This window comes from Muntiacus reevesi, chromosome 1 (assembly GCF_963930625.1).
Source record: "Muntiacus reevesi chromosome 1, mMunRee1.1, whole genome shotgun sequence".
Taxonomy (NCBI): Eukaryota; Metazoa; Chordata; class Mammalia; order Artiodactyla; family Cervidae; genus Muntiacus; species Muntiacus reevesi.
In genome coordinates, this window is record NC_089249.1 from 189,125,881 (window position 1) to 189,197,969 (window position 72,089).

The window sequence follows — 72,089 nt, forward strand, 5'->3', positions numbered from 1 at the left end:
ATATATATGCGTTAGTGCACTGTATTGGTGTTTTTCTTTCTGGCTTACTTCACTCTGTATAATGGGCTCCAGTTTCATTCACCTCATTAGAACTGATTCAAATGTATTTTTTTAATAGCTGAGTAATATTCCATTGTGTATATGTACCACAGCTTTCTTAGCCATTCATCTGCTGATGGACATCTAGGTTGCTTCCATGTCCTGGGTATTATAAACAGTGCCACGATGAACATTGGGGTACACGTGTCTCTTTCAATTCTGGTTTCCTTGGTGTGTATACCCAGCAGGGGGATTGCTGGGTCATATGGCAGTTCTATTTCCAGTTTTTTAAGGAATCTCCACACTGTTTTCCATAGTGGCTGTACTAGTTTGCATTGCCACCAACAGTGTAAGAAGTTTCCCTTTTCTCCACACCCTCTCCAGCATTTATTGCTTGTAGACTTTTGGATAGCAGCCACTCTGACTGGCATGAAGTGGTACCTCATTGTGGTTTAGATTTGCATTTCTCTGATAATGAATGATGTTGAGCATCTTTTCATGTGTTTGTTAGCCATCTGTATGCCTTCTTTGGAGAAATGTCTGTTTAGTTCTTTGGCCCATTTTCTGATTGGGCATTTTATTTTTCTGGAATTGAGCTGCAGGAGTTGCTTGCATATTTTTCTGATTAATTCCTTGTCCATTGCTTCATTTGAATTGGATGTTTTATGTTCATTTATTGTGTAATTCTTCTGCAGAAAACTTCCTGTGCTATGCTGTATAGAACTAGAAAGAATGGGCACTTTTGTCTTTCAACTTAGGAGGAAAGCTTTTATGTTCATATTTGAGTTTGCTGTTATCTGTGAGGTTGTCATCTAATGCCTCTATTGCTAAAAACTTTTGAGGTACATTTATTCTGAACCCATTTTGTTGAAAGCTATTACATAATAGGGTTTCCTTGGTAGCTCTGCGTTCAGAATCTGCCTGCAGTGCAGGAGACACAGGATGTGCATCTTTGATTCCTGGATTGGGAAGATCCCCTCGGAGGGCATGGCAATTCACTCCAGGGTTCTTGTCTGGAGAATCCCACGGACAGAGATGCCTGGAAGGCTACAGTGCCTCGGGTCGCAAAGATTCAGGCATGACTGAAGCTACTGAGCATGCACGCATTATAAAGGATGTTTAATTTTGTAAAAAAAAAAAAAAATTCTCATTCTTTAGCGATTATATTTTTTATTCTTCATTCTGTTAATTGGTGTATTACATCTATGGATTTATATATGTTGAGACATCCTAGAATCTCAGGGGGAAATCTCATTTGAATTCAGTGTGTAATATTTATTGTGTGCTATGGAATTTTATTTAAACTGGCATTTTGTGGGGGGGGGGGGGGGCGGAATACTTTGCATCTATGTTTCCCAGGAATATTGTTCTGTAATTTTCTTTCCTCATAATGTTTTTATTTGGTTTAGGTGTCAGAGTAATGTTGACTTTGTCAAATGACTTAGAAAGTGCTACCTCCTTATCAACTTTTTTAGATTTTGAGGATTTAGATTTTGAGGATTCAACAGTGAAGCCATCTTACATGGGGCTTTTCTTTGATACTGATTCAAGCACCTTTCTAGTCCCTGGTCTGTTCAGATATTCCGTTTCTTCATGATTCAGTCTTGGTAACTTGTGTGTTTCTAGGTATTTATTCACTATGTCTCAGTTACTTAACTTGTCAATATGTAATTGTTTGTGATGTTCTCATGATTCTTTGTCTTTGTGTGGTATCAGCTGGTATGTCTCCTCTTTCATGTAAACTCTTCTTAGTCATTCCTCTTTTTTCTTAGTCTAGCCAAAAGATCACCAACATTGTTTGTCTTCTCAAAAATCACCTCTTAGTTTCATTAATTTTTAAATTGTCTTTCTAGCCTGTGTCGTATTTCTCCATATGCCAATACTTATTTCCTTCCTTCTGTTGACTTTGGGCTTAGTTTGCTATTCTTTTGTAGTTCCTTGATGTAGAAATTTAGGTTGTCTATTTGGTATCTTTCTTATATCTTAATTTGCCATTTCACATGCATGCTAAATCCCTTCAGTTGTGTCCGACTCTTCGTGACCCTACAGACCATTTAGCCTGCCAGGCTTCTCTGTCCATGGGATTCACCAGTTAAGAATACTGGAGTGGGTTGCCATGCCCTCTTCCAGGGGATCTTCCTGACCTGGGGATCCAACCAGGTCTCTTACATCTCCTGCATTGGAGTCGGGTTCTTTACCACTAACGCCACCTGACAAAGTCCTTGGTGTTTAGAGAGCAAGTTTAATCCTTTTCCATCATATGAGGATACAAGAAAACTTTTAATTTACAATCCAGAAGACAGCCTTCTTTGGACTTTGACCATGCCTGCACCTGACCTTACATTTACAGAACTATAAAAAAATAAAAGTGTGCTGTTGGTAGGCTACAAGTTTATGGAATTTTGTATAAACCCCTGAACTGATGACAACCCACTGCAGTGGGTAACCGGGAGAATTTCATGGAAAAAGGAACTTAGAGGGCTACAATTCATGTGGTTTCAAAGAGTCAGCCATGACTGAACGACTGAGCACACCTGCCCTGACTTTTAGCCATTTCACAAGACAGCAGCTTACTACTTAAAAGTCAGCCACAGAATCAATCCTCCACTTCCAAACTTTTCTTTTGGGAAGGGCCCAGTCTCTTTTAAGGGCTAACTCGATTGCATCAGGCCAAAACAGGATAACCTCACTCTTGATTAGCACAACAAAAACTGAATTGAGACTTTATTAAATCTGGAAAATATTTTCATTTTTTTCCATAAAGTATATCCTAATATTGAATGTTAAATTCACTTATCCACACTCAAGGGAAGATGCATCTAGAGTGCATAAAGCAAAAACAAGGATCTTGAAGCTGTCTCAGAATTCTGCCTGCTACACTGTGTTAAAGAAGATTCAGTATTGTTATGATGTCAGTTCTACCTAACCTGTTCTACAGATGGAAATTCAACTAAAAATTCTTACAAATTTTCTTTTGGGTAGTAATTGCCAATCATTTCTGATATTTATATGGAAAATGCAAAGAATTGCCAAAGGCAAAAAAATTTTTTTGAAAGTTTCACACTAACAGGTGCTCTAAAAATAAAATAATGAAGACACTGTGATTTGGGGCTTCCCAGGTGGCACTAGTGGTAAAGAACCCACCTGCCCATGTATGTCACATAAGAGATGAGAGTTCAATCCTTGAGTCTGGAAGATATTTTGGAAGAGGACATGGCAACCCACTCCAGTATTCTTTCCTGGGGAATCCCCATGGACAGAGGAGCCTGGCAGGCTACAGTACATGGGATTGCAAAGAGTCAGACACGACAGAAGGGACTTAGCACACATGCACACAGAAACTTATGGAGGAGTGGAACAGAGTCATGAATAAACATGAGTCATATCTGCTCAACTGATTTTTTACAAAAGCATTAAAACAATGAAGAAAATAATGTTTTGACAAAATGGCGCTAGAAGTGGATATCTGTAGAGAAAAATACATAAACATCTATGCATCAATATCAGTAACTATATTAAATTGTGTGTATGTCCCACCCATATCACCTTTATTCCTATCATGTCTGATATTTCAAAGTTCAGTTTTCGACTACCATATCTTGATCTCTTTATACAAGGGCTTTAAGTGGACAATGAAACATTTTCTCACCATTTGCACAGTTATCTGAGAATTGCAATGAAATATTATAACCTTTCCTGGAATTCTTTATTCTTATGGTAGTCAATCCACATAGTCTCTAATATTTTTACTTATTTTCTTGGGCTCAAAAATCATCCCAGAGGGTGACTGCAGCCATGACATTAAAAGACACTTGGTTCTTGGAAGGAAAGCTCTGACAAACCTAGATAACATATTAAAAAGCAGAAACATCACTTTGCCGACAAAGGTCCCTATACTCAAAGCTATAGTATTTCCAGTAGTAATGCACAGATGTGAGAGTAGGACCATAAAGGAGGCTGAGCATTAAAGAATTGATGTTTTTGGCTCATGGTGCTAGAGACTTTTGAGAGTCCCTTGGGGAGCAAGGAGATCAAACCAGTCAATCCTGAAGGAAATCAACTCTCAATATTCATTGAAAGAACTGATGCTGAAGCTGAAGCACCAATCCTTTGGCCACCTGATGAGAAAAGCTGACTTCTTGGACAAGACCCTGATGCTGAAAGGTTGAGGGCAGGAGGAAAAGGGTGTGACAGAGGATGAGATGGTTGGATGGGATCACTGACTCAAGGGACATGAGTTTTTGAGCAAACTCACGGAGATAGTGAAGGACAGGGAAGCTTGGCCTGCTGCAGTTCATGGTGTCACAAAGAGTCAGACATGACTTAGCACCTGAGCAACAGCAAGATTTTACCTGAAACCTCACCTGATGAATGTTGACATGACCTTTCTCCCATGATAGCCCCCCAAGAAAACACTTCCTCAAGTCCCTGACTCTTATTGGATGTACCTGACTCACCTTAGATTTCAGAATAGATGGTTGCTCTGAGATTTCCACTCTTCAATAGGTTCAATAAAAAGATACAATTTCATAGTTTATCTGCCCCTTTCCTGTTAAAGTGAAGTGCTTTCCAGATTTCCACAATCTAGACAGGAACTGAATTTTACAAGTCTAACATTGTTTGGAGAGACACAGAGAAGGGGAGAGAGGGGAAAGAATGAATATTTCTTTTATATCTAATAAAATAATAATAGTGCAAGTATGTGTGCAAGTATGTGTGCAATAGTGCAAGTATGTGTGGATTATTCACTCAGTTGTGTCCAACTCTTTGCAACCCCATGTCTCCTCTGTCCATAGGATTCTCAAGGCAAGAATACTGGAGTAAGTTGCCAGTTCTCTCCCCAAATGGTACAAATAGCACTTTGGTATCTAAATCTATTTGTTTCCTGAGTTTGGGAAGGAAATTGAGAATAATTTGAGCTCAGAAAATAAGGTATTCATGTAATTATTTTATTATCATTCCATAAATCAGTAATTAAGCCAATGGGGACTAGTGAAAGTACTCAGGATTAAATTTTTAAATATTTGAAATGTCTCAGGCTGTGATTTTTCTTTTAGAGATTTTATTCCCACGTGCACATCACATGAGAATACATACTTGAACAGGTCTTACCCTGTAGTATTCATTTAGTTGGTAAATAAATATTAATTATCATTAAGCATCATGTAAATGGACAGAGGGCTTCCCTGGTGGCACTAGAGGTAAACAACCCACCTGCCAATTCAGGAGACACAAGAGATGCGGGTTCAGTCCCTGGGACAGGAAGATCCCTTAGAGGAGAGCATGGCAACTCAATCCAGTATTCTTGTCTGGAGGATCCCATGGACAGAGGAACTTGGTGGGCTATGGTCCTTAGGGTTGCAAAGAGTCAGACATGACTGAAGTGACTTAGTATGCACGCAAAGTGGTAGAGTAGTCAATTTTGCTGTGGCAACAAGCAACTCCCTAAACATAGTGGCTTAAAATAACAAATGTTTGCCAATTATTAGATGCATGGTGCAAAGTGTTTTTGGCTCTGGTCAAATTGTGCTAGGCTACCTGCAGGTCTGGGAGCCATATCAGTGGGCCAGCTCCCAGGTGCGAAGTGCCCATTCTCATGATCGAAGGGAGCAGTAATATTAATAGAAAGGATGGACTCTTCCGAAGCCTCTTACAGCTTCTCCTTAGGCTCTGAGCACATCATGTCAAGATTCACAAGTGGGGACATGTATTCCTCCCACTTGCACCTTCAAGGCACAAAGCAATGGGTGTGAGGTACATTCCTCTTAAGAAAATAACGGAGTAATGCAGTAATTTTGAAAAATAAAAATTCTACTCAAAGCAGAAACAAACACAAGTATTTCATACTACTAGTGACATCAATTGGTTATGAATTCTATGCTACAGACTTGCAACAGAGGAAAATAAAAAGAGTTGGAGAAACACGATGATTCACCAAGAAATGGCAGCTTTGTACATATTCTGAGTAGACCATAGAAACAGTAAAATAGCTTGAGAGAGTCTAAAAATTCTTCTTGAGAAAATATGGAGCCAGCATGAGGGGCTCAGAGCTTATGTCCCTGTGTAGAACCAGGCATAGAATGGTGGGCTCTCAAACGCTCTCCTCCCTGTGTGGAATTCTGGGAGGAGATATGCCTTTAAAATCACAATTCAACCCACGATCAGAGTATTCCTGAACTCCCTTCTTATGTTAAGAGATTCTCTGGAGTCCCAATGATTTTAGTAAGTTCTGAACTCAGACATAGTTATAACAGCTGCGATGAATTGAGCATCTGTCTGTGCCAAGTAATTCCTGTGATATCTAAAATATTATCAACTTAGACAATAACTGCTTAGGTGAATTCTACCCACTTACACAAAAGGATGTACAGGTCAAAATTATTATTTCCTGCCAAGAGTAAAATACCCAAGAGGCACATGTAAAGTTGGATATGCAGTAGTAGAATGACTGAGTTCAACATTTGACCACCTTACATCAGACCAGATGTGGAAAGACCTAAAAGACCTAAAAGGTGGAAGACCTAAAAGACCTACACCTTACTCTGGACCACAGTACTGACATTCAGAGTGTGGTCTAGAGTAAGACTTACAACATCAACAACATCTTGGAATTTATAATAAATGCAGGATCTCTGGACAGCCCTGTTGTTGTTTGTCAGTTGCTAAGTCATATCCTACTCTTTGCAGTCTCATGGACTGTAGCATGCCAGGCTCCTCTGTCCTCCACTATCTATGGGAGCTTGCTCAAATTCATGTCCATTGAGTCAATGATGTTATCTAGCCATCCCATCCTCTGCTGCCCCCCTTCTCCAGTTTCCTTCAATCTTTCCCATCATCAGGGTCTTTTGCAATGAGTTGGCCCTTCACATCAAGGGGCCAAAGTATTGGAGCTTCATCAAACAGTCCTTCCAATGAATATTCAGGTTTGATTTCCTTTAGGATCAACTGGTTTGATCTCCTTGCAGCCCAAGGGACTCTCAAGAGTCTTCTCCAACACCACAACTTGAAAGCATCAATTCTTCAGTGCTCAGCTTTCTTTATGGTCCAACTCTCACATCCATACACGACTACTGGAAAGACAATAGCTTTGACTATATGGACCCTTGTTGGCAAAGTGATGTCTATGCTTTTTAATATGCTGTCCAGGTTTCACATAGGTTTCCTTCCAAAGAGCAACCATCTGTTAATTTTATGGCTGAAGTCACCATCCACGGTGATTTTGGAATCCAGGAAAATAAAATTCATCCCTGCTTCTGATTTTTTCCTTTTATTTGCCTTGAAGTGATGTGACTGTAAGCCATGATCTTAGTTTTTTGAATATTGGATTTCAAGCCAACTTTTTCACTCTCCTCTTTTACCCTCTTCAAGAGGTTTTTTAGTTTCTCTTCACTTTCTTCCATTAAAGTGATATCATCTGCATATCTGAGCTTGTTGATATTTCTCCCACCAATCTTGATTGCAGATTGTGCTTCATCCAGCCCTGTATTTCACATGATGTACTCTGTATAGAAGTTAAATAAGCAGTGACATTCTACAGCCTTGACATACTCCTTTTCCAATTTTGAACCAGCCAGTTGTTCCATGTCCAGTTCTGTTGCTTCTTGACCCAAATTCAGCTTCTCAGGAGACAGGTAAGGTGATCTGGTACTCCAATCCCTTTAAGAATTTTCCACAGTTTCTAGCAATCCACACAGTCAAAGTTTTCATTGTAGTCAGTGAAGCAGGATTAGATTTTTTCTGGAACTCCCTTGCTTTCTCCATAATCCAAAGAATGTTGACAGTTTGATCTCTGGTTCCTCTACCTCTTTGAAACCCAGCCTGCACATTTGGAAATTTTCAGGTCAGGCAATGCTGAATCCTAGCTTGAAAAATTTTGAGCATAATCTTACTAACATGTGAAATGAGCACAACTATATGGTAGTTAGAACTTGGCATTGCCTTTCTTTGGGATTGGAATGAAAATTGACATTTTCCAGTCCTGTGACCACTGCTGAGTTTTCCAAATTTACTGACATATTGAGTGTAGCACTTTAAAAGTCCTGCCAAATTTGAATCTTCATTTAAACAAAATACTCTAGTGATTCATGTACGCATCTACATTGGGAGAAGTGCTTGCTCAGAATAGTGTTTCTGAACTTCACTACTGTTGGCATTGTACTGGATAATTCTCTAGGGTAGGGACAGTTTTTACTTTGCAGACTGTTGAACTGTATCCCTGGCCCAAACCCATTGTCAGTGAGTAGCACTTTCCCTGATACAACAATCACCAATTTCTCCAGACATTGCCAAGTGTCTTCAGAAGGTGAAATCATCTCTGATTGAGAAGCCTTAGCCTGGATCAAGAAAACTAGAAAATTCTAGTGTTCTAATCAAAACACACACCTTACTCAGTTCGTAAGTTTTGGGCCAATCACCCAAATTGCAATCACTGCAAATTTAGAAGGAGGCTCATTATTGTACAATCCTCATTAGATGGACCATTGCAAAAAATAAATGAAATAATATGTAAGATTCTAAGCTCAGTCCATGGTGTATTAAAAGATCTAAGTGGATATCTTATAATTATCAAATGTTTTATAAATAAAGGACTAAATATCAACTTTTCACATGCATTTAAAGCATGTAAATCCTATTGATGTGTTAAAGGTATTATGAAACCTAGGATTATTTCACCCATGGTTTTATAACAAATGCACACACTTCTCTCACTTATCCAAGAAGAAGCAGTAATTTTCCGGCGATATCAGGAATTGTGTTCCCATCACAAGCCAGTGCTTCCCAGGGCCAAGTGACCTAGTCAAGACAGGTTCCTCAGACTTAGACGTGGAAGAAAACTTTGACTGAGTGTTGTAAAAAGTTTCGATGTCAGACCTCTGGGAGAAAGGAGGCTTCATGAAATAACAATAAGAATCAAATACACTGAAGAATTGTTGCTATTGAACTGTGGTGTTGAAGAAGACCCTTGAGAATCCCTTGGACTGCAAGGAGATTCAACCAGTCTATCCTAAACGAGATCAGTCCTGGGTGCTCACTGGAAGGACTGATGCTGAAGCTGAAATTCCAATACTTTGGCCACCTAATGCAAAGAGCTGACTCATTTGAAAAGACCCTGAATCTGGGAGGGATTGGGGGCAGGAGGAGAAGGGGACGACAGAGGATGAGAAGGTTGGATGGTATCACCGACTCAATGGACATGGGTTTGGGTGGAGTTCGGGAGTTGGTGATGGACAGGAAGGCCTGGCGTGCTGTGGTTCATGGGGTCGCAAAGATTCGGACACGACTGAGTGATTGAACTGAACTGAACTGAACTGAACACCTGACTTCTATCCTGTTCACCTGGGAATGGCAAATCAGCACGGAAATTTTCCATTCTGTCCCGATAAGTTTCCCTGAGGAAATGATGTGTTCAAGGGTTGGAGTAACAATGGAAAATGTGCTGAAAATAATGAGGAGATACAGAAAACATAAGGAACTATAAATATCTCCTCTGCTGCAATGTCTGAGCAATTCTATCTTGAGCTGGAGAAGGCATGGTTTTTCATTTAGATTCCCAAGTCTGGTTTTGCTTCACTGCTTCCTAATCATCCCTTGTTTAGAGATAGAACTTCAATCAACATCATCAACCATTCAGGGAAGAATTTGGACTTTCACACAGAGACCTTCCTCTCAGACTTCCCCTCAGGTGAGTCCAAGTAAGAAATAACCACTGAAGGAGAAAGTCACAGAGAATGAAACTCAACGCTATTTATCTGGGGTCACCTGAAAACCTAAGCAACTAACCCAGAGCCAAGAGATCTCCATGTTTGCTTGTTTGCTTAATTAATTTATAACAAATGTATTTAACAACTTGAAAGTACCTATGAATTCAGAAATACAAGAATTACAGTTGATAATTAAGTTATATGAATGAAAATCTAGTTGGAAAAGACTCAAGAAGATATGGGAGGCACAGTGATCAGTGAAATCTGAATGTTTCCAAGGACTTTTGCAGTTGATGGGAGTAGGAAATAAACTATTTGGTTAGAAGTGATTTGTAGTGAAGTGACAACATTTTATTTACTTTTTAATTTTTAAGATGCAATATATTGGAGCATTCATAAGGACTATCCAGATCAATGGCTGTAGTAACTTCCTGGAAATACATTTCTTGAGACACACACGTCACAGAGTCTTTACTCAGATTTGAGTGTTCACTTGTTTTAAAATTGCATTTACTATACAAACAGGCATATGGTAAAGGGGTTAACTTTGCAATTAGTTAACCTATGGGCTGAATATATTTTGGGACTTATTAGCTATTTACTTTCTCTACTGTAACCTGTCCATGCAAATTGTTTCACATACTGGCTTCTGAGGGTTATATTCTTCTTTTTTTTCCTATACCCCTTCTTTTATAATTTCTTTCACCTCTGGCTAAGAGAAGGCCAGAAATTGCACTCCAACAAGTGGAAGAAGGAGAGCATGAAATGTGTTTTAAATACCTTGACAAGTCTTGTTGCTGAAACTAGAGATGCAGGCAGCTTCTCTGTCCCCACTCTTCCCCTCCCAACACAAGTGTATCAGGCACCATTTCTGTGGCTCCTTTTCACTGAAAAATGCTCTCGACTGCAACAACTTCCCCTACTCCAGATTCTTTATATGAGTCTCTCTTTATTTTTGTTTTTATTGCATTCTTTCAAACAAAGGGTTATCATTTTTAAAGGAAGTTTTCCATGCCCCATTTAATTCTTGTATGTGTGTGTACTGCATTTGTTGGGTTATATGAGAGTGCATAAATTGGAAATGGTTAAAACTATCAGTTGGTCATATTTTTCCCTCCCTTCCACTGCTTTTCAAACATAGAAATTCTTCTGCCTCCTTAGTAATAGTAAACCATCACTTATGTGAATTGCCATCTTATTCACATGTTTTTGCTTAGGGCTACCTTTTGCCTTTTATGAGTAGATCTGTTTTTAACATGGCAATAATTTGTTGCCCTTTTGTGGAATACATGCTTTTGCATTCAACTAATTTATTGCTTATTTCTTTTTCATAAACATGTTTGAATCCATTTAAATGTATTTGGGGCTTGCCTAGTGGCTCAGATGGTAAAAAATCTGCCTGCAATGTGGGAGACCTGTGTTTGATAGAGATCAGGAAGATAGAGGTCAGGAAGATCCCCTGGAGAAGGGGATGGCTACCCATGTCAGTATTTTTGCCTCTAGACTTCCATGGACAGAGGATCCTGACAGGCTACAGTATATGGGGTCGCCAAGAGTCAGACACAAATGAGCAACTTTCACTCACGTATGTGTTTAGGTTGAATCTATGTTTCTACACACTGCTTACTATAATGATTTTTAAAATTATAATGCATATTCTTTTTTTTTAGGTTTTTGCTCATTTCATTTCACTTGTGTAAATTTGACTATTATTATTTTATATATTATTTCTTTCAAAAATTCATCTTACTATCTTATTCAATTTTGTTTAGCTGTTTTGTACCCACTATATTTAGCATGCTATCCTATTTATTTCATAAATTTCATTTTCTAAAAATCTGTTTTATATAAATGAACACCTTTATGAAGCCACAAGAGCAAGGAAAGCAGGTGAGGTCCATGCTTTTCAGATCTCCTCTTTTTTTCACGGAGAAAGATTACAATAGAATAAATATGTGTATTACAGAATGTCCATAGGCATAAACCAAATGAAAGAAAGGGTAGATTTTGTGGCATGTATAGGATTTTATAAATCACCCTGTGAGGTGGCTTCCTCATCTGGGACAAGAATCAGAAAGTGAAATAGAACCTGAAAAAGAATGGATATATGTCTCTGTTTGACTTAATCATTTTGTTGTATGCCTAAAACTAGTACAGCATTGCTAATCAACTATAATCAATTATAATTTTTTTAAAAATTTAAGTAAGTAAAAGAAGTGAAGTATAAAAAGAGAAGTAGAGTATGACCAATGGATTTTTCCAAAAAAAAAAAAAAAAGAACAAAAACAAAGCCCCAAAATAATAAAGAAAATGACACATAAGAAAATTAACAGAAGGGTCAGCTTCATCCACTATTGAACCACAAGTGCTTACTTGCTCAGTAGTGTCTGATTCTTTGAGACCCCATGCACTAGCCCACCAGCCTCCTCTGTCCATGGAGATTCTCCAGGCAAGAATACTGGAGTGAGTGGCCAAACCCTTCTCCAGGGGATCTTCCTGACTCAGGAATTGAAGCAGGGTCCCCTGCATTACAGGCAGATTCTTTACCAGCTGAGCTACCAGAGAAGCCCACTGAACCATATAGAAATAGATGTAGTCAAATACACAGGAACAAATATGAAATCAAAATTCAATCAGGGGTTCCATGTGGATACTGTGATGTTGTAAAAAGCAGAAAAGAAGTGTGGTCAGTGTGGTCAGTGTGGTACCCCTTGAATCTGAGATCACTTCAGTGCCCATGCTGCTGCCTGTTCTCTCTGTAACCTGCCTCTTCTGTTGAGCTCTTTATTTGTATTGTTCTCCCTCAACAAGATTGCTTCCCCTATCCTTGCATTTATCTCAGTGGATAAGAAACTTCTTTGAAGTGTCCAAGCTATCTACATGCTTTTAACATCTAGCATGTGTGCACAGGCAAGCAAAAAATAGATACATGTACATATGTGCACACACATACAGACACAAACACATCTGAACAAGTGTGTTAGTTGCCCAGTCATGTCTGACTCTTTGCAACTCCATGGACTGTAGCCTGCCAGGCTCCTCTGTGCATAGAATTTTCCAGGCAAGAATACTGGAGTGGCTTGTCATTTCCTTCTCCAGAACTTCTGAACAAAGAGAACCAAAAAACCCATATTATGTATGATGCACTCTGATATTTTCTTTTGTGTTTTACTTATTCTATTCTATTTTATTCTTACAAATTACATAGTCTGACCCATTAATAATTCTGAATCTCTGAATATGGAAAATATTCTTCAGTATATTTCTATACCTATGTTAGTATTTCTTGGCTTCTTTTTCTTCTTTCATCATCAGCAACTTCTGTGGGAACATATTATTTTATTCCTTTATGCAATGTATATTTAACTCAGCTACTATTCCTAACTAAACTAAGTCTGGGGTGTTGAGGAGTATGTGTGATATTAATAATGCCTCAAAGTACTCACATTCTAGATAGGATAATAGGCATATAATTAAGCAAAATTTGCAAATTATTGCAAGAGAAATACTTCTTTATATGTGGGAATATTGTTAAAAATGATTCATGAACAAGATTACACAGGCAGTCTAATAAAGAAGATGACATTTTGAAGATAGTGGTAAATAAAAAGTTTCAAATAGACCAGTGGTTGACTCTCCAAGCAGAGGGCAACAGATGCACATAGACTCTGAGTCTTGAGCCTGTGATATCCAGTGATGCTGTGACTGAAGATCCATATTTATGAGATTGATGTGGGTGAGGGTAGCACAAGGAGACGAAGTTGGTGATTCAGATAATAAGAGTCAAGCTTAGAGTTTGAAATTATGGGGTTTGGGGTTCATCCTTCAGGGGGAGACACTGGGAGATGATTAAGTCTGGGAGTTGGGCAGTCTGCTTTGTAATATAGAAAGGTTTCTCTGGGTCAGTGTAAATATTGGCTGCCGGGGTACCAGCCTGTGAAAGACAGATGGTATTGGGAACCTCAATAGGAAAGCAATGGAGACATTTGAGAGGAAGAAGAAAAACAAAAAAAAACAGTCAAATTTCTTTGCCAGAGGTAATCATTTACTAACAGGAAGTAGTTGTAGTATAGTGCATGTGCCTGCTCAGTCGTGTCTGACTCTTTGAGACTCCATGGACTGTAGCTCACCAGTCTCCTCCATCCATGGGATTATTCCGGCAAGAATACTAAAGTGGGTTGACATTTTCTTCTCCAGGGGAATCTTCCCTATCCAGAGATCAAATCTGCATCTCCTGTGGCTCCTGCATTGACAGGCTAATTCTTTACCACTGGGCCACCAGAGAAGCCCACCACCAGGAAGGAACTATGCAAAGCTTTTTCTGTGTACTGATTAAATCTGCCAGGCTTCTGCTACTTAGCAACTAAACCACCACCACTAAATCTGTCAGAGGATGGATACTGCTATTCTTATTGTTTGGGTGAAGATATTAACTTTTAAGATATTTCCAGTGACTTTCCAAAATCAAACAGCAAATATGTTCAGAACAAAAACTCAAAACCAGAGTTTCAAATTACAGAAGGTTTGCATTTGATATCACTTAGAAAGAGCTTCAAGTTATAAAAGTTTTGCATTTGATCTTATTTAGAAAAATATTTCAGCAGATAGCTTTTTAAAATCCTCCATTTTTGTTGTAGTTTCAATACTTTCCTTTGTGAATTTTTAATTTATTCCTCTTGTCAATTTTTCTAGTAGAATGTTCTACATTGATCATATAAACATATCATTCCTTTCTTTTTGGTAAAATGCTTTTAGCTTCTTACTCTTCTGGGTATCCAGGATTGAAAGATTTCCAGGACCAAGTATGCTTATCTTTATCACAAAAAATTAATACACCCTTTAAGTCTCTTTTTTATACCTGATTTTTTAGCTTTACAGAGCCTGTCATTAACTGATAATTTTTATAATTTCTTATTTGCTTCTATTCTTCCTCCGTCATTGAACTGTACGAACTATTGTATATTAGCACTGTATGCTCTTTATCCAGAAGTTAGTCAGTCTTCAATTTATACTGCCAAATATGTGACATAATTTCTCTTCAAAGTTTAGAATAAATGATTTTATGGAGAGAAGACTGAATGTGGAATGAAGTATTCAGAGATAGCACATGGAATCACTTGAGAGAAATTTTTCACATAAAAATTATAGATATTAATATTAAATGAAAAATATGAATTGTAGAATTTCAACTATGTTTACAATGCTAATTTCTGAGAAAACTAGTCATGTTATTTTTGTTTCTTGATAGTCACATTCACCACATGGAACCAGGGAATGATACAAAAAATTTGGAATTCCTTCTTCTGGGATTCTCAAACGAAACAGAACTGCAACCCCTCATATTTGGTCTGTTCCTCTCCATGTACCTGATCACTGTGTTTGGAAACCTGCTCATTATCCTGGCTGTCAGCTCAGACTCCCACCTCCACACCCCCATGTACTTCTTTCTCTCCAACCTGTCCTTTGTAGACATCTGTTTCACCTCCACCACTATCCCAAAGATGCTGCAGAATATAAGGACACAGAGCAAAGTACTAACCTATGAAGACTGCATCACCCAGATGTACTTTTTCATCCTCTTTGCAGTGCTGGACATGTTTCTCCTGACCGTGATGGCCTATGATCGATTTGTAGCCATCTGTCACCCCTTGCACTACACGGTCATCATGAACCCCCAGCTCTGTGGTCTGCTGGTTCTGGTGTCCTGGATGATGAGTGCCCTGAATTCCTTGTTACAAAGCGTAATGGTGTTGAGATTGTCCTTCTGTACAGACTTGGAAATCCCCCATTTTTTCTGTGAAATTAATCAGTTGATTCAACTTGCCTGTTCTGACATGTTTCTTAATGAGATAGTGATGTATTTCGCAGCTGCAATATTGGGTGGTGGTTCCCTCACTGGGATTCTTCATTCATATTCCAAGATAGTTTCTTCAATACAAAGAATCTCATCAGTTCAGGGGAAGTATAAGGCATTTTCCACCTGTGCATCTCACCTCTCAGTTGTCTCTTTATTTTATTGTACATGTTTAGGAGTGTACCTTAGCTCTGCTGCTACCCACAGCTCACACTCAAGTGCAATCGCCTCAGTGATGTACACAGTGGTCACACCCATGCTGAACCCCTTCATCTATAGTCTGAGGAACAAAGACATAAAAAGGGCTCTGGAAAGAATCATTAGGAAGGGAGGTATAAAAGTGTTATCTGTTCTGGGGTTGAAGAACTACCCATGATTGCAGGATTTAAATAAATTGCTATGTTTTAACCAGATTTTGGAAGGAGAACTTGTCCATTTACTTCTAGCAATTTCCTTTTATTTGAATTCAACTCATCTACACAGTTTAAGGAACTCAATTTATTGAGTTTTATTATGAATAAAGGTTTGGAAATTTTGACAGAGGGTGCATGAGTCTGTAGATGCTTTGGGTAGTATCAGCATTTCAATAATATTAAGTCTTCCAAGTCATGGACACCTTATATTTTTTCATCTATTTGTCTTCTTCAATTTTTCTCATCAATATCTTACAGGTTTTAGTGTAAGATATTTAGTGTACAGATTTTAGTGTAAGATATTTTAGTCTTTCCCCTCATTGATTTTTGTATTTACATGATCTATCTAACCCCTCTGAACAACAATTCTGAAAATTTAGAATGAGGTTTCTGATTGTATAGTACTCATTGGATGGACATCTGTAAAGAACAAATGGGACAATCAGACTTAGCTTTGGAGAAATCTTTGTCTCAGGGCTATAAAAAGGTTCAGTGTTTTAACTTTGAAATCCAGAAGAGTTCATAGAGTAGTAATAAGCATTGTATACACTTAACATCTAACTGGTCTCTTGGGAACAAATCAACCCAGAAAATTTCCATTCTGTCCAGATAAATTCCCATGAGGGGGATGTGCTTGGGGTTGCAGTAACAGTGGAAAATGTGCTAATGAGAAAATACAATGGATATGCAGAGCTGTAAATATCTCCACTGCTGCTAGGTCTAAGCATGTTCCACTTTGAGCTGGAGAAGTCATGGTTTGTGCATTTGGATTTCTGAGTCTGGCTCAGGGACCCGTACTTCACTTCTTATTTCTTTCTTGTCTGGGAACAGAGCTTCATTCTCCACCATCAATCAAACTGGGGAAGTTTTGTATTTCCACCCAGAGACCTCCATCTCAACCTTTCCATCCAGGTGAGTCTTAGAGCCCAGTAGACACTTCAGGAGAAAATCACAGAGAATGAGATCCAAGAACATTTACCTGCAATCACTTAGAAACCCAAATACCTGGCTCAAAGCCAAAAGATCTCCCTGTTTACGTGCAGGGTTGATTAACTGATTTATAATCAATTTATTTAATATGTTTAAAGAGAATCACCTATCAGATTCAACAGTACAAGATTATTAGTGATAATTAAGTGATAGAAATGAAAATATACTTGGATAAAATTCAAGGAGAAATTGGAAGCACAATGGTCTCAGTAAAATTTCAACATTTCCAGGGAGATTTAGGGTAGGAAAATAAACTATTACATGAAGAGGAATTTGCAGTGAAATGATGACACTGTTTTAATTTAAAATTTTTTTAAGATGGGATAAGAATTTGAGGAAATTCTTGGAGATAGTGAAAGTCGAGGAAGGCTGGTGTGCTGCAGTCCATGGGGTCACAAATATTCAAATCAACAGCATAACTTCTACCTGAAAACTACAGTTTTTGATACACATTTCACAAAATTTTCTCTTACACTGAGCATTCACTTGAAAAAAATTAAATTTAATATGCAAACAGACAGATGATAAAGAGCTTATCTTTGCAACTGTTTACTACTTGGGAGACTGGATATAGTTGGAGGTTTATTAGCCATTTGCTTTATCACAAATTGTTTATGCATATTCTTTGCTTTACACACTGGATTCAGATTGTTTCATTCTTTCCAGGTTTTTTTCTGTATCATTTCTTTTATAATCTATTTCATCTCCAGCTCTGAGAGAAAAGGCCTTGAATTATTCTTCAAATGTGGATGAGGGGGAGAATGAGATGTATTTTAAATACCTTGACAAGGCTTCTATGCTGAAATAGATACACACAATTTCTCTCTCCCCACTCTTTCCCTCACATATAGGTGTCTCAGTTTCATTTCACCCCAAACTGCTCTAAACTCCAACCACTTTCCCATTCTCCATTTATTCTTGTTTCTTGTTTTTTTAATTGCATTTCTTTTTTTTTTTTTTTAATTGCATTTCTTTAAACAAAGATTTACAAATTCTTTTAAAAGAATTTTTGCTCTTTGCAATTTAAATCACATATGTGTATGTAATATATCTGTTGGGTTGCATGAGAGCTTATAAGTTTGGGATGTTTAAATCTATTAATTGGTCATATTTTATCCTCTTTTCCACTGATTTTTTAAACATCGAAAGTTCTTATGCATCCATCAGTTCAGTTCAGTTCAGTTTAGTTGCTCAGTCGTGTCCAAATCTTTGCAACCCCATGGACTGGAGCATGCCAGGCTTCCCTATCCATCACCAACTCCCAGAGTTTGCTCAAACTCATGTCCATCTAGTCAGTGATGCTATTTAACCATCTCATCCTCTGTTGTCCCCTTCTCCTTCTGCCTTCAATCTTTCCCAGCATCAGGGTCTTTTCCAATGAGTCAGCTTTTCGCATCAGGTAGCCAAAGTATTAGAGCTTCAGCTTCAGCATCAGTCCTTCCAATGAGCATTCAGGACTGATTTCATTTATGATTGACTGGTTTGATTTTCTTGAAGTCCTTCTATGCATCCATAGAAGTGATAAACCACTTGTTATATGCATTACCATATTATCTCACTTTTTTTTTCTGCCACCTTTTGCCTTTTGCGAGTAGTCTATTTTTAAAAGAGCTGCTGGCTTCTTGCGGAATATGTGCTTTTGCATACAATTAAAGATTGCTTCCTAAAGGAGATCAGTCCTGGGTATTCACTGGAAGGACTGATTCTGGAGCTGAAACTCCAATACTTTGGGCCACCTCATGCGAAGAGTTGACTCATTGGAAAAGACCCTGATGCTGGGAGGGATTGGGGGCAGGAGGAGAAGGGGACAACAGAGGATGAGATGGCTGGATGGCATCACCGACTCGATGGGCATGGGTTTGGGTGGACTCTGGGAGTTGGTGATGGACAGGGAGTCCTGCTGTGCTGCCATTCATGGGGTCGCAAAGAGTCGGACACGACTGAGCGACTGAACTGAACTGAACTGAAAGATTGCTTATATGTTTTTCATAAGCATACTTTAATACATTTATGTTTGTGTAACTTGAAATTAAAATTTTAGATACAACTTCCTGCACTAATTTTTAAATTGCATTTTCTATTCTCTCTTAAATATTTACCCATATTATTATATTTAAAGCCCATGTTAATGTGACTATTGTTACTTTACATTTTTCTTTCAGAAGTTCATTTTATTATTCTATTTTGCTTAATATCTTGTTTTGAATCCAATGCATTTAATCTGGTTTGGTTTCCCTTGGTGGTCTTTTTATTTTGTAAATTTAATTTTCTAAAATATTTGTTTCTGTATAAATGCACACCGTTATGAAACCATTAGAGTGAACAAAACAGGTGAGGTCTCTGCTTTGGATCTCATATTTTCATGGAGAAAGAAGAGTACAATAAATAATGCATGTATGACAAAAATGTCCTTAGGTATAAGTCAAATGAGAAAGGAGTAAGTAAGTTTTGTCGCACGGGTAGGATTTTATAGAGTATATTGTGGGGAGGTCTTTGCGTTTGGGACAAGAATCAGAAACAGAAGTGAAATGTGACCCATGGTTTTAGCAAAAAGAGATCTAAACTCAAAGTCCAAGAATGACAGTGATACCATATGAGAAAACTGAGAGACATAACATCTTCATCCATTATCTTATTACCCCATTCTTTGAAATGTATAAAAATAAGTGTAGTCAAATACACAGGAATAAATACAGAATAAAAATTCAGTCAAGGTTCTAATATGAATACCATAATGAGGAAAGTGGAGGAATAAAAGTGCAGTCAGCATGTGGTCCCTCCCTGGAGTCTGACTTCTGCACCCATGGAGCTGCCTGTCCTCTCTGCAACTGAACTCTTCCCTTGAGCTCTATTCACATTGCTTCTTACCCTTTTAAGGACTATCCTCTCTTGTAAGTATTCTTGCGTTAACTGCAGTGGATCAGAAGCTTTCCAGAATGTGTCCCAGAGTAAAACACACCTTTTACATGTGACCCCGCTTGTGTGCACAGGCAACAAGGAATACACCTATGCATGTGACTTCCCAGGTGGGCACTAGTGGTCAAGAACCTACCTGCCAATGCAAGAGACATAAGAGATGTGTGTTTGATCCCTGAGTCGGAAAGATCCCCTGGAGAAGGGCATGGCAACTCACTCCAGTATTCTTGCCTGGAAAATTCCATGGACAGAAGAGCCTGGGGCGCTATAGTCTGTAGGTTCACAAAGAGTCAAACACGACAGAAGTGACTTAGCCCACATGCACCCGTGCATATACACATACACACACAAGAACAGCCGAACAAAAAGAATCAACTCCCTACATGTATTAATACAATGTACTCTATTCTTCTGTGTTTAATTTGTTATATCCTATTTTATTTTTACAAACTATAGTCTAATACTGTAATAAATCTGAATCTCGGCATATGGAAAATATTCCTCCAGCATGCCTCCCATGCCTACGTTAGCATTTACCTGCTTCATTTTCTTCCCTAATCATCTGCAGTTTCTGAGAGAACATATTCTTTTATTGTTTTATGCAATATATAATGCATTTATTCAGCTATTTTTCTCAACTAAACTAAGTTTGGGGGGATTGAGGAGTATGTAATATATTGATACATGCCTCAAGGCACTCACAGTCTAGATGAAAATACTGAATTAATAAAAATCACACAATGATAACCTTTTATCTAAATTATCACTAGATAAACTGTCCTTTTTCTGTGGGAATAATTTTAAAGTTCATGTAGGAGATGTCCAAAACTCCATCTCTAAACAGGAGATGGAGTTTTTAATACACAGATAAGTGAAAAAATTCCAGATAGACCAGTGATTGAGTCTTCAAGCAGAGGGAACAGGTGTATATAGGCTCTGAGTCTCAAGCCTGTGGCATCCAGTGAATCTGTGGCTCAAGTTAAATATTTATGAGATGAAGGTGAGTAAGGGCAGCATGAGTGTAAAGCTGGTGGTTCATTCAGGGAAAGTCAAGGCTGGGGTTTGAAGGTATAGAATTTGGGGTCCATTCCCTATTGGGGAGTCACTGGGGAGAGTTAGGTAAGGGAGTTGGACAGTCAGCTTTGTAATATAGAAAGACGTCTTTAGATTAATGTGAATATTGGATAGAGGGTCCTGTACCAGCCTGTGATAGGTGGGATAGATGATCGGAAACTGAAAGAAGGCTGGGGATTGGGGACTAAGATGTGGGAAAGCAATGGAAACATTTGAGAGGAAAAAGAGAAAAATCAGTCGAATCTCATCACCAGAGGTGATGTAAATCACTCATTTACTACCAGGAAGGAACTATTCTAAACTTTTTGCATATATTGACTAAATATGTCAGCTATCTTATTACGAGTACTGCTATCCCAATAACTTGAGTAATAACATTAACATTTAGAAAGTTCCAGTGGCTCTCCATGTTCAAACAGCAAATATGCAGATCCAAAATGTAAATCTAGAATTTCAAACTACATAAGTTTTACAGCTGATATCATTTAGAAATTCTTTTATCAGATCATTCTTTAAATTCTCCACTTTTGTTGAACTTTATTTCACTTTGTGAATTGTGGGTTTATTCCCTTTGCTCATTTTCCTAGTGGGAAATCTGTCAGATATTTGATAACATAAATACATCTCTTCTTTCTCTTTTAGATAAAATGTTTTTTGCTGCTTTGCTATTCTGGGTAACATGGGAGTAGAACAGGGGCTAGAATGTCACCAAAATTAAGGAAGTTTTATACTCACCACAAACTCTACAGATTACCTAAATTTATTAGAATTTTCTTTCCTCTTACATGTCCTTTTCTCCCCCTCTCAGTTTTTTTAAGTGGTATTTTATTTTTCTTTGAATACTGGACATAAAATGGTCACGTTAAAAAGGAGGCCCACCCATGTTTACAGGTTCATGGGAGACTTAGTGACTGGAATTTAAGTACTATCACTACAGTTTTGCAGGAAAGATAACCACTGACATTGACAAAACATTGACAGCTTGCATTGTGTCATTGTTTTCCTAATTATTGCGGCTGAGAGTGTACTGGTAGTAGCATCACTCCAGTAGGGATGTATATGTGTGTGTGTGAGTGTGCAAACATGCGTGTTGTGGAGCATGAATAGTTCCCAAGGCAGAAAAGGGATGCCTGAATCCATGTATGCATACGTGTGTACTAAGCTACTTCAGTCATGTCCTACTCTTTGTGACCCTATGAGCAGTAGCCTGCCAGGTTTCTCTGTCCATGGGATTCTCTAGGTAAAAATACTGGAGTGGGTTGCCATTCCCTTCTCCAGAGGATTCCTGATCCAGGGATTGAACCCGTGCCTCTTATGTCTCCTGCTCTGACAGATGGATTCTTTACCACTGGCGCCACTTGGGAAGCCCAAGTCCACATATAAGGGCTTCGGTATGAGGTCCTTATACTATAAACCAATATATAAAAATAAATTATAAAAAAAGAAAGTAAAATAATAAGGAAGGGATTCATTTCTAATCACTGGATCTCTTGGAAACAAAGTTAATAAAATGCAGGTAAAAATATGGTGAACTAAGATCCCTGTGACTTGAAGTCTCAGCTGTAGCAGGAAGGACACCTCATTCCTCCAAATTCTCTGACACTATCTAGTATCACTCTCCATCTTGCACATTTCCCTGGACACAGTGGCTTACTTTTTAACACTGACTTTCTGAAACAACTGCTTTTCAAGTCCTTCACCCTGGCTTTTCACTCTGACCAGCACACACTTCAACCAGATAACCTCATGTCTCCCACCCTCTTTTCCATGAGGTCTCCAACCAAATATTTTCCAGTCTAACTCAATGACTGAGTAAAAAATAATATACCTTTAACCATTTTGTTACACTTGATTTCTTTTTGTTCATTTCATCTGTCGCCATATGAACATTTGTATAATTTTTTTCTTTATATTTTTTCTCCATTATTGAAGAACAGTAGGGCCTGTTGTACTTTTTTCCTAGATATTGGTTAGACCTCAACTGACATTCCTCAAATGTGTCACATTAACTTCTTATTGAAAGTGTAGAATATCTGACCACCTGGAAAAAAGGCTGGATGCACAATAAGAAGGCACGAGAGCAGGCCTTGAAGGGGAAAGTTCCATACCAAATTATGGATACTGACTTCTAATGCAAAGTATATATTGTAGAATTCAATTCATTTCCAATTGTGATTTTTGAGAAACATAGTCATGTTGATTTTTTTGCCTGGTAGCCATCTCCACCACATGGAACCAGTGAATGACACACAAATTTCAGAATTTCTTCTTCTGGGATTATCAAATGAACCAGAACTGCAGCCTCTCATATTTGGGCTTTTCCTCGCCACATATCTGACCACTGTGTTTGGAAACCTGCTCATCATCCTGGCTGTCAGCTCAGACCACCATCTTCACACCCCTATGTACTTCTTCCTTTCCAACCTGTCCTTTGTAGACATCTGTTTCATCTCCACCACCATCCCAAAGATGTTGAATAATATACAGACACAGAGCAAAGTTATAACTTATGAAGGCTGCATCACCCAGATATACTTCTTCCTATTCTTTGCTGCACTGGAAAACTTCCTCCTGACTGTGATGGCCTATGATCGCTTCATGGCCATCTGTCAGCCTCTGCACTACATGGTCATCATGAATCGCCGGCTCTGTGGATTGCTGGTGCTGCTGTCCTGGGTGATGAGTGCCCTGAATTCCTTAAGCCAAAGTTTAATGATGTTGTGGCTGTCCTTCTGTAAAGATGTGGAAATCCCCCATTTTTTCTGTGAAATTAATCAAGTGCTTCGACTTGCCTGTTCTGACACATTTCTGAACGACATGGTGATGTATTTTGCAGCTGGGATGTTGGGTGGTGCTTCCCTCACTGGTATTCTTTACTCATACTCTAAGATAGTTTCCTCCATACGAGGAATATCATCAGCCCATGGGAAGTATAAAGCATTTTCTACCTGTGCATCTCACCTCTCAATTGTTTCCTTATTTTATTGTACTATCTTGGGAGTGTACCTTAGCTCCACAGATACCTACAGCTCACACTCAAGTGCAGTCGCCTCAGTGATGTACACAGTGGTCACACCCATGCTAAACCCCTTCATCTACAGTCTCAGAAATAAAGACATAAAGAGGGCTTTGAAAAGAATCACTGGAATGTCAGTTATATAAGGTCCAATTGTCCTGGGGCTGTCCTCATGATAATAGGGCTCAAAACCTCAGAAGCAGAAGGTGCTATTCTTCCTTTTTTAAATTTATTTGAGTGAAGTATAGTTGATTTACAATGTTGTATCATTTTCTACAGTACAGCAAAGTGATTCTTATATATATATATATATGTATGTGCGTGTGTATATATATATACAGCTGCTAAATCGCTTCAGTTGTGTACGACTCTGTGCAACCCCACAGATGGCAGCCTACCAGGCTCCTCCATCAAAAACCATGATGCAAAACAATATGTATTCTTTTGCATCATGGTTTTGTCACAGGTTATTGAATATAGTAGGTTTCCCATGTAGCTCAGCTGGTAAAGAATCTACCTGCAATGCAGGAGACCCTGGTTCAATTCCTGGGTCAGGAAGATCTGCTAGAGAAGGGATAGGCTACCCACTCCAGTATTCTTGGGCTTCCCTGGTGACTCAGCTGGTAAAGAATCCACCTGCAACATGGGAGACCTGGGTTCAATCCCTGAACTGGGAAGATCCCCTGGAGAAGGGAGCAGCTACTCACTCCAGTATTCTGGCCTTGAGAATTCCATGGACTGTATAGTCCATGGGGTTGCAAAGAGTCAGACTGAGGAATTTCACACACATTGAATATAGTTCCCTGTGCTCTACACTATAGAACTTTGTTGTTTATCCATTTAATACACAATAGTTTGCGTCTGCTAACCCCAAACCCCAAATCCATCCCTCCCCAGAACCCTCTCCTCCTTGGCAACTGCAATTCTATTCTCTATGTATGTGAGTCTGCCTCATAGGTAACTTTAGATTCCATGTATAAGTGATATCATATGGTATATTTCTTTCTCTTTCTGACTTACTTCACATACTATGATAATATCTAGGTTTATCCATGTTGCTGAAAATGGCATTATTTCATTATTTTTATGTCTAAGTAGTATTTCATTATGTATTTTGTATGTGTGTGTGTGTGTGTTTGTGTGTGTGTATACAGTGGTGGTGGTGGTGGTGGTTCTAGTTTCTCAGTCATGTCCAACTCTTTGTAACCCTATGGACTGTATCCTGTCAGGCTCCTCTGTTTGTGGAATTCTCCAGGGAAGAATACTGAAGTGGGCTGTCATTCCCTTCTCCAAGGAGATATATATATATGCAAAGATAAACTTGTGTGTATGTGTATATATATATATATATATACCACATTTTTATCCATTCATCTGTCAATGGACTTTTAGATTGTTTCCATGTCTTGGCTATTGTAAATAGTGCTACAATGACTATTAGGGTGCATGTATGTTTTCAAATTACAGTATTCCTTGGATATATGCCTAGAAGTAGAATTGCTGGATCATACGCCAATTCTGTTTTTACTGTTTTGAGGACCCTCCATACTGTCTTCCATGGTGACTCCAATAATTTACATGCCCATCAACAGTGCAGGAGGGTTCCCTTTTGTCCACACCCTCTCCAGTATTTTTTATTGGTAGACTTTTTAATGATGCCCATTCTAACTGTGAAGTGGTACCTCACTGTTTTGATTGTTGAAGTAGAATTTTCTCCTTCTATTTATTTACTTCAATAACCATTTCTTTGAATTCAACACCTCTACACAATTTGTCATTCACTTCATTAAGCTTCTACTCTGTATGTTATATAGACATTTTCCCCTTTGTCCATATTCACACATGCCCAAAGTTTTTCCCAAGTTTAAATCAGAAATGTTTGAAAATTTTCCAGTATCTTACATGGGACAGCTTTGATTTCTTAAAAATAATTTCTTCTCAAAGACCTGTTTCAGTGGACTTGTGGACACAGTGCAAGAGGGAGGAAGTGGGACAAATTGAGAAACCAACATCAACATATATGCACTACTGTGTGTAAAATGGACAGTTGATGAGAAGTTGCTATGTAATGCAAGGAGTCCAGCCTGCACTCTGTGATGACCTAGAGGGGTGGGATGCGGGGAGGGAGGGTGACTGCAGAAAGATGGGACACAATAACTGCAGATTTAAAGTGCACAATTTGACGAATTATAAGAGTTATAAAAAGACTAACAGAATGCACTGCATATTTCCATTTGTGTGTAATAATACAGTGCACATATATTTAACTGCTTTGCATGTAATTGTGAAAACTTTAAGCTCCCTGAGGCTCAATTTCTTTATTTCTGAAGTTAATGTGGAATACTAAATAAAACTTCATATGGATGCTGTAAGAAATAAATAAAATGTGTGGAAGTTCATATTTTGTGCAAATAAAATATGTTTGTGTTTATATGAGTGTGTTTCATATAGTTTTCTTTGAAACTGGCATAATCTTACACACACATATACACATACAAACACAATTAGGATTCTATCTTTTATGGTAATAGGAAACTTGACAGAATGTTGGAAAGGATAGATATGAAAATAATGAATACCTGAATTACCATGAAGCATAAAGATGTAGAAATATAAGCACAAAGATTTAAAGTCAAATGGGTAACTTCATTTTCATAATAGATTACTTATCCTATCTTAAAGTTATGAGGACATCATAGTCAGGCAAAATTAATATTTATGCAATGAAGAATTCACTAATTGCACAGAATACCTTTAATTTGATTTCAATTTTTTTTTCTACTTAATGTAGATTTTCAACATAAAATGCCCTTACCTAAGGTAAGCCAATGAAGAGGCTTAAAGTTAATTCTAGCAAGTAAAGTTTATTGGCAAAATGTCTATATTATGAGAAAGAAGATTGAAGCTGGAGGAATCAAGCTTCCTGATTTCAGGTTACTCTACAAAACTACAGTCATGAAGACAGTATGGTATTGGCTCAAAAAAGAAATATAGACCAATGGAACAAGAGAGAAAGCCCAGAAATAAACCCATGTACCTATGGGTACCATATTTTTGACAAAGGAGGCAAGAATATACAATGGGGCAAAGACAGCCTCTTCAATAAATGGTGCTGGAAAAACTGGACAGCTATATGTAGAAGAATGAAATTAGAACACTCCCTAACACCATACACAAAATTAAACTCAAAATGGATCAAATACCAAAATTTAAGACCAGAAACTATAAAACTCTTAAATGAAAACATAGGCAGAACACTCAATAACATAAATCAAAGCAAGATCCTCTATGACCCACCTTGTAGAGTAATGAAAATAAAAACAAAAGTAAACAAGCGGAATTAAATTTAAAAGCTTTTGCACAGAAAGGAAAGTATAAGCAAGGTAAAAGAAAACCCTCAGAATGGGAGAAAATAACAACAAATGAAACAACTGACAAAGGATTAATTTACAAAATATACAAGCAGATCATACAACTCAATATCAGAAAAACAAACAACCCAATCAAAAAGCGGGAAAAAGACCTAAACAAACATTTCCCCAAAGAAGATATTCGGATGTCTAACAAGCATATGAAAAGATGCTCAACATCACTCATTATTAGAAAAATGCAAATCAAAACTACAATGAGATATCACCTCAAACTGGTCAGAATGGCCCTCATCAAAAAGTCTACAATCAATAAATGCTGGAGAGGGTGTGGAGAAAAGGGAGGGTGTGTGCTGTTGGTGGGAATGTAAACTGATACAGCCACTATGAAAGATGGTATGGAGATTCCTTAAAATGCTAGGAATAAAACCACCATATGACCCAGCAATTCCACTCCTAGACATATACCCTGAGGAAACCAAAACTGAAAGAGACATGTGTATCCCATTGCTCACTGCAGCACTATTTATAATAGCCAGAACATGGACGCAATCTAGATGTCCATCGACAGCTGTGTGGATAAAGAAGTTGTGGTATATATACACAATGGAATATTACTCAGCCATAATAAGAAACACATTTGAATCAGTCCTAATGAGTTGGATGAACCTAGAACATATTATACAGAGTGAAGTGAGTCAGAAAGAGAAAGATAAATACTGTGTTCTAACACATATATACAGAATCTAGAAAAATGGCACTGAAGAATTTATTTACAGGGCAGCAATGGAGAAACAGACGTAGAGAATAAACTTACGGAAATGGGGAGAGGGGAGCAGAGGGTGAGATGTATGGAAAGAGTGACATGCAAACTTGCATTACCATAAAAAAAAGTCTATATTATGTTCCTACTGCTATTTTAAAATACTCCAACTCTAGTTGCTTAAAGTAAACAAATACATACTCTTACAGTTCAGATATCAGAGGCTTGAAATGAGTCTTATTTGGCTAATATTAAATGTTTGGGGAGGTGGTTCAAGATGGTAGCATAGGTAGATTCTAAACTCACAATGACCCACGAACACACCAAACCAACAGCTGTATGTGGATCAATTTCTTCTGGAAAAGACCCAAAACCTAGGTGAATATTTCCTCCATGGCAAAGATTTATAAGATCACATAAAAATGGCAGGAGAAGCAGAGATGCGGTCTCTTCGAATACCCCACTCCTGGTGTTGGTAACCCACCAGTGGGCAGGATCTCACATTTTCACTAAGGAAAATGGGTTTGTACCTTACATCATGCACATGAGCCCTTGGGATCTACACCAGAGAGATGTCACCAAAGTGCATGGATCTAAACACCAATGGGGCCGCTTTCCAGGAGACGCTAAAGTTGGTAGGGAAGGGAAAGAATGTTCTGAAAGAGCTTCTGCACATTCACTGACCCCAGGACCCAGCACAAAAGCAGCAGTTTGAAAAGCACCTTCTGTATGCATGCTAAGTCGCTTCAGCCGCGTCCAGCTCTTGGCTACCCTATGGACTGTAGCCCGCCAGACTCCTTTGTCCATGGAATTCTCCAGGCAACGATACTGGAGTGGGTTGCCATGCCCTCCTCCAAGGGATCTTCCTGAATAGGGGATCGAATCTCTTATGTCTCCTGCACTGGCAGGTGGGTTCTTTACTAGCACCACGTGAAAAGCACCTAGAAGGCGTATAAAGGAGATTCATAGTTAATTAAAGCATCTGCTGGGGGTGCAGGGGCTTGTAATGTTCTCCGGGAACAGAGGCACTTGCAGGCATCACGTGTGCGCTCTCAATCCACCCTGCTAGCTTATCACCGGCAGGTGCCGCTATTGCGCTCCCTCCACCTTGCTAGCTCGTGCCCATGGAATGCCCTATCTTCATGTTTTTCCTTCACCTTGTGAAGCCAGCAGGTTTTCCTGGAATTTTCACTTTCTTTGCCCCACTAAAACTGGAGAGCTTGTCCCCACACTCTCCCGTGCCCATTCTATGGTCAGTGGGTTTGCCCCAGCTTTGTGTCTCCCACAGCCACACTGCCCTTGGAGGGCTCATTCGCCCGTGGATACCCACATACCTGCTGTAACCAGTGGGCTTAACCTGGCTTCAGGCACTCCTGCAGCCCTGCTGAAGCCAGAAGGCTTGCCCTGCACCATGATCTTCCTAGGCCTTGATGTAGGTAAGGCTTCCCCTGGTCCAGGCTAAGAGAGCCTCGCTAAGAGTTTGCCCCACTCATGTGCTCATCCATGGTCCTGTTTCAGGTGAACTTGCCCTATGCTCCTGTCCCTCCACCTACAACTGGTGACGTTCTGCCAGACCTAGACACCCTTGTAGTCCAACTGCACACTTCTGGCACACACAGTGTCGGGTCAGCCAGAAGATTTCAGCGAGCAACACGACGCGTTCCTTTAGGCTAAGAAATAAAGACACGGGACAGATGGGGTCGAGAGGATCACTGCAGTCAATGATGCTCCTTTATTTTTCTAAGCTTCATTTATACTTAAACCAAGAAGGAGGCATCCCAAAGAAAATTCTTCCCCATGTACATCATCTTTAAGATAACAATCACTAGAACTCTCACTAGGCGCCAGAGCACAGGAATGGCATCCTGATTTATCTTAGGGGTAATCGTAAAAAGGCTATCTGTCTGCATCATGTGTGCATTCAAGGCTTACTAGTGTTCTGTTAGGATTTAACTTTGGATAGTAAATTCCAGAGGGGTGGCAGGACAGAGAGCTATGTCCTTGAACAGACCCTTGATAATCAATCAAGGCAGCTCCCAGAGTCAGCCCTTTCAAGCCGCTCCCTGCAACACAGCACACACAGGAGGTGCCATTTGAACACCTGGCATTATGAACAGTTGGCCTGTGTTTAGGGGTCCTAAATCCCCACTCAATCATGTCCTACTCTTTGCCACCACATGGACCATAGCCTGCCAGGCTGCTGTGTTCATGGGATTCTCCAGGCAAGAATACTGGAGTGGGTAGCCATTCCCTTCTCCAGGGGATCTTCCTGACCTAGGGATAGAGTCCAGGTCTCCTGCATTGGCAGGAATATTCTTTACCTTTTGAGCCACCAATCACAACTCAATCTCAACTAAATTTTGTCTTAAATTAACTGTTTAGCAGCCCCGATAAATCTGAAATATGAATCTTCCCTTGTGACAAAAAATATCATATTTGAAGTTAATTGGGTTTGAGATGCAGAAATATTTTGGAGGTCCTTATTCTGCCTACTACAAAATCTTTCTCAAAAGTGGATCATTTTGTGTCATTCAAGAACCCTGATATAAAAGAAACCAACAGAATTTACCACAACCTCTGGAATGAGTGAATAAGTTATTCCTTCAAAATTACATGCAAAGTCAGTTTTTCGTGTAGAAGAACTAAAACTATCTACAACTGACCATATCACAGGCTGACAGTCTTTCTACTCAAACAGTGATCCACAGACTGGGACTATCAGCATCAAAGTCATCCAGGAGCTTGCTAGATATTCAGAGTCTCTGGGCACACCAGGACCTGCTGAATCAGATTCTGCATTTGCTGTAGGATTGTTATTGATTCCCAGAGAGATTGAAATTAGAGAAGAACTTGTCTGGAGTAAATTTTTCAACCCTTTACTGTTGACATTTGGGGCAGGATGATGCTATTCTGGGGGTTCTTTCCCATGAATTTTAAATGTTTAGCAGCATCATTTCAGACATCATCGTACATCCTAGGGGAAAAATCCTTTCTGGTTGAGAACCACTATCCTAGAGTTTGAAAGATACAGGCATCCTGACATATTTATAGTCAAGGCACATCACATACTCAGGTATTAAATTTGGCCAGATAACTAAACCCCTCCAAGCCTCCTTTCTGCAGTTGATAATGGAATTCTTAATGTACTTCCTCATAGATAAAACATTTATAAATAATAAATTTTAAAAATCTGTATAACATGCTGAGCTATGGCTTTAGTAAAAAACAGGAAAAAGATCTAAATATATTTCAGATCACGAGCAAGTATTTTATGAAAGAGAAAATATTAGTCACTCAGTCATGTCCAACTCTATGTGACTCCATGGACTGAAGCCACGAGGCTCCCCTCTCCATGGAATTCTTCAGACAAGAATACTGGACTTGGTTGCCATTCCCTTCTCCAGGGTATCTTCCCAACCCAGAGATCAAATCAGGGTCTCCCATATTGTAGGCAAATTCTTTACCATCTAAGCCACCAAATATTTTATAATGTAGAACTAAATGATAGCTCAAAACTAGAGATGTAGATATGAAATTCCTAGCTGATACAGCAAAAGTGTTAGGAAGATAATGCATGCAGAACCCATGTTTTATTATCAAAAGAACTCAGTATCTCCACCCCCTCCCCACACACACACACTTTGTTGAAAGCGTAGAAATTTTCTGGAGATTCAGAAGGTAAGTCCCCACCACAAGTCAATGCTTTGAAGATACAAGAGACCTAATCCAAATGGATTCCTCAGTTTTACCCTTGGAGAAAATTTGAGATAAGGAATTAGGAGATTTAGAGATCTCAAAAGGAGGCAATTTCATGGAGAAGGAGTGAAAAAAGGAAAACAAAATTGGATTCTCATGACTTCCACCCTGGTCTCATGTGAATAGAGGATCATTAAGAAAAATTTCCTTCCTTCCAGAACAGTTTTCCACGAGGGAAATATATGTTTAAAGGTTGAAATAACTAGAGAGAAATGAGCAGATATAGGGCATAATAAATATCTCTACTCTGTAGCCTCTCAGTGTTTATAAACTTGGACTGGAAGGGACCTTTCTTTTCCTTTGTTTGTTTGGAATTCTAACTCTAACTGGAGAGCTGTAGCTTCATTCCTTCCTACTGTCTTGTCTGGGGAGAGAGCCTTAGCCTCTATCATCTACCATCTAAGGAAAAATTCAGACTCCCTGTTGGAGAATGACCTCTCAGAGTTAAAATCCAGGTGAGTCCAACAGCACAGGTTACAGTTCATGAGAAGGTCAGAGACAAAGGAAGCCAATTAAACTCAGCCCAGAGAAAAGCAAAAAGCTCTGTCTCTTTGCTTGATTAATTAATTAATGTATCTATTTTGGTTGTTGCATAATATTTCACAATATGACTGTGCTACTTGTACTTTTGATGTCTTTCATATTCTTTACCATTAAATTGCTACTATGTCAATGCTAGAAAAAAATATGTTGAGACTGTTAAATTTGAATCATGGTTCCTATAAAAGGCAATCCCTCCACCCCACTCAGGAGACACACTGAGCAATGTCCAGGGACATTTTTGTCATGCTGGAGAGAGGTGGGTGGACATCATGGATACTGTAAACATCCTTCAATGCACAGGACAGAGCACATAAAAGAGAACGATCTGGCCTAGAAAATTCAGTGCTGATACTGAGAATTCCTGAGATAAGAATATCTGTATTTGTAATATTTATTGCTGTCTTCAGGTTGTTTTTCAATCTTGTAATCCTTTGGTTTTTGCCAGCAAAACTAGAGTATTGCTTTTGCTACCAGTTGAAAAGTTCCAACCTCAATCTCTATGACAGTTCTTTTTTACCAGGCTGATGAATGTAACGCATGTCTTGTTTTCTTAAACTACAGCACAGTTTCAGCAAAATTTACATATGTTGAATATCATTACTGTTTGCTTATTATTACTATGTGCCCATATATTACTTGCCCATTTTTCCATTACTTTCAGCATTCTAAATAATCTCTACTGATCATTCTTGCTCAGTGGAATTTTAGAGGGAGTATACCCCTTCATTTTTTTTTTTTTAATGATGTCTGAGATACGGGACCAATTTCATATTCTTCCAGATAGATAGCCATTTACTCCAGGTTTTATTTAACAACCCAAACTTTTTCTACTAAATTGAAATATAATCTGGCCATATGGTAAATGTCCATATACAATGAGGTCTAAGTTTGTGAGGTCAGTTCTGTCAATCACATTATGTTTTCTCCTACTACTTTTTATACTTGAAAGATTTCTGCATCCTTATGAGGAATAACATCCTTTTATATTTATTGTGTTCTTCTTAAAACATTTGCTTTTCCTTACTGCTACATTTTAACCTTTTGTGGTGAGATCTATTTTTGTGAAATAGCAATCACCACATCCCCTCTTGTGGGAGACATTCTTTTGCATTCAGCCAACTACCTCCTCTTTCTCATTGGAATTCATTTATGTTTATATAGGTGAAAAGTATAACATTAAATACTGTTCCTTCAGCTTTTCAAGAAGTATATTTTTATAATTTTCATTCTTAGATCTTTGTCATTTTACTCTTTAATGAGAAAATCATGTTGATGTGATTAAAATTTTACTCAATGTATTATTTCAGAAATCAGTTATAAATTTTTATTAAATGTCATTAAATATAATTATTTTAATCCACTAGACTTGTTTTTATTTTCCTCATTATTTTTTTTATTTTATGAATTTTCTTTTCTATAGTTTTTTCTATACAAATGCACACATTTTGAATCAACAAAAATGAAGAAACTATGGGGTCTCTTTTCTGGATTGTAAACAACAAGGGAAAGGCCTAATACAATAAAATAAATGCATGAATCATAAATAAATCATTTAAATATATGAATCTTCATAGCCTGGAGGACTTCAAGGAATATGATTTGGTAGGACTTTATGGAATATGACCTAGGAGGACTTTGCATGTTGGACAAGGAGGGTAGTGGGAATTGCCTTTTATAGGAACGATAGTTTAAATTTAACAATCTCAACATATTTTTTCTATAATTGACCTAGTAGCAATTTAATGATAAAAAATATGAAAGACAGTCAAAATTGTAAGTAGCATAGTCACATTATGAGATATTATGCAACAACCAAAATAGTTACATTAATTAATTACTCAAGCAAAGAAACATAGGTCTAGAGTATACCCATTAGATGTGTCAAAAAAGAGATCAGAAACCAAAGCTCAATAATAGCAGAAAATAATGTCACAAAGAAAACTGAGATAAGGACCAGCACACCCACTATTGCACTATATTAAACAATTGTGGTCAAATGTGCGTGGATATGTACAGTAATAACAGATCAGGAAGATAAGGTAGATATCACTGTGATGCAAGTGGAGCAATAAAGGTTCAGTCAGTGTGTGGTCCCTAGAGTCTGAGGTCACTTCAGAATCCACACTGCTGCTTATTCTTTCTGCAACCTTACTCTTCTACTGGGCTCCTTATTCATGTTGTTTACCTCTCATTACCAGGATTTCCCTTTTTAAACTAGTCTTGCCTTTACTGAGGTAGATTCTTGAGATTTAGACTATATCTAAAATCTATGCCTTTATTTTGTGGTCCAGCATGCTTGCTCATAGAAACAAAGAAATGCAACAATATGCACATACTTGCATGACTAAACAAAGAGAACTATGCAACAACCTTGCATGTTACCCTTACTATGCATTTGTGATCATCTCTGAGTTTTTCTTTTGTAACTTATTGGTACTACTCTATTTGATTCTTAATATCATAGTCTGAAACCCTAATGGGTCCCAATCTCAGTATATGGACATTTCTCTGACATATCCTCCTTACTTGTGTTAGTACAATTGATCCTCTATATCTGCAGCTTCCATGTCTGTTGGTTTGTCGATTTGCAAATCAAAACTATCCAGAAAATTTCAGCAAGTTCCAGAAAGCAAAATTTCAATACACTATGCACCAACAACAATTTACAGGACATTTCTCTGTTATTAGGTATTATAAGCAACATAGAGATGATTTAAAATACAGTACACTGAGGATATATGTAGACTATGTGCAAGACTACACTACACCATTTTATATAAGACTTGCTCATCCTCGGATTTTGGTATATGCAGGAAGCCAATGCTCCATGGATACAGAGGGACACACTTCTGTGCTTTCTTTCATCATTGCCAATTTTTCTGAAAATAACTTCCCTCACTCTTTCTTGCAATATATGTTATCTATTCAGTTACCTTTCCAAGCAAACTAAATCTGATGTGGAAGAGTGGTGAGTAAGTATAGCATTGCCATGTGCCTCTGGGAACTCACAGTCTGGTGATGGATGAAAGACATGGACATAAATAAAATTTTCAAAATGATAACCCTTCTATCAAAATTAAGTGCACAAAGTGTCTTTTTTCTGTGAAAATATTAAGAAGAAAATGAAGCTTCATAAAATAGATAAGTCTTGGCAGTCATAAAGTGTAGATGGAGATTTGGATATGAAAAGGAGGTAAAAACTTCCAAATAGACCTGTTGTGAGACTCCAAGAAGAGAGAAACAGGTGAGTAAAGTCACTGAGCATCAGCGCTGCAGGGTCAGGGGAAGCAGTCAGTCAGGTTCAGGGTTTGTGAGATCTGTGTGGATGAGGGCAGAGCAGTGTGAAGGTGAAGCTGGCAGACAGGTTTCAGAGATTCATGCTTCAGGTTTGAGGCTAAGGGATTTTGTCTTCATTCTCCATTGAAATGTCACAAAGGGGAGAGGAAGTTTGAGGATCAGCTTTGCAATATAGAACATTTATCTGGATCAAAGTGAATATAGGGCTAGAGGGGTGCCAGTCAGTGACAGATGGAAGAGACAACAATGAATAGGAAAAAAAAACAACAACAACAACTGGGAACTGGGGACCAAGAAGTGAAGAAACAGAGACACTAGAGGAGCAGAAAAAATGTGTCTCATTTTAGCCTAAGTGTTAATCATTCATTTACCAACAGGAAAACTTAAATCTGTCAACTACCTTAGGATGATTGATACTGTTCTCCCCACTATTTGAATGAATATATTAACATTTTGAAAGGTTAGGTTGGCACTCTCCAGGTTTAAAAAGCTAAGGAGTGGTAGATCTGAAATTCAAATCCAGATTTCCTGATTCAAAATTTTTGCATTTTATATCATTAAGTAAGTTCTTCTCATATGATTCTTTGTATTTCAGCAGCATCAGTTGTAATTTCTCCTTCCCCATTTTTTATTTTATTGTTTTGAGTCCTCTGCTTTTTTCTTGAGGAGTCTGGTAAAAGGTTTATCAATTTTATTTATCTTCTCAAAGAACTACCTTTTAGTTTTATTGATCTTTGCTACTGCTTGCATCAATTCTATTTTGTATTTTCTGCTCTGATCTTTATGGTTTCATTCTTTCTACCTAAGGGTTTTGTTTGTTCTTCATTCTCTAGTTGCTTTAGGTGTAAGTTTAGATTGCTTATTTAAAACTTTTCTTGTTTCTTGAGGTGTGATTGAATTACTATAAACTTCCCTCTTAGAACTGCTTTTGCTGCATCTTATAGGTTTTGGATCATTATGTTTTTGTTGTCATTTGAATCTCTGTATTTTTTTTAAAATTTCCTCTTTGATTTCTTTAGTGATCTTTAGGTTATTTAGTAGCATGTTGTTTAGGTGCCATGCATTTTTCTAACAGTTCTGTTTCCTCTTGTTGATATCTAATCTTATAGGGTTGTGGTCAGAAAAGGTGCTTGATACAATTTTAATTTTCTTAAATTTCCCAAGGCTTGATAGATAGATGTCATCTATCATGGAGAATATTTCATGTGTACTTGAGAAGAAAGTGTATTCTGCTGCTCTGGGGGGGAAATCTTTGAATTTCTAATTTGCTGCCTGTAATTGTTCATAGTAGTCTTTCACGATCATTTGTATTTCTCTGGTATCAGCTGTAACAACATTTCTTTCATTTCTGATTTTTGTTTATAAGTGTGCTGGCCATTCTTCTGCTGGCATACACTTCCACACACAACCTTGTGTGTCCGTCCTATTCTTAATTGAAGTCACTGTTCAAATGTCAACTTGTTTGCCAGTCTTGCCTAAACACTCATTAAAACCACAATGCATTACTCACTCTCGTGTTTAGATTTGTTTTCCATTTTGTCATATCACTCGTCCTCAACTGAAGTGGTGTAGAATTTTATTATTTCCTTATATGCATTTTCTCCATCAATGAATTGTAGGGATTTTTGTGCTTCCACATCCATTACTCACAGTCTAGTTAGTGCCCAAAATGTGACCAGACTTCAATGTACTTTCCTTACATACGAAAAGAATTTCTTATTAAAAGTATAAAATTCCTGTCCCCTTAGAGAAAAAGCTGATTGGGACAGAAATTCCATATTGTAAATGACACAGAATATCCCAAACCAGGGCTCTGTAACAACCTAGAGGGGTGGGATGGGGAGGGAGGTGGGAGAGAGGTTCAAGAGCCAGAGGACATAGGTATACCATGTTGATCTTTGGCAGAAATCAACACAATATTGTAAAGCCATTATCATTCAATCAAAAATAAATAAATTTAATTATAACAAGAAAGCTAGATCCATACAACGAATATCAAAATTAATGTATTGACTGAAAAGTACATGCAGTAGCATTTAGAATATGTGACTAATGTAAGTTCATGAGAATATTAATCATATTATTTGCTTCTCTCCTCAGAGTCACAGCCAGCATATGGAATCAAGAAATAAAACAAGAATTTCAGAATTTTTGCTTCTGGGATTTTCAGAGGAACAAGGAATAAAGCCCCTCATATTTGGACTTTTCCTTTCCATGTACCTGGTCACTGTCTTTGGAAACCTGCTCATCATCCTGGCTGTCAGCTCAGATCCCCACCTCCACACCCCCATGAACTTCTTCCTCTTCAATCTGTCCTTTGTAGACATCTGTTTCACCTCTACCACCATCCCAAAGATGCTGTGGAACATCCAGTCACAGAACAAAGCCATAACCTATGAAGGCTGCATTATCCAGATGTATTTTTTCATACTCTTTGTATGTTTGGATGACTTCCTCCTGACCGTGATGGCCTATGACCGTTTTGTGGCCATCTGTCACCCCCTGCACTACACGGTCATCATGAACTCCCGGCTCTGTGGACTGCTTGTGCTGGTTTCCTGGGTGATTAGTGCTCTGAATTCCTTGTTACAAAGCATAATGGTATTGCGGCTGTCCTTCTGTACAGACTTGGAAATTCCCCACTTTTTCTGTGAAATTAATCAGATGGTCCAACTTGCCTGTTCTGATACATTTTTTAATGACATGTTGTTTTATTTTGCAGCTGGCGTGTTTGGTTTTTTAACCCTCACTGGAATTCTTTACTCATATTCTAAGATAGTTTCCTCCATAAGAGGAATCTCATCAGCTCAAGGGAAGTATAAAGCATTTTCCACCTGTGCTTCTCATCTTTCAATGGTCTGCTTATTTTATTGTACAAGCCTAGGAGTGTACCTTAGCTCTGCTGCTACACACAGCTTACACTCAAGTGCAACAGCCTCAGTGATGTACACTGTGGTCACACCCATGCTGAACCCCTTCATCTATAGTCTGAGGAACAAAGATATAAAAAGAGCTCTGGAAAGAATCATTGAAATGGCAACTACAAAAGGTCCAACTGTTTTGGGGCTGAAGTAGTACTGTGATTTCAGAACTGAAATAAAGGGAGCCGAAATTGATATTTTTTATCAGATTGTAGAAGGAGAACTTCCTCCTTTTCTCTGTTTCCTGGAAATTCCATTTGTATGAATTTAACTCCTATACACAATTTATGTAACTCACTTCATTGAGCTTTATTGTGAATAATGCCTTTAATTTTGATAGGGATTGCAATGGATCTGTAGAGTGCTTTGGGTAGTATGAATATTTTAATGATATTAAGTCTTCTAAACCGTGGACATTTGATAATCTTTTCATTTATTTGTCTTCTTCAATTTCTCTCATCAGTCTCTAACAGGTTTTAGTGTATATGTCTTTCAACTCCTTGATAAAATGTATTCCTAAATATTTATTTCTTTTGAATGTTATTAGATAAGTCCTGGGAGCTTATCTAGTAGCTATGTCATACTGCAGCTAGCAATATGCTTATTTGACATGATTGTCTTTGAAATGAATGACTCAAAAATCAAAAACTTAATTTTAAGCACTTTTATTACAGTCAAAAAAGGTTAATGGTAATGCACTTATATTGCAAATATGCTACTGTCACTTATAAATGTTTTCTTGGTTTTAGGTTATGTCTAAAATGCTGTTGCTGTTGTTCAATTGCTAAGTCATGTCCAACTCTGTGACCCCATGGACTGCAGCATGCCAGGCTTACCTGTCCTTCACTATCTTCTGGAGTTTGCTCAGACTCATGTCCATTGAGTCAGTGATGCTATCTAACCATTTAATGCTCTGTCACCCCCCTTCTCCTCTGGCCAGTATCAGGGTCTTTTCCAATGAGTTAGCTCTTCACGTCAGGTGGCCAAAGTATTGGAGCTTTAACTTCAGCACAAGTCCTTCCAAAAAAGATTCAGGGTTGATTTCCCTTCGGGTTGACTGATTTGATCTTCTTGCTGTCCAAGGAACTCTCTAGAGTCTTCTCCAGCACCATAGTTCAAAAGCATCAATTCTTTGGCATCCAGCCTTCTTTATGGTCCAACTCTCACATCTGTACATGACTACCAGAAAAACCATAGCTTTTGACTAAACCGACATAGTCACTATAAAAATTATCAAATACATATCTCCCAGTTATGACTACATGGGGAGATAAGTGGGATTAAATTGACCTAATGATGAAATGTCGCTGCTACCAGACATGAACAATACCAGGATTTGTGGCCTCCAGAGGAGATGAATTCAATCTGGGGCCAGAGACAAGGTTTAATTACTCAGAGATTTTTTTGTGTAATAAAGTTTCATTAAAGTATAAAAGAGAGAGAGAAAGTTTCTAACATAGACATCAGAAGGGGACAGAAAGAGTGCCCAGTCGCTAGTTTTTAGCAAGGAGTTATATACCTGTAAGCAAGCTACTAACTAGAAAAAGGAAAGCCTCAAAACTGAGAGAGTTGCACCAGGCCCCTCATTTACAACATGCATTTTGAGAAAGCATTCACACAAGGTGAGTCATCCTGGGCTCACCCAGAATTTTTATTTTATTTTATTCATATCAATGAAACAATTCACATGAATCTTGAAGAAAGGCAGATTTCCAAGCAAATACTTAGCTCATTACTGTAGCTTAAGAAATACATTTCCATGAGAAAAACACATTGGTCAGCTCAAGGTTTGAGATAAAGTTAAGTTCTGGTGGAACCAGGTGTCTCCATGACAAGACAGGATTAGAAGAGAAAAGAAAAAATAAAAAGTTTTCCACTTGCAGTTTATTTCCTCTTGCAGCTTGGGAATCTAGGAGCTCCTTTCTGAGGCTACTCTCAATAGAAGTTTAGTGTCAGAGAAAACCATAAAAATGAGTAACTAAAATGTCAAACCAAGTATTTTGTTAATATGTATAATATTTCTTCATCATGCTCTACATCTATTTATTAAAGCATGAAATATTGATGACCATAGGTTAGGAGACACATTTATTGAGACGAAGAACTGGTTTCTGTATTTTATGCTTTATTACTAAATTATCTTCCTGCTTCTGCTTGAACTTTTAATGCTACCTACGACTTCCATACTTCCCTAGTGGCTCAGATGGTAAAGAATTTGCCTGCAAAGCAGGAGACCTGTGTTTGATCCCTGGGTGGGGAAGATCCCCTGGAGAAGGGAATGGCAACCTACTCCAGTATTTCTTTCCTGGAGTAGCCATGGATAGAGGAGCCTGGCAGGCTAGTCTATAGGTTCATAAAGAGTTGAACATGATTGAATGACTAACACTGCTCCTACTATGTGCTCATCCATGGCCCTGATTCACATGAGCTTGCCCTATGTTTCTACCCCTCCCCCGTATAGCTGGTTCACTCACACCAGACCTGGACTCCCCTACAGGCCATTGTGTCTATCAGGCAAACACAATACACACAGGAGATGCCCCTCAAGCACCCAGCCCTGGTGGTGAGGCAACCACTGTTTGGAGGGCCATGGGACTGAAATAATCGGAGAAACAGTTCTGAGCAGGCTACTACCCACAAGGCACAACATAGAAAGTTGCCCGAAACACTTTTCCAAGTCTTCCTTGGGAAAGGACTATTCATTTGTGCTGGAGCTTTAGCCTGAGTTGTATGTTTCATACCTAGAGGCTACAGAGGAGCTCATGGGAGACAAAGCTGGGGGAATGGCATCTCAGTGCTCTTCTTTGGCCTCACTATATCTCACAGGTACCCCCCAAAAGGAGCTTATACACTCATCTAGATCTCCAATTTTTGCAACTAGTCAAGAGGACACCTACTGCGCTTCATCAGTAGGCTAGCAGGAGTTTCCATCGCATTCCCACAGAACTGTAAGTAACTGTAATATTTAAATAACTGCTGCCTGAGAATCTATCTTCCAACTAGTCTGAAGCCATATATTGACAGTGGTCCTTCCCTTTGGCACACTGATAGGGCTTGCTTGGAACCACCTCCAACACTGGGACCAAATAGAAGTCACAAAACTGAAGGACACAATAACTGAACTAAAAAATATACTAGAGAGGCTTAACAGCAGGCCAGATGATGCATAAGAACAGATCAGCAACTTGGAAGACAGGATAGTGGAACTCAGACAAACAGGGAAGCTAAAAGGAAGAGAAAAAGTAAAATGAAAACAGTTTAGAACATACACAGAGCAACATCAATTGGAATGATATTTGCATTACAGGGGTCCTAGAACAAGAAGAGAGAGAGAGAGAGAAAGGGACAGAAAACTTATTTAAAGGAATAATTGCTGAAAATTATTCTAACCTAGAGATGCTGAGAGACTGTGAAACAAAAACTCAAATAAATCAAGAGCAAGACACATTATGATTAAAACAACAAAACTTAGCGTAGAATTTTAAAAGCACCAAGGGAAAAACAACTTACTACATACGCGGGCACTCTTAGTGTATTAACAGATTTCTCAGAAGAAATTTTGCAGGCCATAAGGGAGTGACATGACATACTCAAAGAGGTGAATAGGAAAGAAAAAAAAGAAACATCAAACTAAAAATACTCTACCCAGCAATGTTTTTATTCAGAATTGGAGAGTCAAAAGAATTTTAGAGATAAGTAAAAACTTAAAGAGTTCACCATCACTAGGCAGGCCTAACAAGAAATGGTAAAGGGACTTCTTTAAGCTGAAAAGGAAGACCAATACTAACAACAATGCAACAAACATATGAAAGTATACATCTCAATGGTAAAAATAAATGAATAATAAAAGTAATGGATTAATTACTAATAAGCTAGTATGAAAGTTAAAAGATAAGTAGTAGAAAAAACTGCAACTAAAACAATTAGTGAAAAAACATAAAAATAAGACATGCAAAATGTGACTGAAAACATAAAACATGGGAGCAATTTAAAATATAGAGTTTTAGGAAAGCTTTCAAATTTAGACTGTTAGCAACATAAAATAGACTATTATAATGATAGGTTGATTTAAGTAAGTCTGATGTAAAAAGGACATATGATTTAAATAGTTTTCTAAAAGGATATACAGAAGGAAGCAGTGACAGAAAATGATGTTTGAACATCACAATTTATTAGGGAAATACAAATCAAAATCACAATGAGATATCACCTCAGATGTGTTAGAATCTACCACTACTGCTACTGTTACTGCTACTGGAGTGGGTAGCCTTTCCCTTCTCTAGGGAATCTTTGCAATTCAGGAATCAAACTCAGCTCTCCGGCATTGCAGGCAGATTCTTTACCAGCTGAGCCACCAGGGAAGCCCTGTGTTAGAATACCTACTATCAAAAAGATAAAAAATCACAAGTACCAATGAAGATGTGGAGAAAAGGAAACCCTCATACACTGTTTTGGGGAATTCATCATATATAAGTGCAGCCACTATAAAAACTATGAATATCACTCAAAAATGCAAGTAGACCCACATACTCTACTTTGAAAATAAAAATGTATTTGAAAAGATGTTTGCATCCCTGTATTCATTACAGCTTTATTTACCATAGACAAGATATGGAAACTACTTATCTATCAATTCATTAATGGATAAAGAATATATGAGATACACACAGTGGAATACTGCATGCACTCACACAGTGAAATACTACTCAGCTATGGAAAAGGGGTCACTGCCATTTGAGACAACAGGGATGGACCTCGCGAGTATCATGCCATATTAAATAAGTCAGACAGAGAAAGACACATACTGTATGGTTTCACTTATATGATTACACTTATATATGGAATTTAAAGAAACAAAAAATTCGTAGATACAGAGAAAATCTTGTTGGTTATCAGAGAATGAGTAAACTGGGGTGGGTGGACAAAATGGGTGAAGGGGGGTCTGTTGCAGTCCTTTAATGGACTGGAACCTGGTGGTCTGGAGCCGACGATAAGAAAGCGAAAGAGAGAAAGAAGTTGATACTCCCTGGTTTAGGCAGAGAACCAATAAAACCCTACAACAGGGCTTGCATCACTCACGAAGGCACAGGGCGCCCTCTCGAGGGGGTCTTGAATGCCCGGGCAGGAGAATGAGCTCGGTGGGTTTCTAGAGGGAGAAAGAGGGAGAGAGAGAAAGAAAGAAAGACATGGGGACCCAAACTCTGATGGAGCAAAGGTGCTTTAATGATCTTTCTGTGAGGACATATAGGCTATTGTACAAGGAATTTTTTTCAACAGTGATAAAGATCAGAAAACCAAATGTAGAGCAACCGTTACCAAGGTAACAAGGGATTAACAATGGTCATAAGGTCAGGAGACAATCCATACCTCAAGAAAGAGGATCGAGGCTAAGCAGTTTTGTCATAAAGAGAATGTTCACTGAAGGAGATTCATGCATGCCTCATCCTATGACCTCAGTCCTGGGAGCAGCATGCTGTTCCACTTGTTTCTGTTGCCAGAATAAGGATAAGGAACAGAGGATTTATGAGAAACAGCATGTAGGAATCCTCCTGTTAAACATTCCCTGACAATTCCCCCTTATTTATTTATTATATTTTTTAAAAGGGTCTTGACCATTTGAGTTTATTCAGTTTTAACAATTTTTTGTATAAAGGCAATGGTAAAGAGCAAATATAGTTGTCAAGACAATCACCAAAGTTACAGTTCTAGATCCGATGCTGTGAGTAATGTTCTAAAACCATCCACATGGGTCTAGCCCAGATAATTGAGCAGCTAGTTGTTTAGCTAAAGTTTTCAAATTATAGGAAGAGGGTAGATTTTTAGAAAAGGTTTCAAAGATTTCTTTTTGTAATAATTGTACATTCAGAGAGGCATTATCATGTGTTTGGTAAATGAAATTTGGTTTGTTCCCAGTTGTAGGCACTATAATTGAATTGAACAAAAGTAACACAAAATTGAGTAGAATTCCAATCATATTTTAGTACCACCTGGTTTTGTACATCTATTAATTGATCTCCAACCCATTTGATGGCTGTTTTTAGTTCTTGTATTTCATCTTGAATATCCTCATCTATCTGAGCCTGAGTGGCCCACATAGTATGAGCATCTTTAGTCTAATTTTGGATAAAATTATGTGTATGAATTGAGCACAGACTACGCTGAGATGGAAGAATCAAAAGGGATTCACTTCTTAAGGAAACAGAAGAGGGTGGGATGCATGAGTCAAGTGCTTGGGCCTGGTGGGCTGGGAAGACCCAGAGGAATCGGGTGGAGAGGGAGGTGGGATGGGGGACCGGGATGGGGAATACATGTAACTCTATGGCTGATTCATATCAATGTATGACAAAACCCACTGAAAAATAAAAAATAAAAAAAAAAGAGTTAACACAAGTATATAACTTGCAATTTATACAAGTTATAAAATGTAACGTCTTAATGAATTGTAAACTCCCTATAGCTAGAACAAAAGGAAGGGAAACACAAGCTTGTATGAAATATGATTGATTATAACAAAAGAAATAGTTACTATGACTACGATGGGTCCCTGTGAAATGTCCAGTCTAAGTCCCAAGTTCTTCGGTTCTCACAGCAAGTTTCCAGATGTCCCATTGTTTAGACCCAATCTGCTTATTGAGGACGATTCGAGGACTAGGGAGAGGGGGCATTCCACCGTCAAGCCACCCAAGAAGTCCTTTGTCATGGTAATGCGCCATTGTAGTGTTAGTAACCGTCTATGCTGCTTGAGTAGCATAGTCACACACAGTGCTGTTAGCATCATCTGAGCAGTTAGATAACCATATACCATGGAGTCTCCAATCAACAATGGTGTAATTGGTCATAAACATTAATTTCCCTGATTTAGCTTGACATTTATCTCAATAAACAGGAGTATATTTAAAGTCTTTATAAGTAAACCCCTTACATTCTAACTTTTGTCCTTTTCCTAGAGTTTTGGTAGTATTGACATGGTTTTCATAAAATGACAGGGCAGTAAACAGTTCAAGCAATGTGTGGAAGCTCCTTTTAGAGGCAGGATGAAAGCCCATGTTTGTCAACTAACATTAATACATAATTTTGTTGGGCTCATGAATAAAGGAAGGAGTTCATAGCCTAGAGAAATGTTAATTAGTCTTCTTTCTTCCTCAGGATGAGAGGGCCCCTCCAAGTTTTAAGGAGGAGGCATATGTATTGGGTCATTAGTGGATATGATTGATCCTATATCTGTCTATTCTACAACCTACAATAAAAGGGGGGGTTTAGTATATAAGCCCAATAAGTGTGATCAATCAAGTCAGCCTAAGTGAGGGAAGCAAAAGCAAGCAAAGCAAGCATAGTGACAAAAATATTTTCAGGATTCTGAGGCATTCCCTGTTGAGAAATCAGATTTTTTCAGCTTGATTAGTAAGAGTTTTTACTTGTCCCCAAGTAGGGAGATCATAAGGTCAATGACATCGAGTGTGGCATTTTTTGGAAATTTTTAAAGCTGCCATGGCTTGTATTGGAATTTCTTCCTCTTGGAGTTTTTGTTGTTTTGTCTCTAGTTTGAATGCTGGGGGCCCCCTTAGGTTGAATATTCCAAAGAGGAAGCCATGTGAGTTCCTTGGATCCATCTGGAGAGATACAAGTATACCCCTTTCCCTGTAAGATTAGTTTCTTAGATTCCCATTGATTAGTTAACCCGTCTTGATACCAAATGGGCAGAGGAAAGGAGGTATCCTTCAATGCCTCGAAATGTTTTTCTGCTTTTGTCAAAATATCTCCTTGTGGTAAGTTTAAAAAATTTTTAAACAAAGCTATATTAACAATAGCTATAGGCTTAAAGAATATATTGCTTTGGAATCTAGTAAGTCTGTTCTGGATAAGGAAGATAAAAGTGTTCATGTGTATTCCCCCTTTTTTAATTTTTTTTATTTGTAGTTTCAGAGTGTGATGTGCTTATTTAACTATGCCTTGCGTTTGTGGATTATAAGGAATGTCTGTAATCTACTTAATAAAGAATGAATGTAAAAATTGTTTGAACTGTCTAGAAATATAGGCAGGGACATTGTTTTTATAGAATTAGGTGTTCTCATTATTGTAAAGTAGGCTAACAGTTGGTTTATAACATGTGTAGGTTCACCTCGGAGAGGTGTGGCCCATATAAAAGAAGAATTTTTATTGATTGAGACATGTAAGAAGGAAGAGGAAGAAAGTTCAGGGCAATGAGTTACATCCATTTGCCACAAAATTCTCTTCCATTTGTCATAAACCTTTTTTATAATTTTGTATTTATCATTCTACTTGTTATTCCTTATACATTTTTATTAAAAACATATATTTTATTTTTCTTTAGCAACCATGAAGTATCTTGTATATTAGCATTTTATAGATTGGTGAATATATTTATTACATTATATTATATATTATAACATATATATTTATTATATATGTTAATATTTATATATATATATATATTTATTAATAGTCTAAAATCTCTTTAGTTTTTTCTGTAAGAAAAACTTTTCCTAAGAGGAAGGTAGTGTTTAGTAATTAATGTTTTAAAATCTTATTTTATTTGTAAATGACCTAGCAATTTAATAAACTTTTATCATTTAGTTTAGTACAACTCTAGAAATTTAAGTTATTCCAATACTAAGATTATTTTAGATAGACATTTTTAAAATATATTATTTTTAATAGAGTTTATCTAAAAGTTGTCATCTCATTTATATATTTATATATATATATAAAGAGCTACATTTTTGTTGACAAATTTAGTTTACCTTAAATCTAAGCTTAATAAAAGTATTATACAATGCTGATGATTTAAGATATGTCTTAATTAAATTAACAAACATTATATTTAATATTGAATATTTTTCAGTTCATGTGAACCTGAATTTAAATAGAGCTTATTTATAAATTAATTTCATATTATCTAAAAACAAAGACATACATTGAGACAGAGATGAATTTAGATAGACAGACAGATATAGTTTTCCATTTAAAATTTAAAATATCCTTTAGGCTCGCCTTGGTTTTTTTTTTTTTAGTTTTACCATTTTGTTTATGGTTGGAGTTCCAGATATAGTGAGCTGTGTATCCCAAGGACATGATAAGAGTTAACTTTAGGTTTTTTCTTAAGCCTGTTTTTGTTTCCTAGGCAGAATTGGAGCTCCAAGAAAGTATTTTAATGAGTCAACTTTTTCCTAATTGCACGAGTAAGAAGGACTGGTTTTGTAATTTCAAAAAAGATTGTTTTAATCAGGTTTTTTTTTTTTTTTAGAGTCTAAAGAATATCATGGCCATTCAGTGTCAAAAATGTTATTTCTCTTTTTTTAGTCACAGTATATCATTAATGATATACGCATGAGGGAATTGCTGTCACGTTGGGTGTAAAGCCTTGGCTACAAAATTTTGACAAATAGTAAGACTGTTAAGTATACCTTGAGGTAACATAGTCTACTGAAATCTTTCATGAGGCCCGATGTAATTAGGAAAATGGAGAGAGAAAGTGAATCTCTCTCAGTCTAAAGGGTGTAAAGGTATATTAAAAAAGTGATTTTGTAAATCAGTAATAATAATGTGCCAATTTTGAGGAATAGTAGTAGGTGATGGGATCCCTGGTTGCAATGTACCCATAGGTTTCATAAACACATTAATTTTTCTAAGGTCTGTTAAGAGATGCCATTTGTTAGATTTGTTTTTGATAACAAAAATATTACAGTTCCAAGGAGAGCAAGATTCCTCAATATGTTTCAATTCTAATTGTGTGTCTATAAGTTATTTAGTAGCCTGTAATTTTTTTTTTTGCAAGGGGCCATTGCTCTGTCCAAATAGGTTCGTCATTGTTCAAAGTTACTCTAATTGTTTTGTTTGTTAAATGAGCAGTGGCCCCTAGAAAAAATGTGGAATGTATATCTGAGTTTGCCATTGCGTAAGTAAGTCCCTTCCTATTAGATTAAGAGGTGCATCTATCACATAAGACATTAATGTTGTAGGTTGACCTTTTGGTCCCTCACATGAGTAGATTTGAACATTTTGATATATTTCTTGTACTTTGGTTTGAGAAATTCCTGCAATTTAGCAAGAGACTTTTTGTATAGGCCGGGACTTGGACCATAAGTTTTTGGAAATAATCATAATATCAGATCCAGTGTCTAGGAGACCAGAAAATCTTTTACAGTTAATTTTTATATTTATATTTGGTCAGGCAAATACAGATACCAATAATGTCCATAAGGATTGTTTTTTATCTGTACTGCCGAATCTGCCTGTCCATACATCATTAGAGGAGTTAATAGAAATGTAAGGCAAAAGAAGTAATTAAGCAATTCCCCCCCCCCTTTTTGAATTGTCATAGAATCTGAGATGACATCATGATTTGAATTTCTCCTTTATAATTTGAATTAATTACTCCAGGGTGAACAGTAATTCCTTTAGAAGTCAAACTAGATCAGCCAAGTGAAAGACTGAAAGTTTGTGGGGGCAAGGGCCCAAAAAGCCTGGTAGGTATTTTTAAAAGGACTGCTTGAGGGTAAAAGAGAAAATCATTTAGGGCTGGTATATCGATAGCAGCATTGCTGGCTGTTGAGTGTTTGAGGGAAAAGATGGAATTTGCCCCTGGTTTTTGTTGAAGGGGATCCAGGGGGTCCCCTGCTTGGAGTTTTCTGCAATAGGTTTTCCTTCAATATCAAAGTTAGACTTACACTCTTTGGCCCAATGTATTCCTTTACAGCAGCAAGGGCAGATTTGTGGAGGTCTTTCATCAGCCTTCTTAGGACAATCCCTTTTTAAATGGTTCTTATCTCCACACGTAAAACAACCTTCATTTTCCTTTCTAAAGGCAGCAGTCATTGTTTCAGCTAGCATTTGCATCTTTTGAGTTTCTGATCCTAGATTGTGACAAGCCTTCAAATAATTAATAATAGTCCCAGTGTCACGAATTGGAGTGATAGCTTTTTGACATTTCTGATTTGCATTCTCATAAGCAAGTAATTTCTCTAGCTCTTTTTTTGTTTTTTACTCTGATTATAGTATGGGAAATAGCAGTTTCTAATCTAGCTAAAAAATTAGCATAATTTTCATTAGGTCCTTGTAATATTTTAGTGTAGCTACTTGTAGGTTATCCTTGAGGAATAATTCAATCCCAAGCTTAAAGGGCCACTGTTTTTAATTGTTCATGCAACAAGGGAGGGCATTGTATTTGAGCCTCTATGGCATCAAATTGTCTGATGCCAGTTAACATTTCAAAAGTAATTTGGTTTTGGCGAGTGCCAGCTCAAGCATTCTTGTTAGCATGATCTCTGGCTATATCATGAAACCACATTGTCCATTGAAGATATCCTCCTGGTTTAAGAAGAACTTTTACTAAAATTTTCTGATCATAAGGGATAAAATTTTTAATAGAAGATGTCATAGTGTTTAGAAGTTCTTTAGTGAAAGGTGAATGAGGACCATACATAGTTATAGCCTTTTTCATTTACTGTATGTGAGAAAAATTAATGTCTTCATGTTGAGGTATTAGTTGTCTTTGAGCATTAACATTTTATAACATAAGAAAGACAAAAAGATCATTGGCCTCAGAGACTTGAGATTGTAAAGCCAGCAACTTAGAGAGCCTCTGCCACAAATGAGAGCAAGTGAATGTCAATTTTTTGCACGGTGAGCGGAGGGAGAGGGAGAGAGAGAGAGAGAGAGAAAGAGAGAGAGACACGGGGACCCAAGCTCTGATGGAGCAAAGATGCTTTAATGATCTTTCTGTGAGTATATACTCACAGTATATAGGCTGTGGTACAAGGAATTTCTTTCAACAATGATAAAGATCAGAAAACCAAACGTACAGCAACCATTACCAAGGGAGCAAGGGATTAACAATGGTCATAAGGTCAGAAGACAATCCATAACTCAAGAAAGAGGATCGAGACTAAGAAGTTTTGTCATAAGGAGAATGTTTACTGAAGGAGATTCAGGCATGTCTCATCCTATGACCTCAGTCCTGGGAGCAGCGTGCTGTTCCACTTGTTTCTGTTGCCAGAATAAGGATAAGGAACAGAAGGTTTATGAGAAACAGCATGTAGGAATCCTCCTGTTAAACATTCCCTGACAAGGGTCAACTGTAATGTGACAGATGGTAACTAAATTTATTATGTTGATTACTTTGTTGGTGTGATAAAGCTATTATTTTTTACACCTGAAACTAATATATTTAGCAATTTCACCTCATTAAAAAGAAAAGTTTCTGCAGGGTTAAGTTCCTCCTAGATGTTCAGACGATCACCTGCTTCTTTTCCATTCCGGTTTATATTGCTGGCTTCCTGCATTCCTTGTCTCATGGCCCCTTTTCCATCTTAAAAGCAAGCAATGTAGCATTTTCAAAATCTCATTGACAGCAACTCTTTTCCCTCCCTGTTGCACATTTAGAGGGCAAGTATGATTACCTTAGTCCTACCTCAATAATTACAACAAAATTATTTCTTAAAGTCAATTGATCTGACACAATCAAACATATACATGTATCCATTCTCCTCCACAAACTCCCCTCCCACCCAGGCTGAGCAGAGTCCCATGTGCTCTACAGCAGATTCTTGTTAAACAGCTATAAAGTAACGTGAAAGTCATTCAGTCGTGTCTGACTCTTTGCGACTCAATGCACTGTTGTCTGCCAGGCTCCTGCATCCATGGAATTCTCCAGGCAAGATTACTGGAATGGGTAGCTGTTCCCTTCTCCAGGAGATCTTCCCAATCCATGGATAAAAGCCAGCTCTCCCACATTGCAGTTGGATTCTTCACTGTCTGAGCCACCAGGGAAGCCCAAGAATACTGGAGTGGGTGAACTATCCCTTCTCCAGGGGATCTTCCTGACCCAGGGATCAAACCAGAGTCTCCTGCATTGCAGGCGGATTCTTTACCAGTTGAGCTACCAGGGAAGTCCCAATACAAAATAAAAAGTTAAAAAGTAAAATAAAATGGATAACTGCCCCCCAAAAAAGACAAAGAAAAAATAGAGTAATCTGATTAGCAATTCTGATAAATCTGGTGTTTTAATCCTCTCTTGCTACAAAAAGAATATCATATTCAAAGTTAATTATTATTGAGATGTGGAAAGATTTTGGAGGTCCTTATTCTGCCTACTACAAAATCTTTTTCAAAAGCATATCAGTTTGTGTTGTTCAAGAACCTTTATACAAAAGAAACAAACAATTTGCCACACCCTCTGGAATGAGTGAATAAGTTATTCCTTCAAAATTATATGCAAAGTCTGTTTTTGGTGCAGAAGAACTAAAACTATCTACAACTGACTGTATCACAGGCTGACAGTCTTTCTACTCAAAGAGTGGTCCACAGACCAGGACCTCCAGCACCAAAATCATCCAGGAGCTTGTTAGGTAGGTATTCAGAGTCTCTGGGCACACCAGGATCTGCTGAATCAGATTCTGCATTTGTAGTAGGAGTGCTGCTGTTTACCAGACATTAGAGAAGAACTGGTCTGAAGTAACTATTTCCACCCTTTACTGTTGACATTTGGGGCAGGATGATGCCATTCTGGGGGTTCTTTCCCATGGATTTTAGATGTTTAGCAGCATCATTTCAGATATTGTCTAGCATTCAAGGGAGAAACACTTCTAGTTGAGAACCACTGGTCTAGTTTGAAAACTAGAAGTATCCTGACAGATTTACAATCAAGACTCATCACATACTCAGAAAATAACATTGTCCAGTTCACTAAAGACCTTCAAGCCCCATTTCTGCAGGAGAGAATAAAGTTCTTAAAATGCACTTCCTCATAGATGAGACATTTGTAAATATGCAATCGAACAATCCATATTCGGTACTAAGCTCAGGTTTTAGTTAAAAAATATTAAATATATCTCTTATCATTAACAATTGTTTTATAATGAAGGGCTAAAATGACATCTCTGAACTACAGATGTAAGTATGAAATCCCTCTTGTGTCATGAAGACAATGCATGTAGTGTCCAAGCTTTATTACCAAAAGAGCTCAGTTCCCCCCAACACACACTCTTTGTTGAAAGGAGAACAGAAATATTCATAGAATTCAGGGACTGTGTCTCCAGCACAAGTCAGTGATTTGAAGATGCAAGAGACCTGATCCAGACAGGTTCCTCAGTCTTAGATTTTGAGAAAATTCTGACTCAGAGTTGAGATAAGGTGCTAGGAGATTTAGAGATCTGAAAAGGAGGCTACTTCATGGAGAAGGAGTGAAAAACAGAGAACAGACTTGGATTCACATGACTTCTACCCTGCTCTCTTGTGAATTGAGAATCATTAAGGAAAATTTCCTTCCTTACTTAACAGTTTTCCACAGGGGAATTATGAGGTTTAGAGCTTGAAATAACAGAGAGAAATGTGCCTAATGAGCAGATATAGGGATTTATAAATATATCCATGTTTGCAGTCTCTCAGCATGTGTAACATTGGGCTGAAAGGGCCCTTTTTCCCCTTTGTTTGGAGCTCTAATTCTGATTGGGGGCTGTAGCTTCACTCATTCCTGCCATTTTGTCTCCATCACCAACCATTCAAGGGAGAATTCGGATGCCCCCATTGGAGACCATCCTCTCAGAGTTCCCATCCAGGTGAGTCAAACAACCCAGCTGACCACACATAAGAAGGTCAGAGAGAATGGAAGCCAATTTAAATCAAGCCAGATGCAAGAGATTGTTGTATCTATTTATTTGCTTGATAAATTAATTAATGTATTTATTATAGTGATTGCATAATATTTACAGTGCAGCAGTGCTATTTGCATCTTTGACCATCTTTCACATTCCTTATCATGAAATTGTTATTATGTCAATGCTAGAAAAAGATGTTGAGATTGTTAAATTCACACTGGTTCCTATCAGGGGTGATTTCCCCCCAGGGGACACATTGAAAAAATGTTCTGGGACATTTTTCGCTGTCACCCTGGAGGAGGGTAAATGGAGACCATGGATGCTGTAAACATCTTTCAATGTACAAGACAGAGCATAAAAGAGAATGATCTGGTCCAGAAAATTAATAGCCCTGAGACTGAGTATCCCTGGGGTAAAGCATATGCCTGTTCAGTTGTGTCTCTCTTTTGCGACTTCATGGGCTGTAGCCTGCCGAGTTCCTCTGTCCATGTTGCTATTTCCTTCTCCAGGGGGTCGACCCAGGGGTCAAAGTCACATCTTTGGCACTTTCTGCTTTGGTCAGTGGATTCTTTACAATTTAGCACCACCTGAGAAGCCCAAAGAATATCTGTATTTGTGATATTTATAGCTATCTTTGGGCTGTTTTTTAATCTTATAATACTTTGTGTTTATGCTAGCAAAATTAGAGTACTGCTTTTGCTACCAGTTTAAAAGTTTCACCCTCAATCATCAGAACAGTTCTTAATCCCAGTCTTTTTCCCAGGCTGATAGGTAAAGACGTTTCATGTTTTCTTAAAATATTGCTCAGTTACAGTAAATTTTACATGTGTCCATCACCATTTGGTTTTATTATTATCATTATATGCCCATATAGTATTTACCTATTTCTTTATAGTTTTCAGTGTTTCAAAATATTTTCACATCACTGTTTCTCAATGGAATTTTGGAGTTTGTTTTTGTATGATGTCTGAGGGTGGGCCAATTTTATATTCTTTCAGACAGACAGCCATTTGTACCAGGTTTTATTTAACAACCCAATCATTTCCTACTAAACTGAAATATAATCTAGCCATATGGTAAATGTCCATATACATTGAGACCTAATTTTGTACGATCGGTTCTTTCAGTTGATCACATTAAATGTAGAGAGTTTTTTTGCATCCTTACTAGTAATAACATCCTTTTATATTTATTGTTAAACATTTGCCTTTTCTTGTTGCTACCTTTTATCTTTCTGTGGGTGGATATGTTTTGTTAAATAGCAATCATACTACCCCATCTTGTGAGAGACATTCTTTTGCATTCAACTAACTAGTGCCTCTTCCCCATTGAAATTCATTTATGTTTATATAGATGAAAAGTATAACATTTGGTACTGCTTCTTCAACTTTTCAAAACTCATATTTTTATATTTTTCATTCCCAGGTCTTTGCCATTTTACTTTAATGAGAGACCCATGTTGATGTGGTTAAACCTTTTATTCTATGTTTTATTTCAGAGGCCATAAGTTTTAATTAAATGTCATTTAATATAATTGTTTGACTCGATTATGATTTAGTCTTTGTAGATTGTTATGTCTCTATACATTTTTTATTGCTTCTATGTTATCCAATTTGTTAACATATAATCATTTATAGTAATCTGTGTGATCCTTTATATTTCTTGGGTACTGTTACTAAAAGTGGGGGTGATCTGGCTGCTCACTACTTAAAATCTGATTAAGAAGTCAGGTTGGTGGAAAGGAAATTTTGCTTTGTATCAGATACTGGCAACTGCAGTGTGGGGAGGACTTCTGACTTCTGACTTCTGTCCAAAGGCAGATTCCTCCTCACTGAGAATCAGTGGGTAAGAGCTTTTATAGGCAGAGGGAGGGGACTACATGTAGAAAAAGCACAACTATCTCTGACAACTAATCTGAATGTATGCAGTGGTCTGACCAGCGTCATCCTAATTATTTTAAGTACAGTTAATCTTCATTTCCAGGGTTGGTCTGTTCCCGTGTCCTTGAGGCCAGTTCTTGGAATCGTGGCAGCTTTTATGTCATGCTTACAGTCTGGTCCTCATGTAGTTGACTTCTTTCACCTGATGAGGGTTTCAGTATCTATAAGACAACTCACAGGATGCAGATCAGAATATTATCTGCAAATCTTGAGAAGGAACTAAAGGTCCTTGACTGACTGTGCTTAATGACTAAACTATTATTATTTAGTCTGTTGGACTGGTTTCCTTTGTTTCTGAGTTTTCTCACTGCTCTGATTTAAGTTCTTCTCCAGTTGAAGTTTTTCTACAGACAGAAGACAGGTGGAACACAAAGTGAAGGTGAAGAACCTAAGGTTCTCCTCCATTTCAGTACCACTTGTACCATCTCCTCTTTCAGTTCTGATGTTATTTATTTGAGTCCTAGGCATTCTGTCTGCTGGGTACACATTTACACACATAACTTTGCATCTCCCTCCCATCCTTACTAGAGGTTATGATTCACGTGTCACCATGTTTGCCAGTCTTACCCAAAGCACATGAAAAATAGAATGCTGTAGTCTTTCCTTTATGCTTGTTTTCTTTCTCATCATACCACTTGTCCCCATCAGAAGTGCTAGATAATCTTATGTTTGCTTATATATTTTTCCATCAATGAATTGTAGGGAGTGTTGCTTTTCAGCATCTTGTATTCATAGCCTAGACAGTGCTGAAAATACAGTCATACTTCAATTTGCATTCTTTCAATAGATGGGTTTCTCATTAAAACTGTAAAATTCATCCTGCCCTCCTGGGGAAAAAGCTGATTGGGAAAGCAATTTCATATCAGAAATGGCACAGGGGGATTCATTAAAGAAAATCAGATCCATACAACAAATACAAAAATTAATTTATTGACTTCAAAGTATACATTATATAATTTAGAATAAGTGAATAATTCAAGTTTGTGTGAATATTGGGGCTTCCCTGGTGGCTCAGAGGTAAAGAATCTGCCTGCAATACAGGAATTGCAGGAATCACAGGTTCAATTCATGGGCTGGGAAGATCCCCTGGAGAAGGGCATGGAACTCACTCCAGTATCCTTGCCTGGAGAATTCCATGGACAGAGGAGCCTGGCAGGCTATAGTCCATAGGGTCACAAAGAGTCAGATACAACTGAAGCAACTTAGCACACACACCTGCATATATTTGTATTAGCCATGCTATTTCCTTCTTTCCTAGAAGCTACTTCCATCATATGCAACCAGGTAATGATACATGGATTTCAGGATTTCTTCTTCTGAGATTTTCAGAGGAACCAGAAGTGCAACCTCTCATATTTTGGCTTTTCTTATCCATGTACCTGATCACTGTGTTTGGAAACCTGCTCATTATCTTAGCCGTCAGTTCAGACCCCCACCTCCACACCCCTATGTACTTCTTCCTCTCCAACCTGTCCTTTGTAGACATTTGTTTCACCTCTACCACCATCCCAAAGATGCTGTGGAACATCCAAACCCAGAATAAAGCCATAACCTACGAAGGCTGCATCACACAGATTTATTTTTTCACACTCTCTGCAGTGTTGGACGTTTTTCTCCTGACCGTGATGGCCTATGACCGCTTTGTGGCCATCTGCCACCCTTTGCACTACACAGTCATCATGAACCCTTGGCTCTGTGCACTGCTGGTTCTAATGTCCTGGATCATATGTCTCCTGAATTCCCTGTTACAAAGCTTAATGGTATTGCGACTGTCCTTCTGCACAAACTTGGAAATCCCCCACTTTTTTTGTGAACTCAATCAAATGATCCAGCTTGCCTGTTCTGACACCTTTCTTAATAACATGGTGATGTATTTTGCAGCTGTCCTGATGGGTGGCGGTCCTTTCACTGGTGTCCTTTACTCCTACTCTAAGATAGTCTCTTGCATATGTGGAATCTCATCACTTCAGGGGAAGTATAAAGCATTCTCTACCTGTGCGTCTCATCTCTCAGTTGTCTCCTTATTTTATTGTACAATGCTAGGGGTGTACCTTAGCTCTGCTGGTACCCACAGTTCAAAATCAAGTGCAACTGCTTCAGTGATGTACACTGTGGTCACACCCATGCTGAATCCCTTCATCTACAGTCTGAGAAATAAAGATATAAAGAGGGCTCTAAAAGCATTCTTTGTGAAGCAAAATACAAGATGATCAATTGTCAGAATACTGAGGAAATGCACATGATAGCAGAAGACAAAGCCTCAGAGTCAGAAATTTTGATTATTTAATCAGATTGTTTAAGTAATATTTTTCTCTGTTATCTCCTAAATTTTTTATTTCTTTGACCTCAAATTCTTTATGAAGTTTAAATAACTGACTTTATCAATCTTTCTGCTCTCTCAGGTATCTAACAGCTTTGCTCATTGTTGTTTTCATGTTTTCCCAAATTTATTTCCAACCATGGCTCAGAAATACTTGAAAATCCCCATTTACCTAATGAAACAACAGTTTAGAATATTTTGAATTATATACATCATATTAAATACTGTTTCTTTTGTTTTACTACTGGAATTGTCATGCATTATAGTACTCTGATAGAAAAAGGTACAACTGATGATTAAAGCAATTTATATAACTTAATAATAGAAGAAAATCTGAAATGACTCTTTGCCTTTTTATCTAGTATTTCTTTCTATAGCACTATCTTAACTGCTCCTACTTACAATATAGATTTTAACAGAGTAATGTGTTAAAGCTGGTCACTTGGTTTTATTCTCCTCTTTAGAATTCTGATACTGTTCTCTTATTTATTTTTTTTTCTTTTTCTTAGTTCAGTGACCAAAATGCTAACCTTAGTCACTGGCAAAATTATTATCAAATACATGTATTCAAGAGGAATCTTTATTGCAAGATAAACTTTAATAAATACATTGACCTAATATGACTTAAGATTCAGTTCAGTTCAGTCACTCAGTCATGTCCAACTCTTTGTGATCCCATGAATTGCAGTACACCAGGCCTCCCTGTCCATCACCAACTCCCGGAATTTACTCAAACTCATGTCCATCAAGTTGGTGATGCCATCCAGTCATCTCATCCTCTGTCGTCCCATTCTCCTCCTACCCCCAATCCCTCCCAGCATCAGGGTCTTTTCCAATGAGTCAACTCTTCACATAAGGTGACCAAAGTACTGGTTAGATTCATAGATGACCTTTAAAAAGATGAAGATTTTTTAAATCATATACTGAGCTTCTTTGCAAAATATTTATTTTTCATACTGCACATTTATTCATTGGAATATGGATGTTTTGGGTGTTGGTTGGTTGTTAGTAGTGTCCAAGTCTTTTGTGACCCCATGGACTGTAGCCTGCCAGGCTCCTCTATCCATGAGATTTCCCAGGCAAGAATGCTGGAGTCGGCTGCCATTTCCTTCTCCAGGGGATCTTCCCAATCTATGTCTCCTGCTTGGCAGGTACATTCTTCACCACTGAGCCACTTGGGAAGCCCAGAATATGGAGAACTGTTGTCCATATAGAATAGGCCTTTTATATATGGGTGAAAATTTGTTTGGCACTTTTTATAGTTTTATTGATGTATCATCTTTTTACCACTACAAAACATTTAATGCTGCCTATAGTATGACTCCTTCTATTGCTATAAAGGAAATATGTCCCCCTCTCCTACACTTTTTCATGAACACTAAAGTGATAGTGGATGAACATTATCAACGTCACCAATGATATGTTTCCATTATGCACAGGAATATTTTCACGTTTATGTTCAAAAAGTGACTCAGGAGAGCATGGGTTCCTATCAATTCACATGAATCAAGACCACTAGTATTCCCACACACACATGCATGTCCTTTCAACTGCTTCAGGTGACCATAAGCACTTTATAATAGAGTCATCTGAAGTAACAGAATGATCAAGAGTACTGTCTTCAAATATAAGAAAAATGCCAAGAATATTTAGAAGATTATTGTCTTCATTCTTACTTCTATTTACTTTGCTCACTGTATCAGTTAGCTATTGCTGCATAACCAGCTATCCTTAGAGCGAATGATATAGCATAATTCCTTTCTTACCAAATGATAATATATGATGTGATATATATTACACATATATAATCAGAGCTCCACTGCTCTCTTCTTGAGCATAATAGTGAGCTAGGAGAATTCACATCTGTTTCTAAGATTTGTTAATAATATGTGTGGTCAGGTTGCACTTCTTCCTACAATCAGTTTATCATGTTTTTATACCTAGATTCATCTTTTATTTTAGAAAAGAAAAAGTATCAAATGTGAATTTAATTTACCTATATCATTCCTGTATCTGTATGTGACCATTTGTTTCTTCCCAGGTAGAAGAGATACTTCCTATCACTGCCCAGTCTGAATCACCTACTAGTCCTCTAGATAATACTCTGGTGCCTTCATTGTTACATTTTCCCTTCTGTAAAATGTATTGGACTTTAATTAAGTATGACACAATATACACTATACATAATTAAAATGTAAAATTCAATAAATAAAAGAAGCCATACCAAAATTACAGTACCTACTTCATGTTTCCATTTGTATATAATTCAATAAAGTGCACAATAAATTTCAGTCTTTTTATGTGATTCTTAAAAATATAACATTTCTGAGCCTCAATTTTCTTATTTCGAAATGTCATGTAGTATTGTAAACATAACATCAGGCAAATATTACATGAAATAAATGAAATGTGCAGGTATATTTTCTCAGGCCCAAAGAAAATATTCAAAAGAAAGTTGTGTTCATGTATATGTAAATTCATTTATATAAATTTTTATTGCGAATAAACATACTCACACATATTTGTACACAAAACAGACTACTGATCTCATATTTTGTCTTTGAAGGAAACTTGGAGAGGATTAAAATATAAAAAATGAATCTAAAAATTAGCATGAAATTGAAGAGTGTAGAAATTTACACAAAAAAAGTAAACAATATAAACAAATTTAAATGATTAATGACTTTCTTTACTTAATGTCTCAAAAATGAGAAATCCAAATCACATTTACATTTGTACATGAGAAATATTCTACTGGTTAAAGAGACTGAATATCTCCAAATTAATTTTTAATTTCTTCTTCTGCTTAAGATGGGGGTCTCAACATTAAATGCCTTTACAGGGGAAGTTAAATGAATGAACTGAGACACTTAATATCAATTTCTTGGGCAAACTTTTATTAGTTAAATGTTTATGTTCAATTCACAATGCCGATTTTAAATACCATACTAGTGATAGAAAGCAAACACATGTATATATCTTTCCTTATGTTTGCTAAATGTCTTTTTTTTTTAACTGGGGCAGAGTCATGCCACAATTTTGAGTTAATTTCTATTGTACAGCGAACCTCAATCTTAACCCTATACTGCAAAGTGAATCAACCATATGCATATGCACACCCAAGGAACTCTACTAAATGCTCCATTTAAGTGGTGACTTAAACGGGAAGGAAACACATGTATGCTCTTACAATTCTAGGGTCAGAAGCCTGAAATGGGTCTCATTGGGCTGAAATCAAGAGGTTTGAGGAGTGTGGCTAAAATGGCAGAAAAGAATCAACCTGAGCTCATCTCCTCCCATGGCAAAACCAAAACTATAATTCACAGAGCAGTTATTGATGAGAACTATCCATGAGAAGACTAGCTGAAATGATTTTCATGACTAAAGATATAAAGAAGGAAACACAGCACAATGAGTATGAAGTGAGGAATGCAATATATACCCAAGATCTCATTTCCAGGGAGATGACTCACACAGGAAGATAATCACAACTTCAGAGGTTCTCCCCAAGAGTGCTGGGTCTGAGCCCCACAACAGGCTCTCCAGACCAAGAGTCCTATTAGTTGAGGACAAGTCTTCAAAACATCTGGCATTGCAGTCCAGTGGGGCTTGCCTATGGGAGAGTCAAAGGGCTACAGAATAAAGACTTCTCTCTTAAAGAGTGCATGAAAAATCTCAATTGCTCTGAGTGAGACAGCACAGAGACAGCTATTTGAGAAAAGACTGGGTCAGACCCACATGCTTAATTTGATGAGCTTCTCATAGTCAAGAAACTCCTGGGACTGCCCCTGAGGACACAGACACCAGCAACAGTCATATTGGGGACCTCATTCTAACATGAGGACACTGGTGATGGCGAACACCATTTTGGAGTCCTCTCTCTAGCATTCTAGCCCAATAGTCTTACCTATCCACCAGTGGACCAGACCAGTCAGCTTCAGCCTCAGATCCAGCCACCCCAGGATTTGGTTCTGCTATCTAGTAGGCCTCACCAACCCCAATAATCCCTGGGTTTTAAAGCCAACAGAACTGTTTATGTCCTGTTTTCCTAGGAACTCTGTACAACCACACATGCCAGGATCCAGACATCCACACAAGCAGCCTGGTATCAGCCCTGGAACCACTTAATCAGTCATGCTGGAACCAGACCATATAATTTTAAAATTTGTATGTAGAGAGACACGTGCACCCCAGTGTTCATCCCAACACTGTTTATAATTGCCAGGACATGGAAGCAACCTAGATGCCCATCAGCAGACGAATGGATAAGGACGCTATGGTACATATACACAATGGAATATTACTCAGCCATTAAAAAGAATTCATTTGAATCAGTTCTAATGAGATGGATGAAACTGGAGCTCATTATACAGAGTGAAGTAAACCAGAAAGATAAAGACCAATACAGTATACTAATGCATATATACGGAATTTAAAAAGATGGCAACGATAACCCTATATGCAAAACAGAAAAAGACACAGATATACAGAACAACTTTTGGACTCTGTGGGAGAAGGCGAGGGTGGGATGTTCTGAGAGAATAGCATTGAAACAAGTATATTATCAAGGGTGAAACAGATCACCAGGCCAGGTTGGGTGCATGAGAGGAGTGCTCAGGGTTGGTGCACTAGGAAGACCCAGAGGGATGGGATGGGGAGGGAGGCGGGAGGGGGGATCGGGATGGGGAACACATGTAAATCCATGGATGATTCATGTCAATGTTTGGCAAAAACCACTATAATATTATAAAGTAATTCAGTTCAATTCAGTTCAGTCGCTCAGTCGTGTCCGACTCTTTGCGACCCCATGAATCGCAGCACGGTAGGCCTCCCTGTCCATCACAAACTCCTGGAGTTTACTCAAATTCATGCCCATCGAGTCGGTGATGCCATCCAGCCATCTCATCCTCTGTTGTCCCCTTCTCCTCCTGCCCCTAATCCCTCCCAGCATCAGGGTCTTTTCCAACGAGTCAACAATTCTCATGAGGTGGCCAAAGTATTGGAGTTTCAGCTTCAGTGTCAGTCCTTCCAATGAACATCCAGGACTTATCTCCTTCAGGATTAGCCTCCAACTAATAAAAATAAATGAAAAATAAAAATAAAATTCGTGTGTAAACACAAAAGACCCTAAGATTGCTAAGGCAATCTTGAGAAAGAAGAAGAATGTCGGATGTAACACGCACTTTCATTTCAAACTACACTACAAAGTCACATAATCAAAGCATTATGGTTCTGGCTCAAAACAGACATATTGATCAATGGAACAGAATACAGGGTCCAGATATTAACTCAAAGTGGTATGGACAGCTTGTCTATGGCAAAGAAGACAAAATGTACAATAAGGTAAAGAAAGCATTGTCAGTAAATGGTGTTGAAAAGTTAGACAGATACATGCAAAGAATGAAATTGGACTACTGAGAAAACAGACCACGTACAAAAATGAACTCAAAATGGATTAAAGACATATGTAAGATCTGAAAGTATAAAACTCCTAGACAACATGGGCTATACGCTCTTTGAATCTTGCCTGAGCAATATTTTTTTGACCTATCTTCTTGGCAAGGCAAGTGAAATAAAAAATAAACAAATTTGCACAGTGAAGAAAACTTTCCAAAAAATGAAGAGGTGTCCTACTGTGTGTGTGTGTGTGTGTGTGTGTGTGCGCGTGTGTGTTTCTGATCAGTTGTGTCTGATTCTGTGACACTATGGTTTGTAGCCCACGAGGTTCCTCTGCCCATAGGATTTCCTAGCAAGAATACTGGAGTGGGTTACCATTTCCTCCTCCAGGAGACCTTCTCAACACAGGGATTGAACCTGTATCTCCTGTGTCTCCTGCATGCAAGTGGGTTCTTTACTGCTGAGCCACTAGGTGGGAGAAGATAATTGCAAATGATATATTTGAAGAAGGGTGGATAGCCAAAACATAGAAAGATCTCATACAACCTAACATTTTTTAAAAAGCAATTAAAAATGGGCAGAATTGGCAGTTTTCCAAAGACACACATTGAGGCCAAAAGGCATATGAGAAGATGTTCAATATCAGTGCATGTGTGCTAAGTCATTTCAATTGTGTTTGACTCTTTGTGATCCCATAGGCTGTGGCCCACCAGGCTCCTCTGTCCATGGGATTCTCCAGGCAAAAATACTGGAGTGGGTTGCCATGCCCTCCTCCAGGGGATCTTCCCAACCCAGAGATCAAACCTGGGTCTCTTACATCTCCTGCTTTAGCAGGCAGATTCTTTACATGTAGTGCAACCTGGGAAGTCAATATCAGTAATTAACAGGAAAATACAGATCAAAACCACAATCAGATACCACTTGACACCTATCAGAATTGCTACCTTCAAAGAGACAAGAAATAATAAGTGTTTTGAGGATGTGGAAAAAAGGAAATCTTTGTGCCCTGTTGGTGGGATTGTATATTGGTGTAGCTATTATGAAAAACAGTATGAAATTTTCTAAAAAAAAAAAAAAAAGTTAAAAATAGAACTTCTAGGGAGAATAAGATGGTAGAGGAGTAGGTGGATGTAGAGTACATCTCTCTCGATGGATATATCAGGAATACATCTTCAGACACAGAAGTGCATGCACAACACCAGTTGAGAGCTGACAGGAGTACATGACTGGTGGAAAAGAATATATAAAACCAAACAAAACTAGGTAGGATGAAGGAAATAGGGGGGAAATAGGAGTGTTAGTGGGACTGGACCTGCCCTTGGAGAACAGGGGAACTGAAGCAGGAGTCCGATCCCCAAATCAGGACAATTGTCTGAGTCAGAAGAGAAACATTTAAGGCTGCAAGTGAAACAGCTGATCTGTTGCAGCCTAAATGGAATGAAAATCAGATAGTTCTTGCCACAGCCATACATATCCCTGAGAGGGATACAGGTCCCCTAGAAGGCACAGTGGCTGGGAGCTGGAGTTTAGGGATTGTAGAGCAATCCTAGGGCGAGGGCTGCTATTGACTTCGGAGAAATGGATAGAGTGGATGTGAGGGAGGAGATTATGGTGGGAAATGCCTGTGGAGGAAAGCCAGGCAGCCATGGAAGGAAGGCGATACTGGTAGTCAAGCATAGAAGGTGGAGCCATTACCATAGCCCCTCTCTCCCCACATGCCAGCATCGGAGTTGAACAACAGAGAGGCTGACGTATCAAAAGCCTGACCCACTAAACTACAGAGTAGGACCCCATCCGGGGTGCTCTTTTAAGTGATGATGCACAGAAGTACAGAGTAGGATCCCACCCAAGGTGGCCCTTTAAGGGCCTGATGTGCCAATCTACAGAGTAGGACCCCAGCTAGGGGAGACTTCTACGTGTTTGAAGGGGTGATGCTATGGAGAAAGACTGGCCAAAGAGGCCTTCTGATTGCCAACTACAAGGGGTTCAAAAAGACTCTGATAGGGCCTTAACTCCTGCGGTGGAGGCAGTCCATGTCCCTGCACACTTGGTGCTGCCAGGGTCCCCGCAAGCCAAGCAGCTATGCTACCTTCATGCTCAACCCTCACTGAGGCAGAGCTGCCACAGCCAAAAAAACCTCTTGCGTCTACACACGCAGGGTGGTTTTGATCATGTCTGACACTTTATGACCCTGTAGACTGTGGCCTGCCAGGCTTCTTTGTAGGGGGGCTTCTCAAAGAAGAACACTAGAGTGTATTAGCTGATACCAGTTGCCATACCCTTCTAGAGCACTATATTTCCTGCTTCCCTAGCCACCAACTCCCCTGAATGCCTGATGCTGCCAGAATCCCTGCTACACAAACAGCTACACCACCTCAACACCTGGCCTTCACTGGGGTAAACCGAAGTCCTCCAGGGCAGCCTCAGGAGCAAACCCCAGTGGACAACACACATGTAGAGGTGGAAATAAAACCATAATCGAAGCCCAGGGGGAATGTGGCTAAGGAATAAGACCCAAAACCTTTCCACCAGCTGTACAAACTGCAGATTAAATCCACACTATCAACTAGGCAGACTCTGTGTCTATGGAATATATAAAAGGACCTTGAGAGCTCCCACAAAAGAAAATGCACTAATTCTGATAGCTGTGGACATTGGAGGCAAGAACACACAGGAGTAGAACCAGATTAGAATCTGAGCTGCCCCCATAGCAGGTCCAGAGGCCAGCACAGTGCTGGAGGGCATCCTAGGGAATTGAGGTGGGCTCTGACTCCTAGTGAGGAAAGGACACTGACGGCAGTGACTCAAGAAAAACATTTATTATTCTTATGTTTTCACTTGTTCTGTAGAGTCTTTTGGATTTTTTTCTTTCTTTATTTTCCATGTTATCCCCCTCTGTTGTAGATACCAATTCTATTGGCACTATGAAATCTAATTAAGCTTTTGAGATTTTTTCCTTTGCCTCACATTTTATATTGTTGTTATCAACCTCTGCCTCTAAGTTGGGCTCTCACAGTTCTGTGGAGTTTTCCTTTTTTAAAAATTTTCTTTCTTCTTTCTTTCTTAAATTTAATTTTTTAAACATATTGTGTTTTTCTACATTTATTCCTTTCTTTGCTTTTCCTACTGTTCTTTTCCCCTTGCAGTTAATCTTGAATGTATATAAATCTTCTTCATCTACCTCTATTTAACTTTGCATATCTATCCTCTCTTTCTTTTCTTTCTTCCCTTTCATTTCAATATATTTGTTAGTTTTGCTTTCATTCCATTTCATTGCTTTATTCCCAACATAACACCTGGATTTAGTTTAGTTCTCTAGCTTGAGCTTTACTTAGCTCTGATCTTAACTGATAAATATAATTTTTTAGTTTAGTTCTCTAGCTTGAGCTTTACTTAGCTCTGATCTTAACTGATAAATATAATTTTTTATTTCCTGTACTTTATTTTTGTTGGATTGTTTTGATTTTGCTTGTGGGTGTATATGTATATGTGTATATTCCATTATTTTAATTATTATTTGCCTGATTTTGTAACTGCCATTTGTCTGGGGTTTATCTTTGGTTTCTCATTTTGGGGTATTTGTTTTAATCTCACTTAATGCCATAACAAACCAATTGTGAAATCTTTGTTCCTGACCAGAGATCAAGCATTGAGCCATTGAGGTGGGAGCACTGATTCCAAGATCCTAGACTACCAGAGAATTAACCCTAGAGAGTATCAAATAGTGACAACTCACACAAAAGAAACCACTTGAATACAAGACCCAGTATCACCCAACCATCAGTAGCATCCTGTGCAGGACACCTCATCTAAACAACAAACAAAACAAAACAAAAAAATTCTAGAAACAAATGACAATGAAAACATGACAGCTCAAGCCTATGAGATGCAGCAAAAGCAGTTCTAAAAGGGAAGTTTATAGCAATACAATCCTACCTCAAGAAACAAGAAAAGCATCAAATAGACAACCTAACTTTACATATTAAAAAAGTGGAAAAAGAGGAACAAAAAAAATTAGTAGAGGAAAGAAATCATAAAGATCCCATCAGGAAAAAAAAAAAATGAAAGAGAAATGAAACAAACAATAACAAAGATTAAAAAACTAAAGTTGGTTCTTTGAGAAGACAAAAAAATTGACAAACTTTTAGCCAGACTCATTAAGAAAAAAAGAGAGAAAATCAAATCAACAAAACTAGAAGTGAAAAAGGAGAGGTTACAGCAGATAATGCAGAAATTAAATTTAAGAAAATTGAAATATCAAGCATCTTCCCCAATCACAATGCTTTAAGTCTAGATATCAAGTACAAGAGAAACACTGTAAAAAACACAAACACATGAAGATTAAATACTATGTTTCTAAATAACCAACAGGTTACTGAAGAAATCAAAAGGGAAATAAAAAAATACAAAGGATTATAAGAGACTATTATGAACAACTACATGGTAATAAAACGGATAACCTGGAAGAAATGGACAGGTTTTTAGAAAAAGTCAATCTCTCAAGGTTGAACCAGGAAGAAATAGAAATTATGAGCAACCCAATTATAAGCACTGATATAGAAACTATGATCAAAACTCTCCCAAAAACCAAAAGCCCAGGACCAGACAGCTTCAGAATAAAATTCTATCAAACATTTAGAGAACAGCTAATGCCTATCCTTCTAGAACTCTTTCAAAAAATTGCAGAGAAAGAAAACTTCCAAACTCATCACTCTGATACCAAAATCATACAAAGACAACAGTCAAAAAAGAAAACTATGGGCCAATTATCACTGATGAACAAAGATGCCAAGTTCAGTTCAGTTCAGTCACTCAGTCATGTCCAACTCTTTGCGACCCCATAAACCACAGCATGCCTGGCCTCCCTGTCCATCACCAACTGCCAGAGTCTACCCAAACCCATGTCCATTGAGTCAGTGATGCCATCCAACCATCTCATCCTCTGTCATCCCCTCTTCTCCTGTCCTCAATCTTGCCGAGCATCAGGGTCTTTTCCAATGAGTCAGCTCTTCGCATCAGGTGGTAAAAATATTAGAGTTTCCACGTCAACATCAGTCCTTCCAGTGAACACCCAGGACTGATCTCCTTTAGGATGGACTGGTTGGATCTCCTTGCAGTCCAAGGGACTCTCAAGAGTCTTCTCCAACACCACAGTTCAAAAGCATCACTTCTTCGGCACTCAGCTTTCTTTATAGTCCAACTCTCACATCCATATATGACCACTGGAAAAACCATAGCCTTGACTCGACGAACCTTTATTGGCAAAGTAATGTCTCTGCTTTTTAATGTGCTGTCTAGATTGGTCATAACTTTCCTTCCAAGGAGTAAACATCTTTTTGTTTAATGGCTGCAGTCACCATCTGCAGTGATTTTGGAGCCCAGAAAAATGAAGTCAGCCACTGTTTCCACTGTTTCCCCATCTATTTGCCATGAAGTGATGGTACTGGATGCCATGATCTTAGTTTTCTGAATGTTGAGCTTTAAACCAACTTTTTCACTCTCCTCCTTCACTTTCATCAAGAAGCTCTTTAGTTCTTCTTCACTTTGTGCCATAAGGGTGATGTCATCTGCATATCTGAGGTTATTGATATTTCCCCTGGCAATCTTGATTCCAGTTTGTGCTTCACCCAGTCCAGCGTTTCTCATTATGTACTCTGCACATAAGTTAAATAAGCAGGGTGGCAATATACAGCCTTGGCAGACTTGATTTTAAATCTCTGTTATATTCTGTAAACTATATCTCAATAAAACTGGAAGAAAAATAAAAATAAAAAAAATAAATCTCTGTTATTCCCTATTGTTCCTTCTGCACTTTTCTGATTATATCTATTTCTAAAAGTTACATCATCTCTGGATGTAATGCATTCGTTTTTACATTTAACTAAAGACCACTTTTACTTTCCATAAGTACATTTGAACCCATTTATCTTTATAAAAGAAGATGTCATAACTTATATACGTCTACCTCTTCAATTTTAAAATGCCCTTCTATTCTTTTATGCCCATGTCTTTGGAAATTTATTCTTGAATTAGTGACTCATGTGGGTACATTTAAATTATAATTGTTTTTAAACTAGTTTTAGATTCTTATTTGCTTCTATTTCATACAGTTTTTTGAGACCTCTATGTTGTTGTTCAGTTGTTAAGTAATGTCTGACTATTTATGACCTCATGGACTGCAGCACACCAGGCTTTCCTGTCCTTCACTATCTCCTGGAGTTTGCTCAAACTCAGGTCCACCGAGTAAGTGATGTCATCCAACCATCTCATCCTTTTTTATAGCTCTGTGTAACTCAATGAAACTATGAGCCATGCCATGCAGGGCCACCCAAGATGGACAGGTCATGGTGGAGAGTTCTGATAAAACATGGCCCACTGGAGAAGGGAATGGCAAACCACTTCAGTATTCTTTAAGAACCCCATGAACTGTGTGACGCCTCTGAACTTAACCTAATTTCATTCCTACTGATGGTCTTTATTTCATAAATTCTTAGCTTCTTTTAGCACTCTCTTTTTTGTGTTACGTATATATTCGTAGGCATACAAACACACAAATAACATTCTGTGGCATCACAATTGTTCTTCATGTCTTAGTGCAGTCCTTTTTTCTACATGCCCACTCTTTCTTTCACTCAATAATACCTCAAAGACTAAACCTCCATTCAATCAGTGTAATGCTAATTCATTATTTCAGTAGCTCCATAACATTTCATGGTGTAACTGTGCTATTCACCTGCGTAAAGCTTGTTTTGCCAAAAGTTTTCACTTTCATCTCAGGTTCAAAGGATTTGTTAACAAAATGAGCCACTTGTTATATACAAACAAATAATACAAATATTTACTAGAGAATTATCTTGCTTACTTTCAATATACTAACATTAAAAGAAAAGAAAAATAGAAAGAGCAGAGGATACAGCATCAAATTGGGTTCTGACTAACATCCAGACTTAAACAGTGCTGGGAAGTCTTATGACACAGCACATCTGGAGTCCCAATTGGGAAAGGGTCCCAGGCAGCAATGTGTCCAATTTGTGGGTGAAACTTCAAAGATTGCGGTTCCAGTTCATTTCTAATTCCAGAAAGCAAACTGATATCATCATCAATCTGTGATCAAATTGCAGCTCTGGTTTCATGTTAATGCTATTTGACTTGTTGTGTAAAACTTGGAGTGTAGTCAAGCCTGGGGCTTGGTTGACCAGGTCTCCTCCAGGGGCTCAAAAATCTCAAGATTTTCCCCCCATTTTATCTATGCTGTTGCAAGTCTTGCACTCACAGCAAACAGTCACTCCCAGTCAGGTCAGTGTCCAGACAGGTTATAAGCAAGGTCAGAGACCTGCTCTGCTTTGTCTCTGAAGCCTAAACAAGACTATCTATTTAATTTCCCTAACAAAGATTTACGTAATTTTTCTCAATTGTTGCTGTTGTTCAGTTGCTAAGTCATATCCAATCCCATGGATATAGTCATTATGACAATCATACAAAAATATTTTAAGATTGCTATGTTAAAACTCTGATTCCCCGCCAAAGGCAATATCATTCCCTCAAAGGGCCATTGAGCACTGTCCAGAGACATCTTGGACGGTCAACTGTGGAGGGGCCAGTAGGGGCCAAGGATGAACAAACATCCTACAATGCACAGAATAGATCCCATCACAAAGAATAATCAACTGGTCCAGAATGTCAATAGTGCCAAGATTGAGAAATCACAGTTAAAAGATCTGTATTTTAATGTTAACAGTTTTCTTCAGGCTATTTCCCCCACGTGTAACATTTCACCTTTCTGCAGAAAAATCAGAGAATCCTTGTTTACTACCTTTTTAAAAACTCCAACCCCAATCATTGTGAGAGATCTTTAAATTGTCTAACAGACTGACAGATGTGAAAGAGATTTCTTTTTTTTTTTTTTCGTTAAACTATTAATCAACTCAAAGAAATATTCATGCGGTTGATCAGCATGTTGATTATTATACGTCCATTGTTATTACATGTCCATAAATTACATGCCTTCTATTGTTAGCAGCATTTTTAATGATTTTTACAGATTATTCTTTATTAACTCTTAGTTGAATGTATTGTCCATAAAAAGTTTTAAATTTTACTTAGTCAAATACATCCATCTTCTTACATATGACTTTCTTGTTTTAATTATGATGGTTTTTCCCACACGTAGCTTTTATGTGTATTGTTCAGTCATTCAGTCACGTCTGGCTCTTTGTGACCCCACTGACTACAGCACACCAGACTTCCCTGTCTTTCACCATCTCCTGAAGCTTGCTCAAACTCATGCCCATTGAGTTGCTGATGCCATCCAACCATCTCGTCTCCTGTTATCCCTTTCCCCTCCACACACTTTTATCTGTAGATCTTTACATATTTACCTAACAGATCTTCTGTCTATTTACACTGAGGTCTATAATCCTTCTGAAATTTTTAAGATGTGTGAAGTATAAAGCCAAATAATTTCTTTCTAGTTGGATAATTATTTGTGCCAACTTTTATGAAACAATCAATCTTTATCAACCTTGTCATATATTAAAGGCCCATATGCACTGAAACCTAATCTCTGATTCATTCACCAAATAGTAATACAACATCTTTTTTAAGTCAAAGAGTTGTAGATGCACTTTATGTTATATTATGTCAAAGTCTTTGCTTCCTTAATTACTGATCCGTGTTGATATTGTTCAATTACTGCTATTGTATATCATATTTCAATACTTTTTCAATGTTCCATTCATTTGTTGAAGACAGTTGTATAAGCATAACTCTATTTAACTGGTTTTATTGTCTCTGCCAATCATTTCATTTCATAATTTTCAGTTTCTTAGATTTGTTTCTATATAAACACACTTCCCAAAAGATGATGCTATGAAAGTGCTGCATTCACTATGTCAGCAAATTTGGAAAACTCAACAGTGGCCACAGGACTGGAAAAGGTCAGTTTTCATTCCAATCCCATAGAATGGCAATGCCAAAGAATGTTCAAACTGCCACGTAATTTCACTCATCTCACACACTAGCAAAACAATGTTCAAAATTCTCCAAGTCAGGTTTCAACAGTACGCTGAACTTACAGCTGTTCAAGCTGGATTTAGAAAACGCAGAGGAACCAGAGATCAAGATGCCAATATCCATTGGCTCATTTAAAAAGCAAGAGAGTTCCAGA

The 72,089-nt window shown here is 38.0% G+C and overlaps 4 protein-coding genes across 4 annotated transcripts; all 4 read left to right on the plus strand.

Moving 5' to 3' along the window:
• Window positions 1-15,001: 15,001 nt before the first annotated feature.
• LOC136156073 (olfactory receptor 7A17-like) lies at window positions 15,002-15,970 on the plus strand. The gene has a single exon (XM_065918467.1). It carries the CDS (start codon window positions 15,002-15,004, stop codon window positions 15,968-15,970), a length of 969 nt encoding a protein of 322 aa, XP_065774539.1.
• A 7,246-nt stretch (window positions 15,971-23,216) lies between these two features.
• LOC136156076 (olfactory receptor 7A17-like) lies at window positions 23,217-24,149 on the plus strand. Its single transcript, XM_065918482.1, has one exon. The coding sequence runs from the start codon at window positions 23,217-23,219 to the stop codon at window positions 24,147-24,149; it is 933 nt and encodes a 310-aa protein (XP_065774554.1).
• A 13,696-nt stretch (window positions 24,150-37,845) lies between these two features.
• Window positions 37,846-38,805, plus strand: LOC136156082 (olfactory receptor-like protein OLF4). Its single transcript, XM_065918496.1, has one exon. The coding sequence runs from the start codon at window positions 37,846-37,848 to the stop codon at window positions 38,803-38,805; it is 960 nt and encodes a 319-aa protein (XP_065774568.1).
• A 17,675-nt stretch (window positions 38,806-56,480) lies between these two features.
• LOC136156087 (olfactory receptor 7A17-like) lies at window positions 56,481-57,416 on the plus strand. The gene has a single exon (XM_065918509.1). It carries the CDS (start codon window positions 56,481-56,483, stop codon window positions 57,414-57,416), a length of 936 nt encoding a protein of 311 aa, XP_065774581.1.
• The last annotated feature ends 14,673 nt before the right edge of the window (window positions 57,417-72,089 follow it).

What these genes read in the sequence shown, in the direction of transcription:
- LOC136156073 (XM_065918467.1), top strand. Translation starts at nt 15,002, where the DNA reads ATGGAACCAGGGAATGATACAAAAAATTTGGAATTCCTTCTTCTGGGA.
- LOC136156076 (XM_065918482.1), top strand. Translation starts at nt 23,217, where the DNA reads ATGGAACCAGTGAATGACACACAAATTTCAGAATTTCTTCTTCTGGGA.
- LOC136156082 (XM_065918496.1), top strand. Translation starts at nt 37,846, where the DNA reads ATGGAATCAAGAAATAAAACAAGAATTTCAGAATTTTTGCTTCTGGGA.
- LOC136156087 (XM_065918509.1), top strand. Translation starts at nt 56,481, where the DNA reads ATGCAACCAGGTAATGATACATGGATTTCAGGATTTCTTCTTCTGAGA.